Source organism: Hemiscyllium ocellatum, chromosome 22 (assembly GCF_020745735.1).
Source record: "Hemiscyllium ocellatum isolate sHemOce1 chromosome 22, sHemOce1.pat.X.cur, whole genome shotgun sequence".
NCBI lineage: Eukaryota > Metazoa > Chordata > Chondrichthyes > Orectolobiformes > Hemiscylliidae > Hemiscyllium > Hemiscyllium ocellatum.
In genome coordinates, this window is record NC_083422.1 from 32,216,604 (window position 1) to 32,288,692 (window position 72,089).

Below are 72,089 nucleotides of genomic sequence, written 5' to 3' on the forward strand. Positions count from 1 at the left end.
CACTGTGGGCAATTTACCATACAATCCACCTAACCTGTACAGCTTTGGACTTTGGGAGGAAACTGGAGCACCAGGAGGAAACCCACACGGACACAGGGAGAACGTGCAAACTACAAACAGACAGCTGCCCGAGGGTGGAATTGAACCCGAGTCACTGGTGCTGCTAGGCAGCAGTGCTAACCACTGAGCCACCATACCACCCATATTTGAAGCACCCATATCCCCTTACCATCAAAGCACTGCATTCCATGTGCCTCTGCCCAAAGGCAGGTCCTTGGGCTCATTGTTTGCTGATGCTTCATGCTGAGACATTTTTTTGGAATTGCTTTTCCCAGAGATTCTCTTCTTTTACCACCTAATCTTAGGAAAGGATGAAGAAGGAGGTCCCAAGACTACTTCAGCCAAAATGGGAATCAAACCCACTCTGTTGGCTTTGTAGACTGTATCTCCTTAATCTGGGAGCTTTGGAATCAGGCATTCACCAGATCAGAGAATTTACTGGACCAGTGGCATCAAATATATTCAATGCACAAATACTTCAAAAGGTAAGACTCCACCTCGACTTGCACATTTCACAAACTTAATGGATGAAGGAGTTTCCAATGCAACACCAAAGTCAATATTCAGGGCATCTTCATAAAGTATAACAGAGCTAACATAAATATAGATCGATGAAGAGCGAGTAGATGCCACCACAGGGAAAATCAGAAGTATTGTGGCTGCCAGAACACAGGGGTTGTTGGACCAGAAAGTCCTAGATTAGAGAGGTACAACCTGTATACTGGAATGCACACCAACCGTCTCACCACTGGAGCCACCCAATTCTCTAAGGGCCGCAAATTGCAAGGAGGAAGTTCTGAAGGAAGAAGAATGGGGCTCTGCCTGTTTTTCCAGCCATTCATTCTGTGAAAGTATTTCACTTTATGGACCTATTCTGGTTTATTCTGAAGCTGCAACTAACTCACTGACTGATCTATTATTAGGAACTCTTGGTTCAGCTTAAACCTTTCAGAAAATGCCTTCTGAAAATCAATGTACATTTGTCATTCGCTGGAAATGGAGTAGAAATCCCTGGAATTGGGGTTAGCGTTGACTGGGTCCTTGATTCACTTACCAGCTTCCATCAGGAAGGAAATTCCAGGTTGTAAATTTACTTTGTTCCAGTCTAGGGTGCAAAGGACAGCTCATACAGCAAGAAAATCAGACAACACCTCCAGTTCTGTGTTGGATGTAGGACTCATCTGTTATAGGCTTGAATCCTAATGATGGTCGAAGACTTCGTCCAGAGGGACTACCTTTCCAATATAGACTCAATAAAAGCTGTGTCTGCTTCTGCTTGTGATCTTGCAATTAGGAAACCAGTATCTGATCCTTTAGTCAGATCATTGACTGATATTCCTAGTAGGGAAGGTCCAGCACTGAAACCTGTTCTAATGTTTATGGATTTTCAGCAACATGATTTTACCACTATGATTACAATTATAATAATTATCTGGTCTTACTTGATGACTGCGCTGTTTAAAGAGTCTACATGTTTATATGACCTTACAGTGGGTCTGGCATGCAAGACTCCATCCTGAAAGTGTGAAGGTTTGGAATGCTGAATGTAATCTTTCTTTTTCCTTCATCTAATCACACTTTTCAATTACAGAGCACCTAACTACAATCCTGGCAGTCTGTATCTTATGAACTGTTGTATTTTTAAGGTGCGCTGGTATCATGTTAAAAGCCGCAAATATCAATCAGCTTACAATAGCAAACTTTGTCGTTTGGAGATTCTCCACATGAAGACTCCACCTGGGCTGGAGTGAAAGAGATTGTCTTGGACTGGGGCCAATGGCAGAGTATAACAACTGCATGTTTTCCCACATGAGATTGGAAGAATTAAATCTATATACGTAAGTAATTTGATGATGTTACAAAGACAGCTGGGGAAGTTGGATGGAAAGCAGCTGAAAAAAAAGGATATAGATAGCTTACACTTCTTTCTTCCTCCCATGGTGTTTTTCTGATCATCTAAAAATCCCAAAGAAATCTAAAAGAAAAGCACAATTGTAAATCTGCTTCAGGATGTTCTATGAAGGGTGGCATTGTGGCTTAGTGGTTAACACTGCTGCCTCACAGCGCCGGGGACCATGGCTCATTTCCAGCCTCAGGTGACCGTCTGTGTGGAGTTTGCACATTCTCCCTGTGTTTGTGTGAGTTCCCTCTGGTTTCTTCCCACAGTCCAAAGATGTGCAAGTGAAGTAAATTGCCCACAGTAATAGGTGCATTAGTCAGAGGGAAAAGGGTCTGGATGGATTACTCTTCAGACAATCGATGTGGACTTGTTGGGCCTAAGGACCTGTTTCCACACTGGAGGGAATCTAATCTAAAAATGACATGTACCACACATAGATCCATAGATGGATTTGTATTGAATCAGATATCTGGACATTTATTAGCAACTAACTATGTACACTAATATGATGCCTCAGATTTACATTATACAGAATAGGGTATGGGCTTATTTAGATTATTGCTACATTATATGAGAGTCAGTTAACTCATTTGGCTGGACAGTTCATTTGCAATGCAGTGATGTTAACGGCATGCCTTCAATTCCCACACTGTCTGAGCTTACCACGAACGACTCTCCTTCTCAACCTCTTCCCTTGCCTGAGGCGTGGTGACCCTCAGGTTGTACCACTGTCAGTTATCTCTCTCTACTGAGAAAGCAGCTCTATGGTCCAAAAGGACTGTGGTGACCTACCTTTGGATTGGCTGACAGACTGACTATCTACTTGCTGACTAAATGAGCAGATAGATAGTGAGATGGAGACCTTTTACATCAGACAACGAGTTGCAATGAAGCCATCTAGCTTAAAGATACAGTGTCTTTCTGTGATCTGTGTATTTATACAACTAGCATCTCTATTGTGTATTTTATAATCTTGCTGCATCACAATAGCTTTACAACTAAAGAGATACTTGTGTAGTCACTGATGTGATGTAAGAAATATGTATGCTGATCCCGTTCTCTTAATTACATTTGGAAGAAAGTTAAATTTGATTGATGATTCATCCATTCATCTGCCACTGTTGAATCTAAGAGTTGTTAATCCAATTCAAATTATCTCATGTTTCATGTAATACTCTGCTTCCTAACTCTCCTTGTCTTGAGCCTTATATTTAAACTGACATTTTTCTTTCTTCTTGTTCTGATGCTTTGATTCATTATATTCATTTTCATGATTGCAGTGTATCTTTTCCTTCTCCATTGCCAACCTATTAATTTTAGTTTCATCACATTTTTGGTCTCCCTTTTGTTTTCCTGACAAAGTAGTCAATTCTACTCAACTAACCACATTTTTTTTCTGAGTTTCTGAATTCATTGTAATTGCTGTTTGTCTTCTGGCAATTTACTTAAATGTGAACTTTAAATAGAATTCTTAGTCTCCAAGTAATATTTTTCTTGCCAGTTGTTCTGGACCTCATATTATTAGTCAATACTCATGACAGAGAGGTAGTTTCCACAGACAGCCCAAGGGATGTTTGAACTGAAACCAATAACATTAGAATCAGAAAGATGCCAAGGATTCGATAAGCATCCCGAGCCATAGTTATGGCTACTTGAGATGTCTCATGGTTATTGAAAATGATTGACATATTCCAATCTTTCCATTCCAGCTAGAAGTAAAATGCTGACATATACACAGATTAAGGCAAAGTAGGCATACAACAGTATTAGAATCACACTATCTTAAAAAAAAGCTATTTCAACATAAGAAGAAAGATAATTATTTTCATAATTACATGATTTTGATGCTCTCATGTTTGTTTTAGATTTTACAGTCCTCTCCCCCTCACAAACAGGTTGATTAGCTAGATTGCGTTTTGTTCCATACTTGAATTGTTCACGTAATGTATCAGCTAACCTGCTTACCTTTCGGCCCATCGAGGCTATTGGCAGGTCAGTTAACACGTGACTGGGAAAGGCGAACTAAAAGAGACCAACTTACGGTTTCACCATCTCACGTGAAAAGGCAGGAAGGAAAGATGGTGGTGGGGGGGTGGGGGCGGGTGTGCGGGTGTGCGGGCGGCGTGGGCATGTTGCCTTTTGTGGATTGCCCTGTGCCTGGGGGGGGAAGCCCCCACATGGTGATATTCCTCTGCCAATTGGCTTCCATAGCCCAAATACTCACATCTCTCTCCACACCCTGAAATAATTCCACAGAGGTCAGTATTCTATCACCAAGTCACCCTTATTTACACATGAACGGTCCTTTATAGAATCAGGCACCAATGGCAGTACCTCTGATGCTCACCCTTTTAATATGTCAACCAGATTAACAGCCTTTATCAGGGAACTCATATTCTATGATGTCCAGATTGTTGACCTCATTACAATCACTACACACCCCAAATTGCTAACTACCCCCTTCCCCTCCCACCCCTACTTACTCCCCACCCAAGAATCCCAGAGGTACCTTTAAGTCCTGTCACTGTGGATCTTGTCCTTGGGACTGATTGTAGTTCCAGCAGTGGCCGCTGCTAAGTTCTGGAGCTGTTGGATACACTCAAGGGTGGCATTCTCTTTCCCTGAAGGCTGCAAGTCCCAGTCACAGCTCATTAAAGGCTATTCCCAACATATTATCACTTTTTTAAAGCCAATTGGTATGTGTCCAACATTACTACTGGAAGGAAATGGTGATGGTGAGCAATACACCCCACTTGAAAGTCAGCTACTTGAATCCTGATTAATTTCTTTGTGCTGTTTGAAACTTTGGAACTGGAAACTTGATTTCTTTCCTTGATGTAAAGCCCATTCCTGTCATTGCCAGTTTATTTGTTGCTGCTAATGGAAACCATATCTTGACCTTGTCTTATTCTCCTAGCAGTGCTTTTGAACAACCCAGGTTTGGAGCTTTAGAACAGTGCTTCTCTCAGAATGCATCCACTTAATATGGAATGAATTTGTCTGTAAGCACAGACACTTTACTACTTGCCTCTAATTGAAACCATACTCTTCACTGATGGAAGAAACTGGGGTTTTGAGATAAATTCTTCCCTATTTGGAGTGTTAACTGAGATAGTAGCAAGGACAGGCCTTCTAGCCACCAACGTGAATATGCCACTAACCCACACAACGTGTCTCGCAGAGTTCTTACTATCAATGGATAGTTATAGGTGGTTCCACTACACTTCTGGGTTGCTGCCTTTGGAAAATTTGATCAGATTTAAAGCGAAGGTTGTGGAAACTGGAGTGGGAGTATTAGTCATGCTCACTTTAATCTATGTAAACACAGCTAGGTGGGATCCAGTCTGGTATCAAAGAAGAATTATGTTATTTCTAGAGTAGAATTAATTTTAATCCTAGAGTAAATGATAACTGCTTCTGCCTCCCTTCACTGAATTAATGCACATTTTTTAAATGTTACAACAACAACAAAACCTACATAATAGATGTCCTTTACTTCTCATGCTGCAATCTATATAGTTAATGTCAGAAAGAGGTTCCTGCATTAGGGCTCACCAGAGATCAAATGACTTGCCTCTTTTAACATTCATGTATTCTAGCCTCCATTTCTTCAGTCAAGGGGGAGCTAACTTCTACATTGACTCTAGCAATTTCAAAATTGTGTAACAAAAGTACAGAAAGTTCCCAATTTAGTTCAGAAGAAAACATTGCTCTTTTACAAATATTCAATTAGTGTAGAGCACTCACTTTACATAATTCCTTTCATAAAGGACATTTTTGCATGATGTTTGCCTATTTGGTTTGAACTTTTCTTGAATTATGACCATACAAACTAAGTATCTAAGACACGCCCTGTGAAAATAGTGTGTAGGTTTTCTTGGACTGGGCACAGAGGTACAGGTCATTTGCTTGCAAGAGCATTTTAATGCCAAAGCATATAATCATACGCAATGGAATATGGAAGACTTCAGAACTATATTTATTTTACACCACCCTGCTGAATTCTTATGAAAGATTATTTTGGAATTCTCTGAGTGACCTGCATTAATAAGTTACTCAGTTTTCTTTCAATTTGTATTTTGTTCTTTCTTTGTGAGGATTGATCTTAATGCAACTCCTCCAAATTGGTTAAAAACCAAGCGGACGCTGTAAATCAGAAACAAAAACAGAAATTGCTGGAAAAGCTCAGCAGGTCTGGAAACATTTGTGGAGAGAAAAATGAGTTAATGTTTTGGGACCAGATGCTCCCAGACCTGTTGAGCTTTTTAGCAATTTCTGTTTTTGGGTCCTTCAAACAGAACACCACTTGGAGGGAGCATTCAGAGAGGCCACAGTGCAGAATGTACTCTGTGTGGGAATTTCAATGTCCACTACCAAGAGTAGCTTGGCAGCACCACTACCTACTGAACTGGTTGAGTTATAAGAACACAGTTGCGAGATTGGGTTTGTGGCAGATACTGAGGGAACTGACAAGAGGAAAAAACAAATAAGAACAGAAAGTGCTAGAGAAACTCAGCAGGTCTGGCAGCATCTGTGGAGACAGAAGCAAAATCAAATCTGACTCTTTTTCAGAACTGAAAGGAGCTGGAAAATGGTGGCAGAGGGGGAGGAGAAACAAAGCAAAAGACAAGGGCTATTGGTGGTAAAGGAGAATTTGAATTTATTCATTCACAGGATGTGGGCGTTGCTGGCTGAGCTAGCATTTATTTTGCATCCCCAATTGCCCAGAGGACAATAAAAAGTCAACCACATTTCTTTGGGTCTGGAGTTGCATGTAGCCAGACCAGATAAGGATGGCAGTTTCCTTCCCTAAAGGTGATTAGTGAACCAGATAAGTTTGTCTAACAATAAGCAACTGTTTAATCATCATCATTAGGTTCTTAATTAAAATATTTTATTGAATTAAAATTCCAGGCCATCTGTGCAGGTGTTCCTTGCAGCTTTACCTTCTTCATTAATGACCGTCAGAAGTGGAGAAGTACATCAATAATTGTTGAATGTTCAGCTTCACTTGCAATTCCTCATTTACTGAAGCAGTCCATGCACAAATGCGACAAGACCTGGACAACATCCAGGTTGGGCTGTCAAGTGGCAAGTAACATTTATGCCACACAAATGACAGACAATGACCATTTCCAACCAGAGAGAATCTAACCATTGTTCCTTGACATTCAGTGATATTACCATCCTTGTATACTCTCATATCAACACCTGAAACTGAACAGGACTAGTTACTGAGGCTACAAGAACAGTTAGAAGACTCAGAATCCTATGGTAACTCACCTCCTGATTCACCAAAACATGTCCTGGAGAATGACGGAATATTTCCTACATGTCTGGATGAGTACAGATCCACTTAGACTCAAGAAGCATGACAACATCAAGGACAAAGCAGTTCACCTAATTGGCATCACGTCCACAAACATTCACTGCTACCACCACCCACACTTAATACTAGCAGTGTGTGTCACCTACAAGAAGCTCTGCAAAAATTCACCAAGGTTCCTTGGAAGCAACTTCTAAACCCATAATCACTACAATGTAGAAGGACAAGGAGAACAGATACACGGGAACACCATCACTTGAAAGTTCCCTTTCAAATCATTCACTATCCTGACTTGAAAATACATCACTATTTCTTCTTGGTCAATATTCTGGAACCCTTCCCCTAGTTCCTAGTTCTAGGTATACCTATACCAAATGGACTCAAGGTAGCAGCTTATCATCACTATGGGTGGGCAATTATGGGTGGGCAATAAATGCTGGCCCATATCCCATGAATGAACACAAATAGAAGAGCTAAAATGACTGACACTTTATTGACAATCTGATATCCTTTTATGTTAAAGTTATTTCACTCCCTACCCACCTCATTTTCTCACAACTGCAAATTCTCCAGCTAAGGTGTGAGAAAGTTTGTAGGCTTCTTTGTGACCATTGTCAATCCCATTTTAATGAATAGCTAGAAGGTAATGGATTAAAACTGAGCAAACTGCGCCACATCTAACTTAAATTCCCTTAGGAGATGTGATGTATGAAATATAAATTTGTTTCACCTGTTCAGCATCCAAGATTAGTGTATTTTGATGTTAGTGTGTTTTGGTATTAGTACACAGTGAACTGCTGTTGAAAGGATAATCATCGGTTTTGGAGTTTGGATTTCAAAATAGTGGTTTATTGGTGTTGGCTACCTTTCAAAACAAAAACAAGGTCAGACAGTCTTTTCAGAACCGAGATTAAATCCAGTATTTGTTAGAGAGCAGGTGACTGCAGGCACCTGTGGGGTTAGTAGAAAGATATTTATACTGTGGTGTTCATGACAGGTAGGGTAAACATGAAAGTCCACTAGCTTTGCTTTCAGTTCAGAAGAATCTAAAATGATCAAGTTTTAAAATACAGTTCAGAAAGAAGTTTTTCAGTTCATTTCAGAAGACATTATTTTTGAGTTTAGGACCAAGTTTAGTTTCTCTCCCAGAAATAAGATTTAGAGTTGTACTGCCCTCCACCAATCCTTGTAACATTTTTTTAAAAAATCATTCAAGGGATGTGGGTGTTGCTAGCTGAATCAACATTTATTCTTAACCTCTACTTATCCTTGAGAAGTGGTGGGGAGCTGCCTTCTTGAACAATTGCTGTCCATCTGGTGTAGGTAGACCCACAATGTTGTTAGAGAGAGAATTCCAAGATTTTGATCCAATGACAGTGAAGGAGCAATGATTTTTTTTCCAAGACAGGATGTTGAGTGGCTTGGAGTAGAACTTGCAGATGGTGGTGTTCCCATGTATCTGCTGCCCATGCCCTTCTCGATGGAAGGGTTTGTGGGTTTGTCGTGTGAAAGGAACCTTGGTGAATTTCTGTAGTGTACTTCGTAGATTGTACACATTGCTGCTACCAAGAGCCCATAGTTGAGGGAGGGGACATTTGTGAATGTTTACAAATTAGGTGCCAATTGAAAGGGCTGCTTTGTCATGGATAGCGTCAGGTTACTTGAGTGTCATGGAGCCATACTCCTCCAAGCAAGTGGGGAGTATTCTATCGTACTCCTGACTTATGCTATGTAAATGGTGGACAGGCTTTGGGGAGTTGAAAAGTGAGTTACTTATGGAAGGATTCCTAGCCTCTGACCTACTCTCGTAGCCACTGTATTTATACAGCTAGTCCAGTTTCATTTCTGGTCAATGGCATCCCTAAGATGTTGATTGAGGGTAGATTCAGCAATGGTAATGCCATTGAATATCAAAGAAGATGGCATTTGTGTGGCAGGAATGCTACTTGCTACTTGACAGCTCCAAAACTGGATATTGTTTCGGGTTTGCTACCTTTGGACATGGGCTGCTTCGGTGTGCGAGGAGTCATGAATGGTGCTGAGCATTGATGATTGCACAATGAACGACCCCACTCTGATCTTCTGATGGAGAGAAGATCATGGAAGCAGCTGAAGATGGCGAGGCCCAGGACACTACTCTGAGGACCTACTGCAGAGACATCCTGGAGCTGAGATGACTGATGGTATTCCATATGAATCCAGCAAGTGGAGAGTTTTCCCCCGATTCCCAGTGACTTCAAGTTTTATTCGGTCTCTTTGATGTCGCACTCAGTTGAATGTGGCCTTCATGTCCAGGATAATCACTCTGATCTAACCACTAGAATTCAACTGTTTTGTCTTTGTTTGAACCAAGGACAGATTGCTGGATTGTTGAGATGTCCTGCACGTTATTTCAAAAACCATTAACAACAAGCATAGTGGCAGCAGTCTGGATTTGCATGGGTTAAGCTGAGCTTGAACGATTCCAGTCTAATCTTTCACTCAGACTTCTGGTGGAAGGTACTTGTGCTGCAATTACAACAGAGACATTGTCCAGCAGGCACTGCATCATTGGTAAGTGCAACTAGAGTGCTGATGTAACTTTTCAACACATCAAAGAGAGATTGATGGGCTGAAGGATCTGTGCAAATCCCTGTGCCAAATTCGTACTGCACTCTTACATACTGCTTATCTATGACCCTGTGCTTTCCAGCAGCCTTCCTAATGAATCAAGCATTCATTATGAATATTCATCAGCTTTTTATTGGAGACTGCCTTATCAATTGTTCTTCTTCCTAGTCCTCAACAACAGAACTCATATGCTCCCTCATCCTCTAGCTAACCAGCACCTGCACTAATTTTGCTCCTTGCCTGCTGCCTCACCATTTACAGATCTCTTATTTTTATTTTTCTCTAAATTGTGCTCAGTGTCAGTATTTGAACTAATGGTTGTGAATGTGAATCAAATGACAGAGTTGCACCTTCATCACCACTATCTGCTAGGTATTCCCCCAGCGCCTAACTGGGCTGTGCCTCTTGTACATTTGAAAGGAGGAAGCCATGAGGGTGAGGTTGTGATTTGTAGTAGGGTAAAGTGAGATGGACATGCTTATAACAAATATAATTTGCACATCAGAACAGGATGTGGGATAACGGGCAGGTTAGATAAGGACTAAGAATGAGAATACATTGATCTTCATTGGTTTCATCCTCACCACTGGCCATGGTCTCAGCAATAGGTCTTCCAATTACAGCCAACCTTATATCGGGGTTAGGACATGCAGGTCTGCCTATTCCCTTTGGTTAGCTTCTGTTATCTCTATACAGTTTTGTGTGGAGAAATTTGTGTAAGCGAGTGCTATGCAATTTGTTTTTGGCTGATGTGGTTTTCATGGCTGAATATCTGGTGTTGAGTGAATATTGTGAAATGTGAGTGCGTGGTTTGCAGAAATGGTAAGCTTGCAACAGTGGGGTGAAGCATGAATTTCAGGTATGAGTTCTGATAAGTAGGTGTTGCTGGTAGGTGAATGATGGAGCTATGGTGAATGTAGCAGAGGTCAACTGTATTCGCACAACCAAGGATTTGAAACAACATTTGCTGACCCTGACCATGCATTTGAATCTCTTACTGCATTAGATGCAGGCACAAGAGCTTGACTCCTTGCACTGCCAGCTACCTATATATGCTTTCATTTCTTTCTGTATATTGAATGGAGGACATGCTGTCTTTTATCAGCAGATAGGTATCTCCACTTTTCTGCATTTCCAATACAATGTGCAAAAACCTTGGAGGTTGCTCATTTCCAAAGTATTACCTTCTTCTGTCCTTTCCAAGTCAGATTTAGCTCCCACAGAACTGACAAAAAGATAGTTCTCTTTAAGAGATGCAGTCAGCTTTATGTGGTGCAGATTTAGGCTTGTGCATGCGATTCTGATTTTAACCCTCTGCTCATGTACCCAGTCAATCCACAATGCAGTTAGTGCTGGTTAGTCTTTGCATAGTGTGAAGAGCAGGCAGTGTGAAATCATTGTGCTAACTGCATTGTAGTGAATGGCTGTGGGTTAATCACACACTGCAACCTGTGCATTTGGTTTCAGGCGTTATTGAATTTACACCCTAAAAGCTTTCCTATTTCTGATGTTCATTCAAGAATAGCCATGCCCATTAAAATTGCATGTTGATTATTAAGAAAAGAAATTTGGTAGCTGCTGAAGAATATTGTCCAATTGCATAGTAAGTAATTATCTTACTCATTTACAATAAATGATATATTGCCAATCAGTGTCACAAATCAACTCAGAACATTTCATTGCAGTGCTTGCTCATGTGGCTGAGAATTAGCTTCTGTAGAGCTAAATGAGAAGAACTGCATAATCAGAGAATGCTTAAACAAATGGAACTAATATACATCAAAATTGTAAAGTTTCAAGTTTTACAAGAATAGTATTTTTCAGTGAACAATAGTACAGTTCTGGGTATGTGGGCATCCTTTTTTTTTATCTCTATCAATTATTACATTGGAGAAACATGAGATGGATGTCTGCCCTTGAGCACAAAGTTGTCTGGCAGCAGCATCACAGTGTAAGGTGTTAATGTACCCCACAGCACAGCACTGAGCTGGTGAATTGTATACATTGGTCTGAAATATGCCATGATATGGGGTGATTTTTTTTTAGATTAGATTACTTACAGTGTGGAAACAGGCCCTTTGGCCCAACAAGTCCACACCGACCTGCCGAAACGCAACCCACCCATACCCCTACATTTACCCCTTACCTAACACTATGGGCAATTTAGAATGGTCAATTTACCTGACCCGCACATCTTTGGACTGTGGGAGGAAACCAGAGCACCCGGAGGAAACCCACGCAGACACGGGGAGAATGTGCAAACTCCACACAGTCAGTCGCCTGAGGCGGGAATTGAACCCGGGTCTGTGGCGCTGTGAGGCAGCAGTGCTAACCATTGTGCCACCGTGCCACCAAATTTGGTGCTTTGCTTATGCCAACTCCCATGGCTAGAGGGTGAAGCTGTTCACTGCCTTGAAACATGCCCTGACTTGTTGGGAAATGCTGGTCAAGATGGCTGCCAAGAGAAATTGCTGGCAAACTTCAGCCACCAGCTTACCACTTTGACCCAAGATTAGAGTGGTGCTGGAAAAGCACAGCAGGTCAGGCTGCATCCAAGGAGCAGGAAAATTGCCATTTCAGGCAAAAGCCCTTCATCAGGAATGAGACCTCCTCATTCCTGATGAAGGGCTTTTGCCCGAAACGTCGGTTTCCTGCTCCTCGGATGCTTTCTGACTTGCTGTGCTTTTCCAGCACCACTCTAATCTTGACTCTAATCTTCAGCATCTGCAGTACCCACTCCCACCTTACCACTTTGACTGTCAAGTCAGAAGTTGGCATCATCTGGTTTCTCATTGGTACCAGAGAAAATAAAAACTTGCATATAAATGAGGTGAGACATAAGCAATCGTGCTGCTCACTCGTGAGATTCTCAGCTGGCTGTTAAAACTCTAAGCAGAAAATTGAATTTTATCTTGTCGACATTGAGAATCTCATTTTTAATGATTGCCAAATTTTCCCAACTTTCTCATGATTTCCCACATTGTTGATGAGCTGTGATAATTCTGCCCAATAACCTCTCTTGCAGGTGATTTTGGACTTTAAGACCTGTTTGCTTGCGATGGATATGGATCGTCTGCAGATGGCAGTGACCAACAAGGAGATATTCACCCGCTGCCTTGGGGCAGAGGGCACTTTACAGAAGAAACATCAATGTTTCATGCACTTAAAGGTTATGATTAAGTTTGTGAAAATCACCCATAGGAATCAATGTGCAGGATGCAATTAGATTCTGGAGGAACTTCCATTTTGGAAAGAAAATATTACAACATCATACCATGGAAGTTGAAATACCTTTAATTGCTATAGCACATTTCAAATAAATTTAGAAATGCAAAACAAAAATGTAACTTTCTGATTACACAGAATTTTCCAAAAATTGTGATCCATTTCTTTTACAAAGAAATTCTATTTTCTCGTTTTAGGTTTCAATATGTGACAGATGCTATTTCAACTTCTGATTTTGAGCAGGAAGTCCCTCCCTCAGCACTTCCACTTCTTTAAGAATTTCCAGGGTTTCTACAGAAGTCCTGGGGCTGTTAGAATTCATGATTTTTTTAAAAAAAATGACTGCTCAAGCTGCCCCTTCCCCCTCGCCAGCACTATCCACCAAATCAGGGTGAGAGGCTGTAAGTTGTGGGAAACTTACGGAGAGACTCCACAAGTTTCAGGGAAGGCATAGGGAGGGGGTGCAAGTTGTAGATTTGGAGAGCATGGAAGGCATTGGGCCAAGTGGGAAAATGAACCACTCTCAATGAGATTACAGGGCCTACTAACCACACTATATTACAGTGAAAAATCACACATCACCAGGTTATAGTCCAACAGGTTTAATTGGAAGCACACAAGCTTTTGGAGCATCGCTCCTTCATCAGGTGATTGTGGAGGACTCCATCCTTAAACGCAGAATTTATAGCAAAAGCTTACAGTTTGATGTAACTGAAATTATACATTGAAAAATACCTTGATTGTCTATTGAGCCTTTCATCTGTTTTTCAGAGACAATCAAAGTATTTTTCAATCTACAATTTCAGTTACATCACACTAAATTTTTGCTATAAATTCTATGTTTTAGGATTGAGTCCTCCACTACCACCTGATGAAGGAGCGACGCTCCGAAAGCTAGTGTACTTCCAATTAAACCTGTTGGACCAAAACCTGGTGTTGTGTGATTTTTAACTTTGCACATCCCAGTCCAACACCGGCATCTCCAAATCAATATTAAAGTGAAATAACATTAAATGGGGCAACATAAAATGAGGGCTTATGCACAATGGTAAATACTGTTGAAAATTGTATCAGACCAAATAAAAATGTACCAATAGAATGATGTACATTCTGCCAAATATATCTAGGAAGTAGTGAGCTCATTAGACAATTTGTATCAGTGTTGTCGCGATTGGATTGTACAAAAAAATTTGCCACTTTTAACCAGCAAGCTAATTTATGACCAACATTTTGATAAGAAAGCTACAATCTACAAATTAGAGAATATCCCCAGTGGAGGATATTTATTTAATAATGGAAGAAGTCACTACTTGAGCAGTCCAAATCAAATCTACAGTGTTGGATTCAAAGATGTTCTACAAAAACGCCTCCTCAGATTCCGACACAGCTTGCCTACCCAGCTCACGGACAAGGGACCTTAATATCTCAATAGTCTCATTGCCCCATCGTGGTCAAATATGTTCAAACGTTGTCAAAGTTGTGGAGGTACTTGTTAATTCAGGACTAGTTTAAGGGAAAAAGTGTAAGTTATGCTCATATTAATATATGATCAATTTTTATAAATGTGAGCAAATTGTCAAAAAAGATTTCATCAGTTTGACATGTGGAGGAATCTGGTCCTGAGAGTGAAATTCAGCATTGTGGATGCTAAAGCAGGAGATTACTTCAAGGAATGCACAGCAGATATTGTGGATACTTCAGTGTCGTTCCTCATCTATACTCACAAAGAAATAAGTAAATTGACCAACAAACATTATCAGCATTTTCTCTCATACCTGTGTCAGACCCTCTTCAACTATATGATGACTTGATTATTCTAATTTTGGAAACTATTACAGGTCTGGTGTACTCCTGTTCATGTTCTATAGAGGCAAAACAGACACCTTATGGGAGAGACTTGTTCAATAAGCTTGGCTTCAAATGTAAGATGCCATTGGAGCACAGAGAAATAATGTTATTATACTGACTATGTAAATGAGATGGCTTTTTACTGGATTTGGGAGAGTAAGGGGTACTGTCAAACTCGTCACATTGACCTAGATATTCTGCTAGACTTGCAAACTTTGAGATGGTTACTATGCAATCCATGCTGAAATGTCACAACATTTACACAGTTTGAAGCAGATGGTGTGATTGAATGAATCAACTCACCACCATAGATATTGAACATGACATAAAAATGGTCAATGTAGACTATGCATTGATCTAAAAGCGATCAACAGAACAATCAATTCAGATAAACATCCCCTTCCTACAATCCAAGAATGATCAGCACCTTTTCATGACGCTACAAGAAAATGTTTTGCGTACATTTAAATAAGGCTTTTAAAGATCCTTCAGGTGAATAGTTCAGGTCTTTCAAAGACAACAAGTAGGAGAGAAAAAAAATTGTGCTGTTTCCTTTCACAACGTGTCCAATGACATAATGAGACAAAATCAGAAAACAGTTCACTTAGAAAAGTATAGCTAGCCAGAAGGCTAGTGAATATGCAGGTTACTTTCGGGGAGAAATGGGTCATTCAAGGAGCATTGTAAGAGCAGCAGTTCTGTTTCACAATTTCCAGGACAGTTAAGACAGAGAAAAGAAGTCCTGAATGGTTTAATATCAATAAGAGACAGCTCCAGAAACAGAAAGCTGTAGAAGAGGAATTTAAGAAACTTATATTAAGAAATGAGTGAGCAGTGTTGTATTTTGTTTCAGGATGTCAACAAGAGACATTAACTAAAGAAAATAACATTGAGTGAATGCAGAGGTTTGCTGGAAAGAAACCGAGTACAGTTGTGCCAACTGAACAGGGAATTTCAAAGCACAAACAATGTGATTCTTCAATGAATTTTGAGTATCTGTAAGGCTATCATTGAGGGTTTAAAGGGTCAAATCCTTATTTCTAATATTTACAACAAACCATTTCAACTCGTTTTTGAATAGAATAAAATGGTTTGTGTCTTTTCCTTTTGTTTGTAATACATTTTGATGTTGTTTTGTTAAAAATAATTCAGCATCCTCTTGTGAATTTGTTTGGTGGCTGATCATGGCAGTAAACAAATTGCAAACATAAAACATATGGTGCATCAAGCTAGATTTCAGTTTCGGAACTGATTTGCTCAGTATTACCATCTGTATGGACCACAGCACTGGGGTACAGAGTACAGCAGCTGGCGTGAAGTCTATGTATAATAATGTCAAATTCATTCATTTACTTTGTCTGATGGTAAGAGCTTCCTTGGTGCGATCAACCTTTATCATAAATCTATTCCTAACTATGTGGAGATAATGAAGTCTTTTAAAAAGTACAAAGATGCACCATAGCAATGGATAATTGCAAAGCAATCAATGCTTGACAGATAGAAATCAAAGATAGCATCTCTGTCAGTCCTTGCTCATTTTCAACTCACGTGGAGATGTATGTCTCTGTATCATGGATACTCAGTGAGCAATCTGTTAAACACTCTACCACCAACCTCATAGCCAACAAAACATTGGAACTACTTCAAATGGATATTTTTGGAGATGAGCATTCAGCCCTAAGCAATTAATGTTTTTGTTTGATGTTCATGATGTACAAAACAGATGGTTAGAAATTGCTACAACAAATTCCATGATCTTCCCTTTGGTCATTGACATTCTAGATAAATTGTTTCCAAACTTTTGATTGCTGAAGACTGTTACTACAGACAGCCAACTGCAGTATTTTTCTCATCAGTTCATGGAGTTCTCTCAAAGCAATGGAGAGCAAGAAATGTGACTGGAGTTATACTCATACAGTATATTGAAGGAACCTGTCAATGATGTATCATGTCCATTGTTGGAAGCTGCACTTAAATACTCACCTGGAGAATGGGAAATGAAAGTCTGCATCTACATTTTTGAAGATTGTCATATACATTTCCCTTCTCTGCACCGATCACCTAGCACTAACTCAATTTTTAGTTACATCAGGACCTCATCAATGATTTCGACATGCTTACAGATGGTCAGATAGTTTTCATGAGTATAAGTTAAAGTAAAGTAGCTTGCTGGGTCGTGCAATGCAATATCTGGTGGGCTTACCTGTACTACCAATGTAGAAAGTGTTAGTGATAATGAAGTTGCTTGTGACATTGAAGAATACAGAAACACATTGATTTTACATGCAGCCACACATTCTGTTAGGTGAGAAAGTTAAAAATCACACAACTTGTTGAATTACTTTTTTGTTTGTCACTTTGCAAAATCTTTTTTTGCTATTATTGTTGAATAGCAGTGATGAACTAAGAATGGCCATGTGCATGTAATAGTCATGACCGGGTATACATTAACAGCTGGTGCCTTTCTGGTCAGAGAGTGAAGTATGTTTCCATTAGCAGAAAGTAGGATTTGACTGGACTATTCAAAGATTTTCCTCTCTGATGTGTTAGTTCTCAAACTATCCTTGATCACTCAGTTGAATTGTTCAATGCTATCAGTCAATACCACTATTTGAATATATTTTGTATCACAAAATCAGATGGTGGTGAATTCCATTGCTTAGAGAAAACTTCATGAACTGATGAGAAATACAGTGCAGTCAGCTGTCTGCAGTGACTTTCCCACTTCTATGCTAGGCGAATTGCCTACAGTTCCTTCAGGCTGAATCTGGGTCTTTTTTTGGCTAAGTGACAATTTTGCTGAGTTTCAAGGAGGATTTCTCTCCACAAGGCCAAGAAAGTTTGCACATCTTATTGTGCCAGACCCATCTCTTTAACTTTTTATTCTGTCCCCATAGCACTTGTCTCAACCAGTTCTAGCCCAATTTTTACTATTTGCTGTGTCTGGAGTAGCATGGGACATCCCAAAATGGGCCAGCATCCCTGGTGCTGGTCCCATCTATAAAAGTACACTGTGCATCTGGACAAGCACTGTCAGTCTGGAGCTGCCCTGCACGGTTCCTGACACATGCTGTGGATGTAATGGAGAAGGGGAAATTGGAACTATATTTTGTAGCAGGGTCCTGGATGGACAGGGTAACGAAGAGGGGCTATGTCCTCTTCCTCCCGGACTAGCAGAGGAATCCATGATATCAGACCATGCCAGTCTGGTCTGAGGTTTCCACCTAGGTCATTATAGTCTCATAACAAGCTTCTGGCTTTGTGACTGCGCTAAACAGCAAACAAACACAGCAACATTGTGAGCCTGGTATTTTGATCAAGGCACGAAATGACAAGGCATGGCAAAGCAAGGATGCTATAAGCATCCAGAAAAGCTCAGAATGAGTGTGTGTTAAGACAACAAAATGAACAGCCTGAAGATGCAGCCTATTCTAGCCCATGAGTTGGGCAAGTGTTCCTGAACGCAAGTGTTCTTGTCAGATTAAATGATAGTTGTCAATTGACCCCGAGTATTTAAGTGTAGAAGTGCACTGTAAGTGGATCAGAAATGTGCCGAGAGGGTTTTTAAAGGCTGACACATGTTGGATGCCAATGTCTGTGGACATTGAATGTGTGTGACTAGTGTCCTGTCTGCTGTACAACATGGAGATTCTTTGGAGTAGGCAGTGAGCTGGAATTGTCAACATCTAGTTTGCTTGTCATTGATGGTAGAGTGGGAAACTGCATATTAATAATGTAAGATTTGTAATTAATAAGTTTATTAGCAATAATAATCCCTTTAATATGCAACTCACTGCTGCCTAGTGAGAATCTTATCTTCACGAGCAAAAATTAGTTTAAAAATACAGCAAGTTGCTCCCAACATGAGAAAGGACTCACTGGCCTGCTCACACACACAACTACCAGAAATCTTATCATGGTCTGTGTCCTTCAGGCCCTTATAAGGTTCCACCCCTTGTAAATACTATTCCCATTTCTTGAAAAGTGGTATAATATTGGCAATACTTGTATCTTTTTACACTGTTTTTGTGTCCAATGAAGATCAGAAGATTATGATCAATGTCTTTGCTATTACTACCTTTCTTTTTCTTTAGCAACCCATGATGCATTCCATCTGTATCAGGTGATTTACCAACTTCCAGCAATGCTAATCTTTTTAATATATCTTCTCTATGTTACTGTACTGTCCATAACTTCCACCTCCTTTTTTAGTGTAACTATTCCATCATGTCTTCCTGTGTCAGATGTAAAGTGCACATTTCAAACATTATCATTGGTGTCTGCATTAATACTTTACCTTATGCCATAGCCTTATTGCTAGCCAATCTCTTCCGCCTTTTATTGCTATGGCCAAGTTTGGAGATATGGATGGTTTCTTCAGTTCCACTACTTAATGGGCCATAACATAAAATAAAATACTTTTTCCACTTATCAAGATGACCAATTAAACACCTTACCTATGTAGTATTAGGTTTTTAAAACAATGGTACATCAACCAGGTATTTTAATAAATATAATTAAGTTTATAGTCAAAGCATAACTTATTCAATAATATTGCAATGAGGTTAGTTAGTAATATAGATGCATAAATGCTTATTTCTTCAAATATCCCAAAACACGTATGCAAACGAACAGATACAAACTCCTCAGAGAAAAGAGACAAAACGTAAACAGACTTCTTTGCAGAGATTGGTCGTCTGAAACTGAAATATCCTTCCAAAAGAACAAATAGATTTTACCCTGAATGTGAAAAGAAGTCTCCCTGCACAGAAACAAGAGTGATCAACAGGGAAGCTTTTTTTCCCTCAGGCTTTCCTCCAATTCAGCAAGTCTCGACTAAATCCCCAGCAAATCAGATGGTTCTCAGTAGACTTCACTCCAACTGAACCAGATAACACAAACCCCTCTCTAAGTTGTTCAAAACAACTCCTGGGATCAGTAGCAAGGAAAGAAGCTGTCTCCCACCATATGATTTCTAGGAAGCCATGTTTAAGAAAAAAATCTCCAATGTTCACAGTGAACTCTCAATAATCTCTTTTAAAGGTATTTCAACAGAACTTGAAATAAATCAATTTTTTGTGAATACCTCAAAACTGAAGTCCTCCAAGCAATATTAGACTTACGATGTATTTGTAACAATGTATTTATAAATATCTTTGACTTCAATTCAATTTTATCTGTTAATCGTTTCTTGTAACCTCTCTTTGCTACCCCATTCTAAGTCCTGGCACCCCCAGAATAAGATTTTCAATTCCACCTTGAACTTCCTATAACCTTCTGGGTTATTAATTGAATTTTGCTGCTGATGAAATAATTTATTGAATACTATTTGAAAAATGACATCAAGAAAATTGTTCTCTGTTACACGTGCTGCAGAACTATTAAAAATACCAATTTCTGTGAGTTTGACAAATATTGCAATTCAATATCAACCATTAAAAATAGTAAAAAGAAAATGAACTTATAAATGTGTTTTGCAGAATGAAATCAATTGCAATTACAGATTAAAGTACTTTTGAAAGGAAAAGTTTGTAGGTCTGAATTCCGTGGAAATGTAAAGTTGTGTGGAGGCACATTATTCAGTGAGAAAATATTTTTACCTTGTCTCAGTTATTAAGTTTTTGTTCAATTTTTCTGATTATGGGTGGTCACACATTATTCATTGTCCAAAGGTTGACCATTTTTATGGTAAAGTGATTTCACCTTGGTCCTGGCTCAGTTGGTAGTTGGTTCCCCCCTTTCCTCCTCAGAATCCACGAGCCCAAATACCCCTTCCAGGTGAAGCAGCAATTTACCCACACTTCACATAATCTAGTCTATTGCTTTCAATGCCATGGTGTGGTCTCCTATATACTGGGGAAATGAAGTGGAGACTGGGTGACTGCTTCACAGAACACCTATGTTCTGTCCTCAAAAAAAGACCCTGAGCTTTCAGTTATTTCCCATTTATACATACTACCTCTTCTTTGGCCAACATCTCTCTCAGGCTTGCTGCAGTGCTCCAGTCAAGCTCAGTGCAAGCTGGAAGAACAGCATCTCATTTCCTGCTTGAGAACTTGACAGCCTTCTATACTTAATATTGAGTTCTATAATGTTAGCTGAAAATGTGTTGCTGGTTAAAGCACAGCAGGTTAGGCAGCATCCAAGGAATAGGAAATTCGACGTTTCGGGCATAAGCCCTTCATCAGGAATTAGAAACGGGCGGTGCGGGGTTGTGGGACTATGGGGTTGGAGGCGGTGGTTGGGAGATCCCCTGAGGTGATGAGGTTATCGATGGTCTGGGAGATGATGGTTTGGTGGTGGGAGGTGGGATCGTGGTCAAGGGGGTGATAAGAGGAGGCGTCCGCAAGCTGGCGTTTGGCCTCAGCAGTATAAAGGTCGGTGCGCCAAACTACTACCACGCCTCCCTTGTCTGCGGGTTTGATGGTGAGGTTGGGATTGGAGCAGAGGGAGTGGAAGGCTGCACGTTCTGAGGGTGAGAGGTTGGCGTGGGTGAGAGGGGTGGACAGGTTGAGTCGGTTAATGTCGCGGCGGCAGTTGGCTATAAATAGATCAAGGGCAGGTAAGAGGCCAGTACGGGGTGTCCAGGTGGATGGGGTGTGTTGGAGGCGGGAGAAGGGGTCGTCAGAGGGTGGGCGAGAGTCTTGGTCGTGAAAGTAGGCACGGAGGCGAAGGCAGGGGAAGAATTGTTCAATATCTCGCCGCGTGTTGAACTCATTGATCCGAGGGCGTAGGGGAATGAAGGTGAGGCCTCTGCTGAGGACTGATCTTTCATCCTCAGAGAGGGAGAGGTCTGGAGGGATGGTGAAGATCCGGCATGGCTGGGAGCTAGGATCTGGCGTGGGACTGGAGCTGGGGGTGGGGGCGGGGTTAGGGGTGGGGACAGAAATCGACGTAGGGGCGGGGTTAGACGTGGTGACGTTGCTCGGTGTGGGGGCGGGATCAAGCGTGGGGGCGGGGTCATGAGTCGTGACGGAAATAAGCGTGGGGGCGGGGTTACGTGTGGTGGCGAAAGTCGGCGTGGGGGCGGGGTTATGCGTGGTGACGAAGGTTTGCGTGAGGGCGGGGTTACGTGTAGTGATGATAGACGGCGTGGGGATGGAGAAACCTGAGGTGTTGTGGTCCTGCAGGTTGGTGATGTCAGTGGGGGCGGAAGTGGCTGCGGCGACGGCAACCGAAGGGGTGGAAATGGTTGTGGCGACAAAAGAACCGTTGTCATTCCCGGTAGTCGCGGGGGTCGCGAGTCCATCGGCGATCTTCCTGGCGATCGTGGAAGCGGTTGTCTGTGCGGTGATCGTCGGGGCGGTTGTTTGGGCGGCGATCGCGGAGGCTCCGAGGTTGGTGGGGCGGAAATGACGTCACGGTCGGCAGCGGCCGTTGGTGCCGCGGGCACTGTAGCGGCCACATGTGTAATGGCGTCCGACAGGCCGAAGTGACGTCACGGTCGGCAGCGGCCGTTGGTGCCGCGGGCGCTGTAGTGGCCACATGTGTACCCTTCTATAATGTTAGGCCTTGATACACCTTTTCCCATGTCCTTACCTCAACCACCACACACCAGGGCTTGTTATCACATGGTCTGCTGTGACACAATTAGTAGCCAGCTGCTTGTCATCCACATCTTTGTCTTTCCAACTGTTCTTCTTTTTCTTTAGGCTCTATTTCCACCTATTGTTTACTCCTTACACCCTTCTCCCACCCTATCTTCTGCATACAAACCAACTTTGACCTCGTGACCATAAGTTCTGAACTCTAGTGACCTGGGACGTTAACTTTGATTTCTCTCCACAGATGCTGTCAGGCCTACGGAGATTTTTCAACAATTTCAGTTTGTGTTGTAGGTTTCCAGCATTCACAGTTTATTCAGATTTTTTTTATTTAGAGAACATGAGCATCCAGGTAGGCTTAGAGTGAGCATGTGCAAAGAGAGTGAGCTGCCCTGAAATGCAGCCTGCTCCAGTACATGAACTGGGGGCCTGACCTTGAGTCTCCTTGCTGATTGCTGCTGTGCCAGATTCCCAGGTTTAACGTGCAGACAAGTACTATCATTGGAGCAGAGGTATCCCATGATGATTTTGGGAAGTTGTCCATGTCATATGGTAGCTGAAAACGTGTAGCTGGAAAAGCGCAGCAGGTCAGGCAGCATCCAAAGAGCAGGAGAATCAATGTTTCGGGCATGAGCCCTTCTTCAGGAATCATTCTTGAAGAAGGGCTCATGCCCGAAACATCGATTCTCCTGCTCCTTGGATGCTGCCTGACCTGCTGCGCTTTTCCAGCAACACATTTTCAGCTCTGATCTCCAACATCTGCAATCCTCATTTTCTCCATGTCATATGGTAAACAATCAGTGGTGGGTGAGGAGGGGGGAATGTTTGTGGCTGCTGCCCAAGGTGATGTTGCCGCTAGTTGTCCAAGATGACTGTCCAGAGGAGCAAGCAGCAAGATGAAGTCATCAGATCTGGCTCTGGCTTTTAGTAGCTAATTGTTGCCATCTAGTTTGCTTGCTGTGGTTGGCAGGATAGGAAGCGGCACATGGAGGAGGTAAGATTTGCAGTTAATGAGGCTGCTAACAAGCAATAATCTCCCTGATTAGTTATCTGATCACTCTTGATTGAGATTCTGTGTTTGAAAATGAAACCGGGTGCTTTCAACATCAAAAAATGTCTCACCTGACTTCTTGTGATTTCTTACAATAGCTCATGTCATTCAGGGTCTGAGAAGATTCAGCCTATTGTCACACTGACAGAACCCCATTAAAAATCACACATGTCTGACTTTGCCATCAGTGAAGGTGCAATGAAAATTCATATAAAATACCAGTAGGATCGCAAGTTGAATACCTAACGCAATCTTGGCCTTCGCAGTGGAGGATAAATGTTGAGACAAGGTGGAGAATGTAGCCTGGATTCATTAGGATGCTGACGAGAATCAGAAAATAAAAAGACAATACAATAAAAATACAAACAAAAAAAGACCGGTCTCTCGGGTTGAAAGCTGTATTGGTCAGGTTCAGCATGACAGAGCATGGAGAAGACAATGAGGCTGGTCCTCCCCTGAGCTGAGCATTAGAAATGTCCAGCTGTGTGTCTTTCCATTCTTTTTAAACATATTTCATAGTGGGATGAATACAATTTGTTTTCAGATTTCCAGCATTCGCAGCATTTTGCTTTTAGAGGTAATCCCATCATCTTTGTCAATGATGTAGTTTAAATCATGTGAACTGGAAAGTACTGACTCCTCTGATTTGTGTGTCATTGACAAAGAGGTAAATAATTTAAGTTGATTCCAAAGTGATTTAGGATGGCGCTTAGGTGACATTTAGAGTCATAGAGTCATAGAGATGTACAGCACAGAAACAGACCCTTCAGTCCAACTCATCCACGCCGACCAGATATCCCAACCCAATCTAGTTCCACCTGCCAGCACTCAGCCCGTATCCTTCCAAATCCTTCCAATTCATATACCCATCTGGATGCCTTTTAAATGCTGTAATTGTACCAGCCTCCACTACTTCCTCTGGCAGCACATTCCATAATGTACCACTTTCTGCGTGAAAAGGTTGCTCCTTAGATCTTTTTTAAATCTTTCCCTTCTCACCCTAAAACTGTGCCCTCTAGTTCTGGACTCCCCTATCCAGGGAATAGTCTTTGTCTATTTATCATAACTATGCCCTTCATGATTTTATAAACCTCGATAAGGTCACCCCTCAGCCTCCAACACTCCAGGGAAAACAGCCCCAGCCTATTCAACATCCCCCGATAGCTCAAAACCTCCAACCCTGGCAACATCCTTGTAAATCTTTTCTGAACCCTTTCAAGTTTCACAACATCTTTCTGATTGGAAGGAGACCAGAATTGCATGCAATATTCCAAAAGTGGCCAAACCAATGTCTTGTACAGCTGCAACATGACCTCCCAACTCCTGTACTCAATACTCTGACCAATAAAGGAAAGCATACCAAACACCTTCTTCACTATCCTATCTACTTGTGACTCCACTTTCAAGGAGCTATGAACCTGCACACCAAGGTCTCTTTGTTCAGCAACACTCCCTAGGACCTTACCATTAAGTATATAAGTCCTGCTAAGATTTGCATTCCCAAAATGCAGCATCTCGCATTTATCTAAATTAAACTCCATCTGCCACTTCTCAGCCCATTGGCCCATCTGGTCTAGATCCTGTTATAATTTGAGGTAACCTTCTTCGCTGTCTGCTACACCTCCAATTTTGGTGTAATCTGCAAACTTACTAACTGTACCTCTAATGCTCACATCCAAACCATGTATATAAATGACGAAAAGTAGAGGACCCAACACTGATCCTTGTGGCACTCCACCGGTCACAGGCCTCCGGTCTGAAAAACAACCCTCCATCACCACCCTCTGTCTTCTACCTTTGAGCCAGTTCTGTATCCAAATGACTAGTTCTCTCTGTATTCCATGAGATCTAACTTTGCTAACCAGTCTCCCATGGGGAACCTTGTCAAATGCCTTACTGAAGTCCATATAGATCACGTTCACTGCTCTGCCCTCATCAATCTTCTTCGTTACTTCTTCAAAAAACTCAATCAAGTTTGTAAGACATGATTTCCCATGCACAAAGCCATGTTGACTATCTCTCATTAATCCTTGCCTTTCCAAATACATGTACATCTGTCCCTCAGATTCCCTCCAACAACTCAGCCACCACCACGTCAGGCTCACTGGTCTGTAGTTCCCTGGCTTGTCCTTACCATCCTTCTTAAACAGTGGCACCACATTAGCCAACCTCCAGCCTTCCAGCACCTCACCTGTGATTATTGATGATACAAATATCTTAGCAATGGGTCCAGCAATCATTTCCCTAGCTTCCAACAGCGTTCAAGGGTACACCTGACCAGATCCTGGGGATTTATCCACTTTTATGGGTTTCAAGACATCCAGCACTTCCTCCTCTGTTATATGGATATTTTTCAAGATGCCATCATCTATTACCCTACATTCTATATCTTCCATATCCTTTTCCACAGTAGACACTTATGCAAAATATTCATTTAGTATCTCCCCCATTTCCTGCAGCTCCACACAAAGCTGCCTTGCTGATCTTTGAGGGGCCCTATTCTCTCCCTAGTTATCCTTTTGTCCTTAACGTATTTGTAAAAACCCTTTGGATTCTCCTGAACTCTACTTGCCAAAGCTATCTCATGTCCCCTTTTTGCCCTCCTGATTTCCCTCTTAAGTATACTCTTACTGCCTTTATACTCTACTAAGGATTCATTTGATCTATCTTGTCTATGCATGACATATGCTTCCTTCTTTCTCTTAACCAAACCATCAATTTCTTTAGTCATCCAGCATTCCCTATACCTACCAGCCTTTCCTTTCACCCTAATAGGAATATACTTTCTCTGGACTCTCATGATCTCATTTCTGAAGACTTACCATTTTCCAGCTGTCCCTTTACCTGCAAACATCTGCCTCCAATCATCTTTTGAAAGTTATTGCCTAATACTCCAAATTAGAACTTCAACTTTTAGATCTGGTCTATCGTTTTGCATCACTATTTTAAAACTAATAGAATTATGGACGCTAGTCCCAAAGTTCTCCCCCACTGACAGCTCAGTCACCCGCCCTGCATCATTTCCCAAGAGTAGGTCAGGTTTTGCACACTTTGAATCAGAAATTTTTCTTGTACACACTTAACAAATTCTTCTCCATCTAAACTTTTAACCCTTTGGCATTCCCAGTCTATTTTTTGAATGTTAAAATTCCCTACTATAACCACCCTATTATTCTTACAGATAACTGAGATCTCCTGACAAATTTGTTTCTCAATTTCCCTCTGACTATCAGGTGTCTATAATGCAATCCCAGTAAAGTGATCATCCCTTTCTTATTTCTTAGTTCAACCCAAATAATTTCCCTGGATGTATTTCTGGGAATATCCTCCCTTAGTACAGCTGTAACGTTATCCCTTATCAAAAATGTCACTCTCCCTCCTCTCTTGCCTCCATTTTTGTCCTTCCTTTAGCATTTGTATACTGGAACATTAATCTGCCAGACCTGTCCATCCCTGAGCCACGTTTCACTTATTGCTATGATATCCCAATTCCATGTTCCTCACCTTGTACTCAGTTCATCTGTTAGGCCTCTTGCATTGAAATAAATGGAGTTTAATTTATCAATCTTACCTTCTTCTCTACTTTGTCCCTGACTGTTTGGTACAGTTGAGAAAAGTAGCGAGTCAGTGTCAGATTGGTCTCTTCCCCATTATCTCCCTGGGTCCCACCCCTCCACATCACTAGTTTAAATCCTCCTGATGCTATTGATGACCAATTGCAGAAAGCAGAATCTGTTAAATCTTTTGATGGACAACTGAATAAATATTTGGAGCAGACTAGTGGGATAACTTTGGATTGATCTATAAAGAGCCAACACAGACAGAATGTCCCAGATGGTTCCCTTCTACGTTGCAAATATCCTTGATGTCTTGTAATGAGCACTCCTACATTTGTCTCTTTTACTTATTATTGACTTAGGAGAGGCTTTTGCCAGTGACTGAGAGCAAGACAGCATCATGCAGCATCCTGTAATTCTCTCATCCATTGACAAGCGCCAGGACAATTTTACAGATCCCAGGAGATTTGCTAAGAGGCTCTGTGAAAGCAGCACCAGGCGAATTACATTGCTCTCCGAGCAGGAATCAGAACAGGAAAGCTCCTGGCTAATGATTCTGCGAGTGTCATCAACTACTTCCTGTAATTTCTCAAATGGAGCAGTTCAGTGAAACTGGATATCCCTGTTTCCTATTGTCAAAGGAGAAGAAAGCTGAAAGGCATACTAACTCCATTATCAGTTGGCACATTAGCTGTTATGATAGTGCTTTCCTTTAATAAACCAAATGTGTCAAAGTTAACAGTGATAATGAAATTAACTTTCACTCGCAGTAATTTCCTTATTTTGCAGATTGGCTGGAGACATTCTTGTAATGCCTTGCTGATCTATGGAGACAGTTGTCAGTGATCTATGGAGCTATGTAATCTCTACAGATAGGGTTAATGATATAAAGGCAGATTTGCCTAGATGTAGGCATTACTAGCAGATCCGATATTTATTATCCATCATTAATTGCACTGAGAAAAGAGTGGTGTGCTTTCATACGTCCATAGGCAAAAGAAGGTGTTTGTAGGGAATTTCAGGATTTTAATTCAGAATAATGAAAGGATATCAAGATATAGATATGATCAGATAATATGTTACTTTGTCACACTTCATGTGGATAGCACACTGGAAATTAAGCTCCAATATTCATGAGTTATTCCAAAAGATAAAATTTTTTTCAAAATACACCAAGTCCCTGATTTACCCATAAGACAGACACAGGTTAATCCAAAACACAGACCAGGTTTCTGTACTTAACAAGAACTATTATTTATTTGGAATAAATAGATTTATTATAAACACATAACAATTGGTAAACAATTAAGATTAATCAAAATGTAAATCTACAAGTTGAAAATTTAAAACCATTTCTAAATCAGAGACAGACAGCGAAAAAAATTGATCTTATGGGTGGAGGGAAGAAAAGGGCCAGGAAAGTGTTTCAAAAGCACCAGTTTTCAGGATTTGAGGGGGAGTTCCTTTTGATTCTTAAGTCCTTCAGTTCTCTTGACCTTTTCCTTCAGGTTCTTTCACTTCTTCACAGGAGACACAAAGCAGCTGGTTCATAAATTATGAAGTCTTTGACTTTAAAAAGTTACAAGCAGCTGTAAATGATGCAGGAAAACAACTGGCTTTCTTTCCTTTCAGGGTATTTTACAGGAAAGGGAGACACACATGACCTCACTTCTGGAGATCTCAAGGCTTCTCATTATGTCATTCACATCCACAAGCTTTTCAGTTGTCCAGGATTTAATTTGATAGTTATGGTTAGTTTGATGACCTTTGGCATCCACAACTCCAAAAACCTAATTGATTTTGGCTAAATCTCGCTTTTATATAAATGCACAGGGGCTGCACTGACTCCATTTACTTTTTCCCTACTGCATGCAATGCAACAGTGTAAACAAGACTTGCATTGAGTTTCTGTATCAGGCTTTTTGGAAGTACAGCAAATCTTTCCTCAGTCCTTTGTTTGAAAACAGTCCATTGCTCAATTCAATCCACAAACAAAACTACGTAAAGGTAAAAAGATGCAGTCTTTGTAATTTGGAAAGGAGATCTTATGCAGTTGCTGCCTTTAATTTGCCTGGTAGTAGCGTTTATAGGTTTATAATTAGATTAGATTACTAACAGTGTAGAAACAGGTCCTTCAGCCCAACAAGCCTACGCTGACCCTCTGAAGAGCAACGCACCCAGACCCATTCCCCTACATTTACCCCTGACTACTGCACTTAAATTACAGGCAATTTAGCATGGCCAATTCACCTAACCTGCACATCTCTGAACTGTGGGAGGAAACTGGAGCATCCACGCAGACACTGGGAGAATGTGCAAACTCCACACAGACAGTTGACTGAGGCGGGAATTGAACCCGGGTCTCTGGCACTGTAAGGCAGCAGTGCTAACCATCGTGCCATTGTGCCGAGAAAAGTGGCCAAAAAAGTATGTTTGTAAATTCCTGCAGTCATTACTGTTGACAATATATATTCCAACCTGATAGCCTGAGATCTACAAAGAGAAAGAAAAAGAGAGATGAAGAGAGCTAAGAGGAGTATGAAATAGAATATGCCGCCAGCAAGTGGTTGAGGATTTTGTAAATACATTAGCAAAAGGAAATCTGTAAGGAGCCATTTAAAAATAAGTGTGATGAAATCATGTTGGCTAAGAAAATTGCAGATTGGCTTCATCAATATTGTGGTTCAGTTTTTATAGGGAAGAGTAAAACTAGGCCAATGGCTGAGGAAATTGAGGGGTCAACCAGTACATATAAAGGAAATTATTGTTCAGGCCCATGTGTGCTAAAACTTGACAAGACTCCAAGATCAAATGGGAAGTACCTTAGAATATTAAAGGAGCTCAGTAAGGAAGAAATGGCGCCATTAATTATGATGTTCCAACAGTCATTAGAGATGGGAGCTGAGCCAGAGGGCTGATGGAGAGAAAAACATTACACTGTGATCAAAATGGTGGATAGGTAATAGCCAAGCTATCATTAATCTCTTAGCTTATATTAGAGCTCATAACTCGAAACAAAATAAATTAACACTTAACAGGAAACAAAATGATCAAAGGTGCCATGGTCATGTTTAACTATCTTGATTAAAGCTATTTTTAGTGACTACTGAAAACTGTAGAGACAGAATGCAGTAAATATGTTTACATTAACTTTCAGAAAGTATTTGACAACGTGCTCCTTAAGAAATTCCTGAGGAAAATTCTGATTTATATCTTAAAAGAAAAAATAATAATATGGAGAGAGACATTGTTGAAAGTTAGACAGCAAAGATTTGTGATAAACATAATTATTCAGGTGAACCAGCTAGTGTGGTGACCCAGTTTATACTGAGACCTTTACTTTCTTTGTGCACAGTGATCTGGGCTTAGGTATGAAGAGAAGATACAACGTTTGTTTATTAGATCAATCTGGGAGCACTGTCAAATAGCCAGGAAGATTGCCGGAGATAACAGAACAGGCATTTGCAGCAGTTAAATAAAGAAAAAAATTCAAGCAATAATGACAGTAAGAATATTATGGTTCTTCTGATTTCAGTGTTTAAGTTTGGGGTTTACATACATTTGCTGCTGTGGAAAACTTAATGTTTCCAAGTGAAAAGGAAAATAACAAGCAGTCTGGTGGCTTGAAACAAGCTGAATGAGAATATTTGAGTCAGATGTTTATCCTTGTAAAATATATTAGCTTATACATGTTGTGTGCAAAGGAATATTACCCAAGGGATATTTTCCAAGTTCAGGTTCTGTGAAACTACTTTGTAAGGTCACTGATGTTCTATTTTCTGTTCTATTTCTGTAAATCTCTTCCATTTCCTGTTAAAATTTTATATATGCTGCAAATGTTCAGACTGTTATACAAATACTAAACATTTAACAACAACGACTTTATCAAATATCGTAAATTACCTCAAGGAAATAGATCAGACTGAATGCTGTGGTCAACTTAAATTTTGTTTATTTGCACTTAGAACAGTGAAGCTCTTTTTTTTTATTTTCGATACCTTCAGAAAACACCCAGGTTACTTTGAACAGCAGTCATGCGCTGTAAACCTTATACAGTTAGATTGGAAGGTAGCTGGAAATATTAAAGAAATGGTGATATGGAAAAAACCCTGGAATATCTATTTTCTCTCATGTACCATGCCATGAAGATAAGAAAGGATCAAATTGTGTCCCCATCCAGATAAAATTCATTGTTGAACCATAAGGTTGAAAGTCACAAAGGTTCCAAACTACATATCTCTTTTGCTATCTTAAGAAACTCTGAGTAATTTTCTCCATGTAATATAATGACACTCCATGGTAACACAATTCAATATTGTCAATATAACCCTACAAGGTGTGAACAGTATTTTTATAGCCTCAACTTTCAGAATACCAAAGTGAAAAGGAGGAATACATTTTGAAGTCTTAGAGTGGAATCAAACCCTGCCAAAGGCAATGGGTAAGGAAGTGATGGGATGGTAGCTGACCAGACTTTAACCACCTTCTTTCCCTTGTCTAAATTAATGCCTAGGAAAGGCTCAAGCTCCACTTTCCCACTCCATCATCAACTGAAGGGCCTAAAGTAGTCAGATTTTGGCTACTTGTAGGCCTGGGCCTGGAATTATTTCAGTTCCAGGGGGACAGGATCATACAGTCTGTATGACTAGCTAACCATTATGAAAAGGCTGTCAGCTGGCAGGATGTCCCTTGGTCTGCACTGATCTGTTTATGATTGATGGCATAGATCAAAGGCTAGGTATAGCTGCAGAGTTATTTCCCTCCCTGGTTGCTTCCAACTGTCTTAATCATCACTGCCTGTATTGCCCGACATGCAAGAACGCCCTTTCCAAATCATAGTAACTTTTCCTGTGGGCGAACTTCCTTTCTGGGAAACTGTGTGGGGGATGGAGAGGTGGGGTTTTTGTCCACGGTCCATGTCCTAGTTTGAATTGAAAGCCCACCAGGAATCAGTCCTGATAACTTGAAAATCTGGTGTATTTCCCCATCTTCAAAAGTTACAGTTTTCCCTCTGCCAAAATCTATAGCTTTCAAGTTTATTTTGCAAACCAATAGATATCTCCCCCAAAACAGGAACAGATTCAATCGAGTGACTTATTTAGATTAACAACAGAAGTAAGTCAACAGAACATTCTTTGTTTATAACTCACCCACACCAGAATGCACCAGATTTCCTCAACATTCTTGACAGTTTGAAATGGTCTCTGGTTAATCTGCAAAATGTAACTTCACTGTGACTCAATATTTTGATGGTAAGCAGTTTGTTGCTAAAAGTAAGTTCCTCATATTATCAAAAGGAACCAAAAGATTGTTAAGGTCAGAAAGTTTGACATCAATCAAGCATTACTCAATGTCTTAGCAGTGGAACTCATTTGTCATAATTACGTCAAGTGAATTTCTCACAGTTTGACATCCCTTAACAAAACATCTTGAATTATTGCTTATGCTTACTGGCATTTGAGACAGCAGTGTGTTTCAAAATGCTCTTCTCTTCCAATCCCTTTGCATATAATATTGAAGGAAACATTCTGTTGGCTACATAATTGTAAATCTTCCTGTCAGTAAGCTTTGTTTGTTTGATAACATTATGTAGATTTAGGGACAGAATGTGCAGTTAACAGAGCAGATGCAAGTGATAGTCAACTGTCTTGGCAACTCTATAAGCTGCTCTTATTGAGCTAACACATGCTCCATTCCTTTCTCTACTCATATTCCGATTGTAGTTTTAGCTGTGATGGTGATTGCTTGTTTGGTGTTACTCATGGCTCAGTTGAAGCTTTCTTGCCTCTGATTCAGGAGGCTGTGGGTTCATTTCATACTCAGGAGTCTTGAGTACAAACTCTGGAGCTGGACATTTTGTGAAAGGCAGGCTATGTTGTCAGGACTGAAAGCAGTTCCTGAACCAGTATGGACAGTCTGCGACGGGTGACATTTTACTGGCAACAACCAATTAAGAAATTGCTGCAAGGACAACTCGCCAATTGGAGATAATAGGTAGCCCACCTTGCAGAACTGTTGGCCCAGTCAGAAATCTGAAATCTCTGCCATTTTAGAGGACCACTGAGGGACAGGAAGAAAACAGGAGAGACAAGAAGTAGTTGAAGTGCAGGTATTTCCTTTTTACCAGGTTAAGCCCAGGTAGAGGGGCCTTGGTGACCATAAATGCGAATCTTATTGGGGTTGTGGCAGAGCCATACATGCAGCCACTGCCACTTGGGAAGATGGGGTGGGTGCTCCTTTGTGAGTTCTGATGTACCCAGGAAAAATGTTGCCCTTAGGATTTCTTTGCCAGGTTGACACGACTTAATTGGGAGTCCCCGGACATGGTGGTAGTCCTTCTTGACCTCAATAAAATGTCCAAGGGTCATCAAGGGGCATTAATTGATCTGTCTGCCTTCAGTTAGCAGGTGCTGAACTGCTAATGTCCTGTCAATGATAAAATTCCACGGAGATGACGCGTTGTTAGCAATCCCCTTTCCTGCTTTATGCCACCATTCTACTTCCCCTCCAACTTCCTAGCTTCTCCCTGGTGAACTGGCACTATCCAGCTCTGCTCATTCCAGTGAACTACTGAGGGACTCCACTGTCAGAAGTGTAAAAAATGAGGTCTGCAGATGCTGGAGATCACAGCTGCAAATGTGTTGCTGGTCAAAGCACAGCAGGCCAGGCAGCATCTCAGGAATAGAGAATTCGACGTTTCGAGCATAAGCCCTTCATTCCTGATGAAGGGCTTATGCTCGAAACGTCGAATTCTCTATTCCTGAGATGCTGCCTGGCCTGCTGTGCTTTGACCAGCAACACATTTCCACTGTCAGAAGCTTCATCTTTCAGACTTAATGTTAAAATAAGTTCTTTTACTGACCTTACAAATGGATGCAAAAGATTGGAGAGTCACACAACCTGTTTGCATCCAAGGTATCATTGAGGAACAGGGAAACCAGAAAGGAAAGGTTTCAAGGCTTTGAGGGCATACTTTGAACTGAGAGAGAAAGAGAGAGAGAGAGAGAGAGAGAGAAAGAGAGAAGCTATTGATCAATATGTGATGGTATAGACACGTGTAACTGAATCCTGAGATTTTGGACAATTGAAGGATCATCTAGTTAAAGATAAGCATATGACTAAAAGATAGACAGAGTCAGGGCACATTGATTGAGATAAGAGATCTTAGCCTCAGGGAAGCTATCAATGTATGCAGAAACTCTGGGATTTTCACTCAAGAACTATATCAATGAGAGAACAGATGAATCTTTGCATTATGTTGGGGGATATTCCAAAATGATTCAGTACAGTAAGCTTGATTTTCTGAGGAATGGTAATTGCTCAAAGACTGCCATTCTTACCCTTCTTTTTGGCATAAAAGAGTTGCTTAGAAATATGGAGCCATTCTTCCATTCTGGTGATTCTTTCATTGCATAGACTGTCAGAGAAGGCAAACTATAGCCCCTTTTCACAGCACTCAGCTGCTATATTCTGAAATGTAATGGACCTGACCGTCACTGTGCTAACTGCTGTCAAACCACAAGAACATAAGGTAAGTGTGGTGTTCATGTGCTGTGACGGTGGGGTGCCAGATGGGTAGAATGGCAGCTGAGGATGATGGAAGATTTCTAAGGGAAAGATGCCAGATAAGTAGGGTGCCAGCTGGGGAGGGAGTAGTGTGCCAAGTAAATGAGGTGCCAGATGTATATAAGTAGGAAACCAAATGGGTATAGATGACGGTCGCTGTGGGTTGGATGCTGTGAGGGAAGATGGTATAATGCCAACTGAGAAGGGTGCCAGGAAGCTACATGGCAATGTAAATTCCATGTAAGTGCCAAGGTAAGTGATGCATGTTTAAGGTGGGTTGTCTGATGGAGGGATGAGGGGGCTGAGTGTTGAGTTTGGAAATTTTGAGCCCAATGGTGGGTATAGGAGTCAGGTCCAGTGGGGGTGTGAAGGATGTGGTGTTCTTGTCTGGTCTGGCCTGGTGAAGGGAAGAGGGTTGAGTCACTGGGAAGGCAGACAAAGGGTCAGGCCTAGCAGGAGAGGGGATTCAAGTCTGGTGAGGAACGGAGAGTGGTAGGTGGGAGAAGGCGAGTTTGTTCCTAGTAGGGATGGGGTTTGGTGGGAGGTGTTGGATCAGTGTCTGATGGCTGCAAGTGGTCTTGGGGAGGTATAGTTGGAGCTTGTGAGGTAAGTATTGGATTTGTTGAATAGTTACTCAGGAGTTAGACTATGTATTTAACAGTTGAACTTCTCCTAGGTAACCAGTTTAGTTTGTTTCATTGGAACTCTCTGAAGTTTCTGATTTAAATGGAAAATTTTGCAGCATTCCAGGCATCAAGGAATTGCCCAGGAGAAAAGTCAATTTCCCAGACAATTTCTTCAGAGTGTGACATGATAGGGATTCTGCTGGGTTCCCACATGCAATTCTGATCTACACTGCAATAATGACTCTTTGACCAGTGGAAAATCCAGGCCGCTATATTCAAAAAAGGAAGAAATATTTGCAAAAGAGCAAGCAGAAAGATCAAGGGCAGAGGACAGGATTTAAATATTGCAGGGATACCACAGCAAAGAATAGAAATTAGTTCCAGTATGGGAAAGTCAGAGAGCTTACTGTAAGAAGTGGAAAAAGCAAATCAAGCGCACAATGATGGCTGCTGGAAAAACATCAACCGTTGATTCTGATAAACATTTTCAGCACACAACAGATTGATACTGTCGGTTTCAAAAGGTAGTAGAAATAGTTTGGAATTGTCAGATTGATAACAGCAGAAGGTGAGCATCAATTGAATGGAAGGTACCAGACTGACATCTGCACTTTGTATTGCATCATGAGCTTCACAGGTCTGCGTGAAATGCCTAAGATGGTGACCCAAGAATGAAGCTCTTAAAGTGTTATATAATGGAACAATACACAAGAGGACAAATATAGCTAAGAACCCTATTCAATGGGAAGTTCAAAGATCCAAATAATAGATATTAATCAAAAACCACTCATCTCAGCTGAAACAAGTCTAAAACTTGGACTGACATTGCTACACTGCCAGGAGAGAACGGTATCATTGCACAGGCTACTAACTGTAGATCAAATCCTAGAAGGTTACAAAGATGTTCCGACATGTCTTGAATGTCTTCTTGGTGAACACAATCACTAAGAAGATGAAAATGTGAGACCAACTCAGCATCTGTCAAGTTCAGCCTGAAAGACAAGATAAATGAACTGGCAGTCTCGCTAAACGAGGATGTCTGAAAGAATGGAGAGAACTGCAAATGTGTTGCTGGTCAAAGCACAGCAGGTTAGGCAGCATCTCAGGAATAGAGAATTCGACGTTTCGAGCATAAGCCCTTCATCAGGAATGGAGAGAAGACAAGACCACTAAAACATTAATTCTTTGAGGAGCTGGCAACTAGCGATAAGCAAGTGATAAGGAAAGGATGGGTATATGAATAGGAAGGATTTATGGGGATATGGACCAAATACTGGCAAATGGGACTAGATTCATCTAGGATATCCCTTTGGTGAGAATGAGTTAGACAGAAGAGTCTGCTTCCATGCTGTACAGCTCAATGACTCTATGACACTAAGAGGCAATCATCACAGAACAACAGAAAGAAAAGGCTGTTAAAAATGGAACAAGAAGAAAAAAAAACTGCATTTGAAGATTACTGAAGTCAACCGTTTAGGTTATGAACTGACAGCAGGAAGATTTCACTTAGATCCTGATAGGTAAGAGCTGTAGCGATAGTTTGTGAACAACCTAATGAAAATCTTGATGAAGGGCTTTTGCCTGAAACACCAATTTTCCTGCTCCTCGGATGCTGCCTGACCTGTTGTGCTTTTCCAGCACCACTCTCTTGATTCTAATCTCCAGAATCTGTAGTCCTCATTTTCGCCTTAACAAAGTTCTTACGTATTTTATCATTGTGTTGAAATCAATGCAAGCTCACTGCTAAGGATATGCATCGACATTAGGAGACAGAAGAAGAAGCAAGTTTCACTTCAATAAGAAATCTAGCAATAACAGATCAAAATGTTTTGGAAGTCAGCAACTCAGCAGAGATGAAAGGCAAGCGTCTTATCCTGATCAAACACTCCTCACAGGAACAACGCTCATCTGCGAAGGAACATCAACCCAGAATGAACAAATACCACTCAATCTGAAAACAACAACTCTCACACATGTCACTAAAAGAGTTCAACACTGAAGGATAATGGATGAAATACATGGATAGAGACATGAAAGTGAGACAGACTAGAATTATCACAGTTTTATTCGTGAATGATATTTTCTTCTTTGTTGGCCATGAATATTGTGCAAGTTGTAGGTTCAAATGATAATGCATGCAACTTTTTTTAACCTAAAAGAATATGTTTATAGAAATGGATTTGTACATAGTGTCCTGGCTGGTTTGTCATAGTCATGTGACACTGCCCTTTCTGTAGTGCTTTCATATTTGTTTGTGGGAGTCATTAAAGCATTTTAATTGAAACACAAGAGATCATTTGGGTTGGTCCAACAATTTCAGCGGAATAGTGATTTGCAATTGAACTGTCTCCATCATCTGAATTAAAAGCAGCAAGTCAATTTCTTACTCTCTGTCCATTAGGGTATGAGGTGATGCATAACATGGCTGAAACTGGGCTCCAAGATTTTCAGACACTGCCCCTGGAAATCTTAGAGATAATAGAAAGTAGAATAGAAGTCCTATATCTGCAGTGGGGCTAGGACACCCTGTAGACCCACACTTGAAAGTCAGAAGGAGCAAATAACCGCAGAGGTCAGTTCCAACATCATAAGAACACAACACTTTTGGAACAAGAGAAAACCACTGTACTGCTTAAGCCTGCTCCATTATTCAATATAATCATGGCTGATCTTTGGCCTCAACTCCTATTTAACACCCATTCCCAGTTTCCCTGGATTCCAGGAAAGGCTAAAGGTCTGTCCACCTTAGCCTTAAATCTTAGCCTGCTTGGCACACTCTCCTCATTCCTGATGAAGGGCTCTGGCCTGAAATGTCGAATTTCCTATTCCTTGGATGCTACCTAACCTGATGTGCTTTAACCAGCAACACATTTTCAGCTGTGATCTCCAGCATCTGCAGACCTCATTTTTTACCCGAAGATTTTAACCTACTGCGAATCCTCTTGCAAGGATGCCTTCCTTGAAGAAGCTCTCTTCCTCCCTCTACAAGGATTTCAGTGAGTCTCTCTCTCACTGTACCCCCCAGGTCATCTCCTCTGCACAGACCTGCAATCTTCTTCCTGACCTCTCCGCCCCCACCCCACTCCGGCCTATCACCCTCACCTTGACCTCCTTCCACCTATCACATCTCCATCGCCCCGCCCCCAAATCCCTCCTCCCTACCTTTTATCTTAGCCTGCTTGGCACACTCTCCTCATTCCTGATGAAGGGCTTATGCCCGAAACGTTGAATTTCCTATTCCTTGGATGCTGCCTAACCTGCTGTGCTTTAACCAGCAACACATTTTCAGCCTTAAATATATACTTTGATGTCTCGTCCACAGTCCTCAGAGATCGAGAAGTCCAAAGATTCACAATCCTATGATTTAAGAAATAAGTTCTTCTCCCAGTTTTAAAGCATGGACTCTGATCCTGAGGTGGTGGCTCTTTATTCTAAATTCCCCAAGCAGTGAAAGCAATCTCCCAGTGTCGATTCTGTCAAACATCTTCAGAATATTGCATCTTTTAATGAAATCCTATTTCTTTACTTTAAAATCCAGTGAATGGACATTCAGTTTGCTCAACACCTCATCATCGAACAATCACCTGATCCAAGCTAACAATCTAATTAATCTTCCCTGTGCCTCCTGCAATGTAAGAGTATGATTACTTAATCTAAACAGAAGTTGATTGTATTATTCCAGGTGTGTTTTAGACAAAGACTTGTACAATTGTAGCAAGGCTTGTTATTAGAGTTATTCTTGTAAAAGTTTTAAAAATTATTAAGTTATTAAAAAGTTATTATTAAAAACCTATTTTTAATTAACCTGTTCAGAGATGTTATTACATACCTCTAGAGCAGATAGTATTAGAACCCAGGCTTTCCGTTCTAGGGGTTAGGATTCTAAAACTGTGCCAGAAGAAGGCTCCCAGATTTATTCATGTACTCTCATTCTCTCACAATAAAAACCAACATGTCATTTGCCACCTTAATTGCTTGCTGTACTGGCTTGCTAACTGTCTGCTGTTCTTGTATGAATACATCCAAGTCCAAGTTGGAGGATGAAAGAAAATTGTGGCTGTTAAGAGCTGCTCCTTTTCTGAGAAGTTTTTTTAGTGCTGAAGCTGATTTCCTCAATTTATTGCAATAGTAATTACTGTTTTATAAGCTCTTGCTTTGTTTTGGAACTTTGATGGGTACATGAATAGGAAGGCTTTCGAGGGATATGGGCCAAATGTTGGCAAATGGGACTGGATTAATGGTTGTCATGAATGAGTTGGACAGAGGGCCCTGTTACACGCTATATATCCCTATGAGTCTATGACTCTAAGTCCCTCTGAGTATCAACTTTTTCTAGTTTCATGTTGTTTAACAAATATTCTGTTTCTCTACTCCTGTGATTAAAGTATATAATCTCACCCTTCTTTGCATTATAATCCACTTATCTTTGCATAAGCAACAAACATACATACTTACAAAACTTTAGATCGCTTTGCTGAAGTCATTAATACAGACTGTAAACAGTTGGGACCCAGCCTGATTTTTGCAGCATTCCATTAGTTGTGATCTGAGCTTGATTATATCTCATTTATCTTTATTCTCCACTTCTTATCTATTAACTGATCATCCACCTATGCTAATATATGAACACCAACTTCATGAGTCACCATTGCTACCTTATGAAAGGAAATCCAAGTATACTACATCTACTGGTTCTCCTTTCTCTACCTTATATTTTTTAATTCACTCAAGGGAAGTGGGTATTGCTGGCTGACTGGTATTTATTGCCCTTTCCTCATTGCCTACGTAATGCAGCATCTCACATTTATCTAAATTAAATTCCATCTGCCATTTCTCAGCCTATTGGTCCATCTGATCAAGATCCTGTTGTTATCCAAGGTAACCTTCTTCGCTGTCCACTACACCTCCAATTTTGGTGTCATCTGTAAACTTACTAACTACACCTCTTACACTCACATCCAAATCATTTATATAAATGATGAAAAATAGCGGACTCATCACCGATCCTTGTGGCACTCCACTGGTCACAGGCCTCCAGTCTGAAAAACAACCCTCCACCTCTACTCTCTGCCTTCTACCTTTGAGCTAGTTCTATAAGAAGAGATTCCAACATTTTCAAGCCTGATGCCAGGCTATCTAGTCTGCAGTTCTCCATAATGTCTCATCCTGTTTTATTGAATAGCAGGGTAACATTTGCTAACATAGCAGGGACCATTCTGCGATCTGAAGAATTTTGGAGAATTAATTATTCACTCTTCCTATAGCTATCTATTTTAGAACACTCTGATGCAGCATATTAGGTTAGGGTGTTACTAGAGGAAGAAGCTGGAAATTTGAAATACATAAAACAGAAATGCTGGAGAAACTCAGCAGATCTGATATCACCTGAGAAGAAAGAAACAGAGTTAGCATTTCAAATATTCCTCAGAACTTCAAGTTCTGGATGTTAATTGATTTCAAGCTGGTTGTTGAGATTGAAATCAGGACTGGCTTTTTCTTTTTGAGAGAATTTATTCATTACGTCAGAGTTACCCCTCTCATCCCAAGCCAGTATTACATGTGCTTCCTATTGTTACATGCTCATGCAATTAGTAGCTACTGACCATTTCTTTTCAACCTTAAATAAATGTATCAACACTCGGGATTTGTCTGATTTTAGACTTTTAACTTTCATCAATACTTTTCCCTGCTGATTTTAATTACTTAAGTTTCTCACATTTCATAGTCTCTTGGTTGCACTGTTTATGGTTTGAAACTTGAGTCTTCTACTCTGTGACAGGCCCAACATATTTGGTCAGTGTCTCTGTCAATCCCTCAATCCAAACTATAATTTCAGCTATCCCTGAACAATTTTCACAATAGCTGCTATTTTCTTTTCTACATATTGCAAATATTCTTACAATCTCTGTGTATATTCTGGATCGGCTTTCCTTCGTTTCTTTTCTTTTTCATTATTTTATTGGTGGCCCTTTATTGGTTTCAAAAACACTTTCAATCGTCAGGCTTTTTACAACATTATAAGTCTCATCCTTTAATCTAACACTATCCTTAATTCTGAGTAAGCAATGAATGGTTGTTGGTTGTTGAGGCTTCAACATTTGTTGGAGTGTATTTTTGTTAACATTTTGAATTGCTTCCTTAAGTGATCTCCATTACTGCATCTTTGTGTCTATTTCTCCAAATAACCCAAAGTCCAGCAAATTAATATGGATTACGAAAAGCTATACACTTATTAACAATCACAAGGAACACCATTTACATTGACCTCCAATGTAAAAACATCCATTCATCACTGCTCCCCGTTTTCTGTCATTCAGCCAACTTTACATTCATGCATCCAGTATCTCTTTTATTTAACATGCTTCAATCACATTAGTTAAACATGACTTACAAATTAAAAATTGAAGCAAGCTTTCATTAACTAATTTCCTTCAACTATTTTTTTTGAAAAGGTTGTAACAGTTATAATTTTTCAGTACTCTGACACCACCTGCATACCTAATGATCGTTGGAAGAAGATGTCTGGTACTTCCATAATTCTCACTCTTACTCTCTTCAGAGATGTCAAATGTTTTCCATCTGATTCTGGTAACTCGAGCAACTTTGACTACAGCTTAGCTTTCTAATATCTTCTCTTTATCAACATTCAATTCTCTCCATTAACAACCCATTCCTGCATTTTAACTACCTCCTCTTTCAATGTGACTTTGGAGCATGTTATTTCTTGTTAAAGTCCGATACAAAATATTCATTTAGTACCTCAAACATGTCCTGGTCTCCATGGCTAAACTACTTTTTGGATACAGAGGCTTCAGAATATCTCTACTCTGCTTTCTCATGATTCTGTATTATGTCCTTATGGACTTTCTAATATAATTCACAATGAATTCAGGGAACAACAATCTAATAATCATTCATTGTAATATATAGCTTTGTATCCATGATGATAATAAGTTTATTGCATGATGCAAATGCCACATCAGCTTCTTAGGTAGTGGGCAAGGCAACATGCTGCTTAAAGCATTTGGCATCACTCATTACATGTGCATTCATGAAATGAAAGCTTTCCTGTTCAGGGGCAGTTTGGTTATGTGAGATAATGAGTATTCCATGTCTCACCAATTGTTTTTTTGTGGTATTTTTACAAATCTGTGGAATTGGATAAGTTTATGTTTGTTCCAGTTCCATTGTATAGTTTGAAATAATTCTTGACACAATGTCAACAGGTCAAGTTCATTTGTTATTCAAGGTTTATTCATGGAGAGTCACAGAGTCATACAGCACAGAAACAGTCCTGCTGGTCCAACTAGTCCACGCCGAACAGGTTTCTGAACTAATCCAGTCCCACTTGCCTGCATTCAGACCATATCCTAGGTAAAAACAATGACTGAATATGCTGGAACCCAGATTTTGGATTGGTGGTGCTGGAGGAGCACAGCAGCTCAGGCAACATCCGAGGACCAGGAAAATCGACGTTTCGGGCAAAAGCCCTTCATTCCTGTCGATTTTGCTGCTTCTCGGATGCTGCCTGAACTGCTGTGCACTTCCAGCACCACCAATCCAAAATTCAGACTATATCCTGCCAAATGTATCCTATTTATGTACATATCAAGATGTCTATTAAATGTTGTACCTTTACCTGCATCCACCACTTCCTCTGATAGTTCATTCCACCCATAAACCACTCTGTAAAAAAACTTGCCCTTGTGTCCTTTTTAAAACTTTCTTCTCTCACCTTAAAAACATTCCCCTTGTTTTGAACTCCCTCACCCTAGGGAAACAGACTCTCACTATTTGTCTTATCTAAGCCCTTCATGATTTTATAAACCTCTATAAAGTCATCCCTCAATCTCCTACACTCCAATCAAAAGGTCCCAACCTATTTTTGTAACGTAAACCCCCCATTCCCAGCAACATCCTGGTAAATGTTTACTGAATCCTCTCCAATTTACTAATATCCTTCCTACAGCAGGGAGATCTGAACTGGGCACAGTAATCCAGAAGAGGCCTCACCAATGTCCTGTACAACCTCAACATGACTCAACTCCTATACTGAAAACATCTGAACAATGAAGGCAAGTGTACTAAATGACTTCTTAAACCCCTATGTCTACCTGTTACACATAGTTCAAAGAATTAAGTACCTGAACTACTAGGTCTCTCTGTTCTACAAAAATACCCAAGGCCCTACCGTTAATTGTATAAGTCTTGCCCTTGTTTGTTTTACCAAAATGCAATACCTCACATTTATCCAAATTGAACTCTATTTGCTACTTCTCAACCCATTGACCCAATTGATCAAGATCTCTTTGTAATCTTAGATCACCTTCTTCACTGTCCACTACACCACCGATTTTGATGTCATCCGAAAACTTACTCACCCATGCCTCCTATATTTTCATACAAATCATTTATACAAATGGCAAACAAAGGTGAAGTAGAACCGATGCCTGTGAACACCACTGGTCACAGGCTTCCAGTCTGGAAAACATCCCTCAACCACTACCCTCTGTCTCCTACCATCAAGTCAATTTTGTGGCGAGATCTCAGAAATATGTAAGGATAGAAAGGTTGTAATATTAGAGGATTTTAAGTTTCCAGACATTGACTAGGATAGCCATGGTGTTAAGGGCTTAGATGGTGAGGAATTTGTTAAAATGTGTTCAAGAAAACTATCAATGTGAACAAGGTGAAGCCCATGTGATCTAACTTTACAAATTAGTTTGCCATGCAGAACCTTGTCAAAGGCTTTACCAACATATACCACTGTCCATAATTGTTTTAGTTACTTCCTCAAAAAACTCAATCAAGTTTGTGAGACATGATTTCCTTCACACAAAACCATGATGAACAAGCCTAATCAGTCCTTGCTTCTCCAAATGCATGTAAGTCCTGACTTTCAGAATCAACTCCAACAACTTAGCTACCGCTGATGTCAGGCTCTCAGGTGTATACTTCCCAGGCTTCTCCTTACAGCCTTTCTTAAAGAAAGGCACAGCAATAGCCACCCTCCAGGTCCCATTCCCCCCTCACCTGTGGTTAAAGATGATACAAATATTTCTGTTATGGACACTGCAATTTCTTCCCTACCTTTCCACAATGTCCTGGGATACACTTGATCAGTCCAGAGATTTATCCACCTTTATGTATTCTGAAAACTCCAGTCATGTGAACTGTTTTCAAAACATGAATATTTATTTCCCCGTGATCTCTGGCTTCAATTTCTTTCTCCACAGTAAAAACTGACACAAAATATTCATTTAGTGTTAGTCCCATCTCCCGAGGATCAATACATAGACAACCTTGATCTTTAATGGGTGGTATTCTCTCTTCAGTTGCTCTTTTGCTCTTAATGTACTTGGAGAATCCCTTTGGAATATCCTTAACCTTATCTGCCAAACCTATCTCATATTGTCTCTTTGCCTTCCTGATCTCCCTCTCAAGAATGCCATTACACTCTTTATATTGTTTAAGAGATTCATTTGAACCCAGTTTCTATATCTAAATGTATGATTCTCTCTTATTCCTGACTAGAACCTCAATATCTTTATTAATCCATTGTTCCCTACTGTTGCCAGCCTTACCCTGCACTCTAACAGAAACATAATTTTGTTCTCATACTTTTGACAGACTCCCACTTGTCAGTCATCCCTTTACTTGGGAACAGTCTACTCCAATCAACTTTTGAAAGTTCCTGTTTTACCCCATTAAAAATTGCCTTGCTCCAATTAATAACTTTAAACTTTTATGGAAAGATTATCTTTTTCAATACCTATTTTAAAACTAATTGAACTATGATCACTCGTCCCAAAGTGTTCCAGCAGTAATGTTTCAGTCACTTACCCTGTCTCATTTCCCAAGAGAAGGTTTGGCTTTGCTCCTTCTCCAGCAGGTACATTGACACATTGATATAAAAAAAATTCTTGAACATATTTAAGACAATCCTTATCATCCAAGCCTTTAACACTATGGCAGTTCCAGTCAATGTTTGGAAAATCAAAGTCCCCTAATATTACAATCCTGCTATTCTTACACAATCCGAGATCTTTCTACATATTTGCTCCTCAATTTCCCTCTGACTATTGGGGCCTATAGTACAATCCCATCAAGGTGATCGTCCCTTTTGCACTTCTAATTTCTACCCATATAGTTTCACTGGATAATCCTGACATTAGCACTGTTATCCTTAACCAAAAACCACTCCCTCTCCTTTCTTGCTTCCCTTTCCATCCTTCCTACAGCACTTATAACCCAGAACATTTGGCTGCCTGTCCTGTCCTTCTCTCAGCCAAGTTTCAGTAATAGCTATGAACCCAGTTCCATGTTCCCAAACGTGCCTGAGTTCATTAGCTTTACCTACCTGTCAGTCTTCCTTCCCACCTATCTCTTCCACCTTCCACTATCACTATCACCCCCCACCTGCATCCACCTATCGCCTTCACAGCTACTATTCCTCACCCCAACTCACAACATCCTATTTTCCTCTCAGCCCTCTTACTGCCTTCCCCCCCCCACCACTTGCCCACATCCTTGATGATGTGCTTATGCCCAAAACATCAACTGAACTGGTCCTTGGATGCTGCCGACCTGCTGTGCTTTTCCAGCACCACACTTTTTGACTCTGACCTCCAGCATCTGCAGTCCTCACTTTCTCCTAGTCACTTACCTGTAAGACCCCTTGCATTGAAATAAATGCAGTTCAATTAATCTATTACCTCATTCTCTGGCTTTTCAATTAAACTACTCTTTTCTGATTCTGAACCATCTTCATTTATCTTTCTATTTTTACTGCTGTAGGAGCTCCCACCCTACCTTTCTACTAGTTTAAAGGCCCTTGAAATAGAACCTGCTAATCTCCCTACCAGTATACTGCTGCCTTTCCACTTTAGGTGAAACCCATCCCTTTTGAACAGGTCCTTCTCTGCCCTGGAAGAGATCTCAATGATCCAAAAATCTGAATGCTTGCATGTTGCACCATCTCTTCAGCCATTGATTTATCTGCCCTATCTTTTTATTCTTACTCTCATTAAAATGCAGCATTGGGAGTAAACCAGAGATTGCTACCCTTGAGGTTCTACTTTTTAGCTTTCTATCTAACCTCTTATATTCACTCTGCAAAGCCTTGACCTTTTTCCTAATTATGTCGTTCCTACCAATGTGTAGAACAACTTCTGGCTCCTCATTCTCCTCTTTGAGGATATAGTTTAAAATTAAGAACTGTATTACAACTTTCCTGGCACCAGGAAATCTCCATACTACCCTAGACTCATGGTTATGGCTACAGAATCTCCTGTCAGGGCACAGACAGAAAAGTCTCCTGTAACAGTTATTTTAAATCTTGACAAATCTCACTTAAAATAAGATTCATTCTTAATGCCCAATATCTGACTGCAAGTTCTATTTTCCTCTGAGAGACTATCCTTTTCAACGGTACCCAATATCAAGTATCTGTTTGAGAGAGGAATAGCCACAAGAGACTTCTGAACTACCTTCTGACAGTCACCCATCTATCTGACTGATCTTACTGTGTAACCACTTCTAATCTACGAACCATCACATTCTGTCTCTCATAAATGCCCTCAGTGACAATAAGCTTTAAAGAAAAGCTTTTAAAACACCTTATATATTAAAAAACAAATTATCCTTCCTTACCCACAGATTTTAATCTTAAGTATGCAAAGTATAAAAAAACTTAAAAGAAACACTCAACTGAAACTCTCATCAATCAAAAACTCCTTCTCCTCAAGTCCTCCTATCAATAGTTTTCAAATCTCTGAGCAGGAGAAAAACCTCCCTCTGGAGCTATCTAACTTGTAGACCAGTCCTACAAGCTCCATGTGTAAAAAAGTCTTACCTTCCTTGCATTTTATTTTCACTTTTTTTTCAAACTACGAAAGTTTCAAACAGAAAAAATGTCTCTCTCCAGACTGACACTTGATAAACATGTGGAGGCCTCTTCCACAAACTCTGTGTAAAAACAAATTATTATTAGATTCCCTACAGCGTAGAAACAGACTCTTCAGCCCAACAAGTCCACACTGACCCTCTGAAGAGTAACCCACCCAGATCCATTCTTCTACATTTATCCCTTTACCTAACACTACGGATAATTTAAAATGGCCACCAAACATGATCTTATGAACTTCAAGCAAACTCACCTAACCTGCACTTTTTTCGTGTCTGTGGGAGGAAATCAAAGCACCTGGAGGAACCCCACGCAGACAAGGGAGAATGTGCAAACTCCACACAGCCTGAGGTAGGAATTGAACCCAGGTGTCTGGCGCTGTGAGGCAGCAGTGCTAACCACTGTGCCACCCCGAAATCTCACCTTCTTCATTATTTTTGGACTACAAAAGGTCAAAAAATGATTTAAAATAAAAAATTTCAGTATCTGCTATAATGATAACCATAAAAAATCCACAAGAAAAGCATGCAACATAGGAGCAGCTGCAAGATCTGCACTACTCTATTCAAGAGTTGGCATCTTATCCATTGATGAAACTTGGCTCCTTATTTCTTTTTGATTGAGTTGTGGACTTCAAAGTCCTCACTATCTTACCACACATAGTTAATACTAATTACTAAAATCAAGCAGTACTTTTCATGTTCCAGTTTTAGATTGAATGTATTCTACAGACACTATACACATAAAAGATGAAGAATTGATTTATCATCAAAGTCGAGAAAGTGATTTAATGATGTAAAAAGAAGACTAGCAATTAAGAAATATGAATGCTTAATTAGTGATTTGTGGTACCAGGATTATTAAGCTGTGCTTTGGTGATAACTGAGATATTATGCTATTGGCAATTAACTAAAGCAAAATCAAATATAAAATGTAAATTAGTGTTAAAGGTTGGAAAACAAAAAAACTGAAATTTGGGATGGATCCCTGTATGCTTCATTTGAGTAAGTGAGAACCATAACCTAGTTTTAAAGAGAAAAAAACAATTTAAAAATTGCATTATGTTAATTATATATTAATTGTCCTTTAATTATATTCAGTAGACATTAACTGGGGATTCACCTGTCTTCCTGCATATGGAAGCTGAAACTCTGGACAGAATCCTGTAGGAGCTGAAGCATTAGACAAGATTTTTGTGAGGGAGCAGTGGGATGCCAATAAGGAAGATGATTACTTGTTAACAGTCTCATTAGCAATGAATCTCACCTCATTAACATGCATCATTCTGCTCAATCACTCAATGCTAGTCTTCATTGTGAAATGAATTGAACATAAAAGTGATGATATCATGCTCCTGTCATAGAGAGCATTCATGTGACCACATCTCAAATACTATGCACATTTTTGTCTTATATAAGGAAGAATGCAAATTTGTTGGAGGTGGTTCAGAGGAGGCTTTTAAGACTGACACCTGGAATGAGTGGGTTGGCCTATGAGGATAGATTGGGCAGACTAGTTATTTAATTAGAGTTCATAAGAGCCTGAGTGATTTGCTTGAAGTTCGTAAGATCATGATAGGTCTTGATAAGCTGGATGTGGAAAGTATGTTTACTCTTGAGCGGGTGAATCCAAAACTAGGGCTTGATGTTTCAGGATAGTAATGAGGGATTTTTTTCTTTCAGAGAGTGTGTGACTATGGAACTCTGTCTCAGAAGATGGTGGAAGTGATGTCATTGAAAATCTTTAACATAGAACATAGAACATAGAAACATAGAACATAGAACATAGAAAAATACAGTGCAGTACAGGCCCTTCGGCCCTCAATGTTGCGCCGATCCAAGCCCACCTAACCTACACTAGCCCACTTTCCTCCATATACCTATCCAATGCCCGTTTAAATGCCCATAAAGAGGGAGAGTCCACCACTGTTACTGGCAGGGCATTCCATGAACTCACGACTCGCTGAGTAAAGAATCTACCCCTAACATCTGTCCTATACCTACCACCCCTTAATTTAAAGCTATGCCCCCTCGTAATATCTGACTCCATACGTGGAAAAAGGTACATACATGGTCAACCCTATCTAAACCCCGAATCATCTTGTACACCTCTATCAAGTCACCCCTAAACCTTCTTTTAAGGACAGAGGTAGACTGATGTTTGATAGGCAAGGCAATCAAAGGTTATCAGGGATAGATAAGAATATATATTTTTTTGAAACATAAACAGATCAGCAGTGATCTTATTGAGAGGGCCTGAAGGGCTGAATGGTGTACTTTGCTCATAAGTTAGATCTTAGTTGTCTTACTTTCATTGCTGAGAAAGTAAGGACTGCAGATGCTGGAGATCAGAGCTGAAAATGTGTTGCTGGAAAAGTGCAGCAGGTCAGACAGCATCCAAAGAGCAGGAGAATCGACGTTTTGGGCATGCCTGAAACGTCGATTCTCCTGCTCTTTGGATGCTGCCTGATCTACTGCGCTTTTCCAGCAACACATTTTCAGCTCTTACTTTCATTGCTGGCCTGTTATATATTAAAACCAGTAAAGCCTGGAATCAGAGTCAGAGTCCCTACAGTGCAGATATTAGCCATTTGGCCAACTGAGTCTGCACCGACCCTCTGAAGATCCCACCCAGTTCCACCTCACCATGCTATCCCTGTGACTCAGCATTTATCATGGAGAGTCCACCTCACCTGCACATCTTTGGACTGCAGTTAAGCTCCATCTTTTTAACCCCAAGTAACCCTCACTTAGCCTGCAAATAATGCACCTGAACAATTTCTAGATTATAATGAGCAGACAAAATATGACCAGCACCATCAAAAAGAGAAATGCCTAAGAAGCATTTTAAGAAAAGAAGTTGTAGTTTGTTTACTCATTGATGCATCTGTCCATTGCATTATCGATAGGAGTGACCACTACACAGTCCTTATAGAGTCAAAGTTCCACATTCACATTGCGAACACCCTCCATCATGTTGTTGTGCACTATCACCATGCAAAATAGAACAGATGTCAAACAGATCTAGAAACTCAAGGCTGGTCATCCATGCGTTGCTGTGGGCTATCAACAGCATCAGAATTGTACTCCAGCACAATGTTCAACATCAACCACATACGCATTACTATCAAGCATGCCGGGGCAGCACACAGAAAAATGAAGTATCAACCAGGCGAAGTCATCAAACAACATAAGCAGCAAGTGATAGATGGAGCTAAGTGGTCCCACAACCAATGGATCAGATCTCAGCTGTATAGTCCTGGTAAATCCGGCTGTGAATGATGTGGGCAATTAAACAATGCATTGGAGGAGCAAATTCCACAAGTATCCCCATCCTCAATGGTAAATAAGTCCAGCATATCAATGTAAAAGATAATGCTGAACCATTTGAAGTAATCTTCAGCGATAAGTGCTGAGTAGATGATCCATCTTGGACCATCCCAGTGGTACCCAGTACTATAGATATCAGTCTTCATCCAATTTTATTCACTCCATGTAATAACAAGAAATGATTAGAGGCACTAGACACTGCAAAATCTATGGACCCTGACAATATTCTGGCAATAGTACTGAAGATCTGAGCTCTTGAACTTGCCATTCCCCTAAGCTATTCCAGTACAGTTACAACATTGGCATTTATCTGGCAATAAGGAATTTGCCCAGTGATGTCCTATACACAACAAGCTGGACAAATTCAACTGAGCCCCATCATTCTCCTCAGTAAAGTGATGGAAGGTATCATCAACAGTGCTATCAAGCAGCACCTGCTCAGCAGTAACCTGCTCAACGATATCCAGTTTGGGTTCCATCAGGGCTACTCAGCTCCTGACCTCATTACAGCCCTCGTTCAAACATGGACAAAAAAGCTAAATTCCAGAGGTGAGGTGAGAGTGACAGCCCTTGACATCAAGGCCACATTTGACCAAGTGTGGCATCAAAGAGCCCAAGCAAAACTGGGAATTGGGAGCAAACTCTCCACTGGTTGGAGTCATATCCAGCTTACAGAAAGGTGGATGTGGTTGTTGAACATCAGTCGTATCAGCTACAGGATATTTCTGCACGAGTTCCTCAGAATAGTGTCTGAGGCCCAACATCTTCAGCTGCTTCTTCAATGATCTTTCCTCCACTGCAAGGTCAGATATGGAAATGTTCGCTGATGATTGAATAATGTTTAGTGACTCCTCCGATACTGAAGCAATCCATGTTCAAATGCAACAAAATCTGGACAATATCCAGGCTTGGGCTGACACGTTGCTAGTAACACTTGTGCCATACAAATGCCAGGCAATGACCATCTCCAAAAAGAGACAATTGAATCATTACCTCTTGAAATTCAATGGTGTTAATGTCACTGAATTCCCCCACTATCAATATCCTTGGGGTTACCATTGACTGGAAACTCAACTGGAATCATCACATAAACATAGTGGCTGTAAGAGCAGGTCACAGACAAGGAAATCTGTAGCAAGTAACTAACCACCTGACTCCCCATAGCCTGTCCATCATCTACAAGTGCTGAAAATGTGTTGCTGGAAAAGCGCAGCAGGTCAGGCAGCATCCAAGAAACAGGAAATTCGACGTTTCAGGCATAAGCCCTTCATCAGGAAAGTCACATCATCTGCAAGTCATAAGTCAGGAGTCTGATTGAATACTGCCCATTTGCCTGAGTGAATTTAGCTCCAACAACACTCAAGAAGCTTGACACCATCCAGGACAAAACTGCCCACTTGATTTGCACCACATCCATAAGCATCCACTTCCTCCACCAGTGACATTAGTAGCAACAGTGTGTACTGTCCACAAGATGTACTGCAGAGACTCATCAAAAATCCTTAGACAGCACCTTTCAAAGCCATGACCACTTCTATCTAGAAGAATAAGGGGTGCCAATACATGGAAATACCACCATCTGCAAGTTCCTGTCCAAGCCAGTCACCATCCTGACTTAGAAATATATCACTGTTTCATCACTATTGCCAGGTCACCATCATGGAAGTCCCTCCCAAAGGATGTTGAGAGTCAACCTACTGGAGATGGTCTGCAGCAGCTCAAATCGGCAGCTCACCATCACTTTCTCAAGGGCAACCAGCCAGCAATGCCCATGTCTCACGAGTGAATAAGAAAAATAGCAATTCTTTGAAATTTAGAAGAAAGTTTGTTCTTCATATTTTCTACCAGCATAGGGAGTGCTTCATAATGATGTCAAGGTAAAAGAGAGGAGCCATCCTATTCTAAAATATTCATCTTCAATTAATAAGCAATAAATTCTTAAATACAGACATTGTGAGTGTAGTGCTGGAAAAGCACAGTAGGCCAGGCAGCATTCGAGGAGCAGGAGAATCGATGTTTCAGGCATAAGCTCTTCATCAGGACTGAGACTTGTGGGCTAGGGGCTGAGAGATAAATGGGAGGGGGACAGGGCTGGGGATAAGGTAGCTGGGAATGCAATAGGTAGATGAGAGTGGGGGAAACAGTGATAGGTTGGCAGGGAGGGTAGAGTGGATGGAACTACCTCCCCCCCCCCCCCCCACCCCACCCCCGGCCCACAAGCCTCATTCCTGTTGAAGGGCTTATGTCCTAAATGTTGATTCTCCTGCTTTTTGGATGCTGCCTGACCTGCTGTGCTTTTCCAGCGCCACACTCTCGACTCTGATCTTCAGCATCTGCAATCCTCACTTTCTCCTTGAACACAGACATGTCAACATATAAATCATTGCATAAAAGCAAAATATTATGGAAATTTGGGAATAAAGGAAAAAAATGCTCCCAAAAATTCTGCAAGTCCATCAGCGTCTCTGGAAAGAAAAAGGGTTCAGATGAACGAATGTTCATCAGAACTTTGAACAATGTTCCGTTCATCAAAACAATCATAGTTAGAGAAGCTAAAACACACACATTGAATAGTTCAGATGTTAAAAAGTTACTGTTCAAACATAAAGCAAGCAGGGAAGCAATTATTGGAACAATTGGAAAGAAGCCATAGCAAATGATTGATGAATATAGAAGTGATTGTGGTGATGAGTGATACCCTGGTAACTTGAAGAGTCATCTTGCAATGCTGAAAAACATTCAAGTGCTCAAAAAGCTAACTGCATTGTCACCTGAATTACAGAGTAGTTCACTATAACAGAGAGCAATAAGAGCAATTCCTACCCCAGCATTCCACCAAAGTTGTTCCACCATCATTCTGTGATTAATATTTGGCGATTGCTGAAAGGAAGGTGGTCCCTTAGGTCTCTCTGAAGTCTTTGAGAATTTATACTGGAATGTTATTCATGGAAATCTGTTTGGTAGCATGGAAGTGATCGTTGCAGTGAGCCCAGAGCCTCCTTTGAAATGTGAGCCAACTGCGAGCTGTTAAACTCTTCATCTTTCCACAAGCTTAGCAACAAAGCGGATGTTGGCACAACAACATGATCCACTTCTTCAGCAGGAAACACATCCACACCATTCAAGCTTCTACAAGTCTAAATGGAGGAGAATATTATTATTTTTTGATTCATGGGACATGGGTGTTGCTGGCTAATATTTGATGCCTATCCTGAATTGTCTGTGAAAATGTGGTAGTGAGCTGTTTTCTTCAATCACTGCAGCCAATGTGGTGTAGGTACACTGTCAGTGCGGTTAGTTTAGAAGTTTAAGGATTTTAATCTGGTGATGATGCATGAACAATCATATTGTTCCAAATCAGAATGATGTATGACTTGGAGCGGAACTTGCAGGAATTGGCGTTCCTATATACTGGATGAGTTTGTTTTTTTCCCAAATGGTTGAGATCACAGGTTCAAGAAGAACCTGCAAATTATAGGTAAAGCCAAGTCTGGGTGAGATGCCACAATCTTCCTTTGTTAAAATGTCTGCTAAAGAAATAATGTGGCCATGTTCTCCTGGATGCAAAGTTCAATTTTACAAAATGTTTTTTAAAAAGGCAGTAATTCAGTTTGAAAGTATGGATATTATTCATAATTCTACAAAATATCGGAGGAAAGAACTTTAAAAAATGATACAGCATTAGTGTTGCTGAACAAAGAGACCTTGGAGTGCAGGTTCATAGTTTCCTGAAAGTGACGTCTCAGGCAGATAGGATAGTGAAGAAGGAATTTAGTCTGCTTTCCTACAAAGGTCAGAGCATTGAATATCGGAGTTGGGAGGTCATGTTGCGGCTGTACAGGGCATCGGTTCCACCACTTTTGGAATATTATGTGCAATTCTGGTCTCCTCCTATAGGAAGGGTGTTGTGGAACTTGAAAGGGTTCAGAAAAGATTTACAAGGATGTCGTCAGGGTTGAAGGATTTGAGCTTAAGGGAGAGGCTGAATATGCTGGAGCTGTTTCCCCTGGAGCATCAGAGGCTGAGGGGTGACTTAGATCATAGAGTCATAGAGATGTACAGCATGGAAACAGACCCTTCAGTCCAACCTGTCCATGCCGACCAGATATTCCAACCCAATCTAGTCCCACCTGCCAGCACCCGGCCCATATCCCTCCAAACCCTTCCTATTCATATACCCATCCAAATGCCTCTTAAATGTTGCAATTATACCAGCCTCCACCACATCCTCTGGCAGCTCATTCCATACACGTACCACCCTCTGTGTGAAAATGTTGCCCCTTAGGTCTCTTTTATATCTTTCCCTTCTCACCCCAAATCTCTGCCCTCTAGTTCTGGACTCCCCAGTTTAACCTATCCATGACCCTCATAATTTTGCAAACCTCTATCAGGTCATTCCTCAGCCTCTGACGCTCCAAGGGAAAACAGCCCCAGCCTGTTCTGCCTCTCCCTATAGCTCAAATCTTCCAACCCTGGCAACATCCTTGCAAATCTTTTCTGAATGATTTCAAGTTTCACAACATCTTTCCGATAGGAAGGAGACCAGAATTGCAATCATGAGGGGGATGGATGGGGTAAATAGATAAGGTCTTTTCCCTGGATTGGGGTGATCAAAACTAGAACGTGTAGTTTTAAGGTGAGAGGAGAAAAGTTTAAAAGAGACGTAAGGGGCAACACTTTCATGCAAATGATGGTGTGTTTATGGAATGAGCTGCCAGAGGAAGTGATAGAGGCTGGTACAATTGCAGCATTTAAGAGGCCTCTGGATGGGTATATGAATAGGAAGGGGTTAGAAGGATATGGGCCAAGTACATCTCTATGACGCTATTACAATAAATCTTTGTTTTGTTAATCGAGTGGATCATCCAATGTTCATTCTTTATCTACATCACTGCTTATCCCAATGATATGCTTCTGCTTGATTGATTCTGTGCTATTATTTAGGGTGTGCCATTAATTGAGATAGATAGTAATTGTTAGAAAGCTGATCAACTATGGGGAATCACAGTTAAATCTGATCCTGTCCTCCGGGTTTAGATACGTGCCTCACTCAGTATCAATCAAAAGGAAAACAAAAATTCATTTCTGAGACCAGTACATCTCATCTGTCCTGATGGACGAACCCTGTTTTGCTTTGGAGTCAGGTTTCTGTTGGCTGTCCTTTGTGAGTATGGGTAGTTTGTGGGGAAAATGTTGGCTGGGACATTAGAGGAACTTGTATTTATTGTATTATTCATGATGTCCTAAAACGTTTCACAACCAATAAAGGAGGTTTTGTTGTGCTGTCACTGTTGTAATGTAGGAAATATAGCAGTTAATTTGCGCACAACAGCAATGCTATAATGAATGAATAACCTGTTACTCTTTAAATAGTACCATGAGATCTTTGACATCCACTTCAGATGGAAGATGGGCCTCTGCTTAATGACTTTTCTGAAAGTTGCCATGTCTAATAGAGCTGCATCAACTTGAATCATGTGTTCAAGTTCCTCGAGTGAGATTTGGTCTCTCAACCATCTGACTCAGGGGCAAGATAGAATCCCTACAATGTGAAAGCATGCCATTTGGCCCATCAAGTTCATGCAAACCCTGCAAAGAGTATCCCACCATGATCCACCCCATAGCCCCTCATTTTTCACCCAGCCAGCACATCTCTGGACACTACAGGAAATTTAGCATAGCCAATTCACCTGACCAGCATATCTCTGGACACTACAGGAAATTTAGCATGGCTAATTCACCTGACCAGCACATCTCTGGACACTACAGGAAATTTAGAATGGCCAAGTCACCTGACCAGCACATCTCTGGATGTAGGAGGAAACCAGAGCACCCAGAGAAAGCCCACGCAGACACAAGGAGAATGTACAAATTCCACATAGATAGTTGCCCACGGCTGGAATTGAACCTGGGTCCCTGGTACTGTGAGGCAATAATTCTAACCACTGAGCCACCATTCCACCTGATGAAGGCAACTTAGCTATACTTGGCCATCTTAATTGGGATTTCAGGTTCAGCTATCTCACCAACTTGAATTGTTCCTATCTGTTTGCCTGAACTGGGTGTGTGGACAGAGCTGCTAAAGATCTGTTCAGTTAATTCACAGAATAATTCAAAATGGAACAACAAAAGCTCATAAAATCATAGTGTATATTCATGTACATCTGCACAATTTAGTTTTTATTCTTATTGAGCACTCTCTCAGTTACCGATAGTTCTCTTTGAAAATGACAGGACAGTCTCTTTTACCAGCTCATGATATTCAATATATGAAACACTGCTTTATTTAAGTTCTCTTTCATTCTGCAGTATTCAGTTTGGTACCATAACAATATCCCTTTATCACTGCTGAGAGATGAACAGAGAAGTTTCTTTTGCAGTGAGCATTCCTCCAGTGGAAGATTTGAAGAAAATGTTGAACTGTGACCTGTGGAGCTTGTTTATACAGTACAGTTTTACCACATTTTACTGCAGCATGACATTTAATAAAATAGAGGCTTTCCTTATATAATTCTTTCCCAAATACTTCTTTGCAGTTCTGAGAAAAGCCCTGCTTGAAAATATGTGAAATTTCAGCCTCTGAAACCCATCCAAGCATCAGTGTACTGAGTCTGCAGCCACGTCTTTGTGTAGTTATACAATAAGGGCCAGACTAGTTGAGGAGGATTTTGCTTCATGTATAATAGCTAATTGAAACTGCAACTTTAAAGAATAGTTTCACAACACATAAGAGAAAAGAAAGGGGTGGAACAGAACAGGGTTCAGAATGAGTTGATAATTTCCCAGATGTGGTGCTTGGGAACGAGGGTTGCTGCAGCTTATTTGAACAGAAATTAGGTACTGCCAACAATTTTCTATCTACTGATTGTAAATTATTTAAAGTGATTTTGCTGTGTTTGCTGACCATAGGTTTTTAAAAAACTGAAAGTGCATTGAGCACATCAGACAACTCCTAGCCAGTTCCTGGGTTAGTACTGGGGAAACAGTTGCAATGGAAGGCCAGTGAGGTCACAGATTTTCTGTTGGCAGTGGCAGACGTGAGTATGTGAGATGGGGGAGTGCAGTGATGTTGCAGGTGTGTTGGTGGGTGGATGGCAGTGGGTGGGTGGGGGTAAGGGGTTTGGTGGTGGCAGTCATGGTGGTTGTAGTGCAGCTGATGACAGAACACAACCTGCAGGAATCAGGAATTTGGTGGGCACAAAAAGAAGCAGGTTGAGACAAGGTATTGGGGAAAGTGGGAAACTGACTTGTAGGAACCGTCACACTGTAGAGGCAATAACTTTATGTTGGACACAGGCGCCAAGATTTACCATCTTTAAATGAATGATGCTATGAAATCGCTGAATCATTATCTTGGAGATACAGACAAAGTGATTCAACCAAATGTCCCAAATATTCAATTAAATAGGTAAAGTTTTTAAATATGTCAAATAATGTGATAGAAATAGTGACAGAAGGAGATATTGAAATATTTCTTCAGTGGCTCTCAAGAAGACCACAGTATCTACAAGGTTATTAATATATGTCAAGATGTTAGGTACTTATAAGAAAGCAGTATTATGCCCAAATAAAATGATCAGGAGCATGATTTATGAACATTAGAAACAGATGTTTGAAAGTATTGTTTGGTTGAGATCAGATTCGTTGCCTCACTAGATGACATCATCAGTGCATCTTTGACATGGTGTTGGTGGCCTGTCCTGCTGGTATTTATGGGTCTCTGTTTTTTGGTACTTCTTGTTCTGTATCTGAGTGGTTTGTATATGCGATATAGTTCAAGGTGTTTTATTGATTGAGTTCCGGTTGGAGTGCCAGACTGGAATTCTCTCTCCTGTGCTAGGATGGTTACATTGACCCAGTTGAATTCATGTCCTTCATTGTCTGTGTGGTTGGATTTGAGAAAGTACTGGTCATGTCTGGCAGTAGCAAGCTGATATGTGTGTACTCGTGTGGTCAGTTTTCTACATTACATAGAACAAATGTGAAGAAAACTGACCATATGGGTGCACGTATATCAACTTGCCACTGTTAGGGATAACCAATATGCTCTTGTTCCACACGAGAGAATTTCTTGAAACCTGTGTCCAACCGGAACTCAATCAATAAACACATTGAACTGCACCCCGTATACAAACCACTCAGATACAGAACCGGAAGTACCAAAAAACAGAGACCCATAAATATCAGGTGGGACAGACCACCAACACCATATCAAAGACACACTGATAATGTCTCCAAGGCAACAAAATGTCTGCAGAAAACCAAACCAGCCCAGCGAACAAATCTACAACCTCAACCACAACCCAAGCTACAAATCTTTTCAAAAACTGCAGTGTTTGGTTTCTTGAACCTGCTGCTCCAAGTTCATGGGCACAGTCTGAGATTAGGTGCACTGGGAAGGTGGGGCTTTTAGAAAGTGGAAGCATTGCAAAGAAATGGTGAACACTGCGATGTGATTTTAGACTCTGGGGATGGAGGAACACCCTAGTGTGTAGTTGTATTTTGGGCTAGGAGGACTGAGGATTGTTGTTTGGCAGCTCTGAAAGGATGGGTTGGTGGGTATAGTCTTATCTTATTCAAGGTCGTTCAGCTCTGATAATACAGTAGCAGCAGAATCTAGCAGCCTTATGGGGAGACTTAACAGAAATAATTGACCTGAACTTCCTTATGAACAATAAGATAACTACCCTGTAGGCAATAAATATTAGCCTAGTCAATGATGCCCACATCTCGGGATGACAAAAATTTTAAAAGTGTTTCTCTCTTTGTCCTATCGATCCCTTTCAAAATCCTTAAAAACCTCAGACAAACCATCCTGGTTAATTTCTCCACGCAATTTAAGCCTTGGAGCTCTGGTTACATTCTGGTCAACTGGGTGCTGGCAGCTGGGACTAGATTGGGGTGGGATATCTGGTTGGACCAAAGGGTCTATTTCCGTGCTGTACATCTCTATGACTCTATATGTTATGAATGTGTGGGGGTAGTGTACCTTTAAGAGAGTTAAAAGCTAGCAGAACTACCTGACAGCACCAAGTGTTCATAACAAGATATAATATAACATGTGGTCCAGCAGCTAGGGTAGCTGGTTGCCTGGAGATGAAAACATTAAAATTAGGCCAGTCAGTTTATATTATACCCTGAAAAATTCCAAACTCAAATCAAGTTTTAATTTAGTATATTGACAATCTTAAAAACCAATTATACAACCCCATGCTTTGGGGTATAAGACTGGGGAAAATTGAATAGTTAGGAGGAGAACTGCCAAGTCATCTGCATCTGCAGAGCACCGGGACAATAGCTCTCACAGGTACCTTTTTTGATCAGTAACCTGTGAAACAGAAATCCCTAAGAAGAAGAAAACAAGACCAAAGAAGGTATAAATAGAAGATTCAAAATCTGGCTGGTTTTGAAAATTTGAATTTTGGTAAATCTTAATGGGAGTTTTTATTGGACTAGTGTTATAGAAGGGAACGTAAAAGATAGGTTAGAGGAAGTCATTGTAAATAATTGTTAGTTAATTATTCTCTGATATCCTTTAAGAAATAAAGTTGTTAGTTTTTACTTTAAATAGGTCTTGGCCTCTCGATTTTCACAGATTACTGTGCAGGATAAACCTTTTCTGTGTTGCTGGTTTAACTTAAGCAGGAGGGTTTACTCCATGTCATAACAGTTTGGGGGCTCATCTGAGATTTGAACCAGTTTAGACAGATTTGAGTGGATTTGGGGTATGAAAAATCCCAGCAGATTTAAACACTTGTAGGTTAGTGTCCTAGATCTTTAAATAACTGTAGGTGAGACAGTTTGTTTAATTTTGGTGACTTGTAGTTGGTTAAATTAACAGTGAGAGAAATGGTTCTTAAAACTGCTAAAGACCTTCTGGGATTTGAAGATGATTCTCAAATTTTAGGAAGTTTAGAAGGAAACAGAAAGGTCATACTTTTAGAATTATCAAATAAATTAGATTTGAGTTCAACCAGGGACAGAAGTAAAACTGAAATTGTCAGGGAATTACTCAAACACTTAGATGTGTCAGAGAAACAGCCAAGTCCAGTAGAGGTAGAAAACCTTAAATTACAATTGAGAAAAATTGAGTTATAAGATAAACAAAGAGAGAGAGAGAGAAGAAAAAGAGAAGGAGAAGATTCTTAACTGAGCAAAGATATAGAGAAGAAAGGGAGAGACAAAAAGAACGAGAATTTAAACTTGAAGTTGTGACTTAGTCAGCAAAGTCAAGTTAACAGGATGGAGATTAAAAGAGAAGGTAGTGATATATACGAATATGTCAAAACTCTGTCACATTTTGATGAGAAAAATGTTGAAGCCTTCTTTATTTCATCTGAAAAATTGACTAGGCAGATGGAGTGGTCCGAGGATTTATGGGTAATGCTAGTTCAGACTAAACTGGTAGGCAGAGCTCGTGAGGTATTTGCCCTCTATTAGATAAGGGGTGAAGAGATTATGAAGAAGTTAAACAGACTATTTTAAGTGCTTATGAATTGGTACCAGAAACATATAGACAGTGGCTCAGAAACATAAAGAAGGAACCATGGCAGATTTATGTTAAGTTTGAAGGAATTAAACATAGTCATTTTGATAGATGGGTACATACTTTAAGAATAGATAGGACCTTTGAGGCTCTACGAGAGATTATTCTGCTGGTGGAGTTTAAAAACTCACTTCCAGAGATGGTAACAATTCACCTAGAAGAACAGAAAGTTCAGGAAGTGAGACGGGCAGCAGAATTAGCAGATGAATATATTGGTGCATAAGACAAGCTTCCGGCCAGAATTTCGTCCTGTGAGGAATAGAAGTTGGGAGAAGGGGAGATCCGACCCTACAAAACCAAGAGTAGAGAGCAATGGTAAGAATTTACCACATATTAAAGATGTCCAAGAGGGTGGATAGGAGGTGAAAGGCCTCAGGTGTTTTCACTGTAATGGAGTGGGACACAGAAAATTACAGTGCCAGTGTTTTTAGAAGGGCACTGAGAAAAGATGTTTTCACTGCTAGAAAGTGGGACATGCAAAGTTACAGTGCTGATTATTAAAGAAGCTAAGCCAGTGGCCTTAGTAAAGATAGTAAAGAAGACCTCAAGCAGAGCTGAGGAGCTGCAGGAGAGTGCACAGCCTAGGCAGGGGCATCGTATGGACTTAGTACCTGATCTCTAACAAGAATTTGCCTTTGTGGGTAAAGTTTACTCTGAAAGAGCAGAGGGAGAAGGACAAGAAGTTATAATTTTGAGAGATACAGGATCTAACCAGTTGCTGATAGTAAGGGATGAGTGAATATGCACTCTTTCTGTTACCCGAGAGTGTGGTAATTTGTGGGATAGACGGACAGAAATTTAGCATTCCTCTGTGTAAGATCAGGTTGGAGTTCAACTCAAAACTAGGGAAGTTACAGTGGGAATGATTGACCGAGTGTCAGTTCAAGGAATTCAGTTTGTTCTCCGGAATGATTTGGCAGGATCCAGGTGGGAGTTGCTGTGCAGAAACCTAAAGAAGACCAAGAAACTGAGGAGTTAAAACAGAAATATCCTGGTATTTTCCCAGATGTCGTGGTAACCAGATCCACGATCATAAGTCACAGTTCGAAGCTAAAAGTTACAAGAAAGATGAAGGAGTTGAGATTCAGTTAGCGAACAGGTTTTTTTCTGCATCATTACATCAGACAGGGTGAGCAGGTAGAGGATCAAACAGATGTGTTTAGTCCTGAAGGGCTAAGAGACTTGCAAAAGCAAGACAAGACAATAAAAAAGATATATGTGGATGCACACTCCGAAAAGGAGGGTTATTATCTGAAAGATGGAATCTTAAAACAGAAATGGAGACCACAGAAGGTTAGTGCAGAGGAGAAATGGGCCAAAATGCATCAGACTGTGTTGCCGGTAGCATACAGACAGGAGATGTTATGGGTAGCACATGAACTAGCTGTAGGAGGTCACCGAGAGATACGAAAGACTCAAGATAAGGTGCAAAAACATTTCTATTGGCCTGAAATGCTCAAGGATGTGATTAACGTTTGCCAGACATATCATACATGCCAAATGGTAGGTAAGGCAGCATCCAAGGAACAGGAAATTCGACGTTTCGGGCAAAAGCCTTTCATTCCTGATGAAGGGCTTTTGCCCGAAACGTCGAATTTCCTGTTCCTTGGATGCTGCCTGACCTGCTGCGCTTTAACCAGCAACACATTTTCAGCTCTGATCTCCAGCATCTGCAGTTCTCACTTTTTACTCAAATGGTAGGTAAGGCACAGGTAGTAATAAAACTAGCATCTTTGTTGCCAATTCCCGCATTTGAAGAACCTTTCACGTGGGTTATAATTGATTGTGTAGGTCCTCTCCTGAGAATTAATAGTGGGAACCAGCATTTGTTAACCACAATGGATGTGTCTACCAGATTTCCAGAGGCAATTCCTTTATGGAGTATCAAGGTAAAAAAGGTAGTAAAGGAGTTAGTAGCTTTCTTCATACGGTATGGGCTACCCAGAGAGATTCAGTTGGACCAAGGGTCATATTTTACTGATAGTCTGCTTAAGGAGGTTATGGATAGCTTAGGTATACAGCACTTTAAATCCAGTGTGTATCATTCTGAATCCCAGGGAGCTTTAGAAAGATCACATCAGACTTTGAAAAACATGTTGAGAGCATACTGTCAGGATTGCCCGAATGATTGATTGGGATGAGGATATCCCATTTATATTGTTTGCCATTAGAGATGCCTCAAATGAATCTACTGAGTTCAATCTGTTTGTGTTAATATTCGGGCATGAAGTGAGATGTCCTTTGAAATTAATTAAAGAAAAATTGACAGGACTAAATTCGGAAATCTCACACTTAGATTATATATTGGAGCTGAGGGAGAGACTAAATAGAGTAGGTGAGTTGCTAAAAGCACCTAAAGAGGGTACAGTATAGAATGAAGCTGGTGGCAGATAAAAGCTCTGAGACTCAGATGTTTTCCTGAGGGGATAACATGTTAGTATTGTTACCAGTGATAAGAGATCCCTTCAAAGCCAGGTTTAGTGGTCCCTATCAAACTGAGGAAAAGTTGAGTCAAGTGAACTATCTAGTCAAGATGCCAGATAGGAAAAAAAAGATATCAGGTATGTCATGTGAAAATGTTGAAACCATATTAAATTAGAGAGAAAGAACTGGAGAAACAGGTGTTAGTTACTGCCCCGCAGGGTGAGGAATAAAATCCAGATGATTTGGATTTTGGGGTGCCTCAAAGTATATGAAAAAATGAAGAAGTCCTTGAGGATAGGTTAGTAACCTATCTGTCTCAGGAGCTTAGAATGCAGTTGAAAGATTTGTTACTGCAGAGTAATGACATATCTAAAAATCAGATGGGGAGGATTAATGCTGTTGTACATGAAGTAGATGTAGGGACCACTGCTGCAATAAAATAACACCCCTATTGGCTTAACCCTTTCAAAGCTAGACGGGTCCAGATGGAGGTGGAGGCCATGCTCGATGAGGACATCATCGAACCAAGCCAGAGCGAGTGGAGTTCACCAATCTTCTTAAGTCCCAAGCCGGATGGAATTCGACAATTCTGCCTGGATAATCGGAAAGTCAATGCTGTTACAAAATCAGACTCATATCCAATTCCTAGATTGAAGGACAGTAGCAAGAAAGTCGGAGAAGCCAGTTACATCACCAAGTTGGACTTAATGCGTGGTTAGTAGCAGGTAACTTCATCAGAGTCAGTGAAAGAAATTTATGCATTTGTAACCCCAAAATGGGCTATATCAGTTTGAAGTGAAGCCCTTTGTAATGAAGAATGCACCCTCCATATTCCAAAGACGCATGAACAGAGTTGTGGCTGGGTTAACAAACTGTGCAGTCTATTTGGACGATGTAGTGATCTTTACTAAGTCCTGGAATCACATGGTACAGTTGGCAGAGCTCATTGAACAACTACAAGAAGAAAAACTGGTGATAAACTTAAATAAAACTGAATTTGCAAAAGCAGAGGTCATGTTCTTAGGACATAACATCGGTTATGGAATTTGACCCCACGGAATGCAAAGACGAAGGCCATTGAGGAATTTCCATGACCAACCTTGAAGAAAGAGGTGCTTCAATTTCTAGGACTCAATGGATTCTATCGGAAGTTTGTTCCAAACGTCAGCAGTGTAGTGGCACCGTTAACTGGTTTGCTGAAGAAGAACAAAGTTTCGGTGGACAGTACAATGCCAGGAGGCATTCGACCATTTGAAATCAATATTAACCACCAAACTAATTTTAGCTACATCAAACTTTTCAAAACTTTTTGAAGTCACCATCAATGCTAGTGATGTGGGAGTTGGAGCTTTGCTCCTACAGGAAGATGAGGATGGGTTTGAACTGCCAGTTGCTTACTTTTCGAAGAAGATCAACATCCACCAGAGGAAATATTGCACAATTGTAAAGGAACTATTGAGTTTGGTATTGCCCTACAACATTTTAATGTGTATGTTATGAACAATGTGTCGGAGACGATGGTGTACACAGATCACAATCCTCTTACATTCTTAGATCGCCTTACAGATAAGAGTATGAAACTATTTTGTTGGAGTCTTATGTTACAGCCTTTTAATTTAAAAATTGTACATGTTGTGGGTGGTAAGAATGTAACTGCAGATGCATTATCGCAGATTTAACTGATAAAATTTAGATGAGATTTGTGTTCATTTTATGTTAACTGTATGTATGTATATACAGCTATATGGGAAGACGTTAAGGTGAACTTAGATTACAATTATTGGTTTGTTAGGGTAAAATGTTTTAAAGAGCAGAAAAAAATGAAGCCATCTTTTCATTATGATGGGTTTTTTTCTTAAGGGGGAGGTGTTATGAAGATGTGGGTGTACTGTCCCTTTTAAGAGAGTTAAAAGCTAGCAGAACTACCTGACAGCACCAAGTGTTCTGAACAACATATAATGTAACATGTGGTCCAGCAGCTAGGGTAGCTGGTTGTCTGGAGACGACAAAACAAATTTGAATTTGGCCAATCAGTTTAAATTGTACCGAAAAATGCTAATCTCCAATCAAGTTTGAATTTAGTATATTGACAATCTTAAAAGTCAATTACACAATCTGATGCTTTGGGGTATAAGACTGGGGAAAATCAAACAGTTGAAGGAGAACTGCCAAGTCATCTGCATCTGCAGAGCACCCAGAGAATAGCTCTTTTAAAGGTACCTTTATTGGTCAGTAATCTGTGAAACAGAAATCCCTAAGAAGAAGAAGACTAAGGTAGGTATGAAGAGAAGATTCGAAGTTGGCTGGTTTTGAAAATTTGAACTTTGGAAAATCTTAATTGGGGGTTTTATCGGACTGGTATTATAGAAGTGAAATTAAAAGGTAGGTTATAGGAAGGCATTGTAAATAGTTGTTAGTTAACTATTCTCTGTTATTCTTTAAGAAATAAAGTTGTTAATTTTTACTTTAAATAGGTCTTGGCCTTCCAGATTTTCACAGATTACTGTACCGAATAAATCTTTTCTGTGTTGCTGGTTTAAGTTAAGCAGGAGGGTTTACCCCATGTCATAACAGATACAACCAATGCTTTCCATTAGCCTCCATTTCAAAATCCAAATTTGCCCCATAAGTCTCTTTCCCTAACTGCTTTCCCCATCATTATGCAGTTCCTGTTTTTGTTTTTCTGCCATAAAATACTTAATTTATCAATAGTGAATTTGGCAAGCTTTAAACAAACATGAATTTCCATAAGCAAACATTTTCCCCAAACACTCAATAGTTGGTTGTTTATAGTATTTTTCAACTTTTTTTCAATTACATTTAGGTCCCAGCGATGATTCAGCAAAGAAGGATTTCTTGAATAAACATGCTGTCTTAAAGGAGAAACTTCAGTCAACATCCACAGTACATTTGACCTTCTAGTGTCAGTCAAGGACACCCCAGTTTCAAGTCCCCCTTTAGAGGTTTGGGCACAAGAATCTGGGCAGCTACTCCAATGCAGTCCCGTGTGTATGCCGCATCAGCTGAAATGCAACTTCCAAATGAGATGTGAAACTAAGGCCCATCTGCTCTCTAAGGTGGTGTAAAACATTGAATTTTATATCTTGAAGAAGAGAAGAAACATCATCCGTAATGACCATTGTTTCTACCTTAATCAATGTAGCAAACAAAAAAATGTTGGCAATTTTCCTTCAACAGTGTCTTCCAAACTCTCTCATACACCACCTAGAAAGACAAGGTCAGCAGATGAATAGGAATACCACTACCCTCTGAGCCACACATTATTATACTTTGGAATGGTATCACTATTATTTCACTATTGTTGGGTCAAAGTCCTTGAGTTCCTTTCCAAACAGCACTCAGTGTGTGCCCGCAACTGAAGGTCTGAACCTGTTTAAGATGATTGTCATCTTCTCGAGGAGCAATAAGGGATGGGCAATAAATGCTGACCAAGAAACAATGCCATCATTTGTTGAACCAATGAGTAACTTTAAAATAAATTCCCATTGCCGCTTGTAAGATCTTGCTATGTGGAAACAGACTGCTGTGTTTCCTAGATACACTAGTGATAACATTTTAGAGCTTCTTCACCACAGGTGCCTTAGGACACCCTGAAGTCATTAATGGCAATATCATAATTCCTTTCTTTACTCTTTCTGTTCATTCCACCTTCTAAACGTCCAACTGCTCTGTAACCATCAAAATGAAATTATGTAGGTCAACACAAGATTTGTGGCAACTTCCACAATATATTTATTTTTGAGGCAAACAATTGTACCATTTTTATTTAAAAGGGGTGGTCTTGTATAATCACTCCTTAAGTATCAAGGCTGTGCTCTTCAACACTAGGTAATGCCAACCATGGGAAAAAGCAAATGAAAATACAAAGGGATTCTTGTAGCCTACGCAGCATTAAGGAGCATACATTGGCATCCTGAAGCACATACCAAATATTTGGGTAGATTGGGGACCAATTAAAGCAGAGCCTGCCAAGATCTGTAACTTCATTAGCATCTCCTGTATGCTTCATAATTGGTTACAGGCATTAGACTGTTACAGCATAGGCTGCTCTGCAAGGACCAAGAGTAGACCCCATACATTCTGCATGTAAGATGGAAAATCACTCCAAATTAAATGATTCTGAGGGCAGGATTTTTCAAATAAAGGCACAATACTGTGAATGCCAGAAATCCTAAATAAAACAGAAAGTGGTGGAGAAACTCAGCAGTTTGGGGAACATCTGGAGAGAGTAAAACAGAGATAATGTTTTGTCTCCGCAATTTTTAAAAACAAAACTGATGTTTGGAATGGAATGAAAGGCCAAGAAGGAAGATTGTTCTTAATGCTGGTTATTAAGAGTGATTGTGTGAAATTTAACAAATCTATCACAGTGAGGGAAAATACTGGGCATGCAACTGAGATGTAACTTCAAGAGATTATGCAAATAATAAATGAACTCGATGTGAAGCAGGATGTGGTTAGCAGTTACTTAATGCGAGTGTAGTTTTCACTTCTGAGCTGAGTGATTGCATCAGGTCAGTCACCTCAGCCTGAGCTCATCCTTGCAGGAGTTCCTCAGAGTAGGGAGCAGACAAACTATTTTCAGCTACATCTTGATTGACCTTTCCTCCATCCTAAAGTCAGAAGTGGGATGTTTGCTGACGATTGCACATTGTTCAGCACTACTTGTGACTCCTCAGTTACTGCAGCTGTCCATCTCCAACCGCAGTAAATCCTGAACAACATCCAGGCTTGGGCTATTAACAAGTAACATTTGTGCCACACAGTGCCAGTTAGTGACTACAGTCTGTTCTGCGATAACACATTTCTTCAACGTGAATTCACAATAACACGATTGAAGAATTTAGATCATTAGGGAGGGTTTCATGTACTTGGATAATTGGGGCTCATTCTGGGGAAGGTGGGACCTGTACAAACAGGATGGTCTTCACTTGAACCAGAGGGGGACTAATATCCTGGGTGGGAAATTTGCTGGTGCTATTCAGGTGGGTTTAAACTAGCTTAGCAGTGGGATGGGAACCTGAGATGTAGTTGCAGTGCACAGGAGGATGAGAGTAGGAAGGACAGGGACAGGATTTCATGGTCACAGGAATGTGCTGGCAGACAGCAAGCTGCTTTAAAGTGTGTCTACTTCAACGCCAGAAGTATCTGAAATAGATAAGTAGGTGAGCTTGCAGCATGGATAGGTACCTGGGACTTTGATGTTGTGGCCATTTTGGAGACATGGATAGAGCAGGGTGAGGAATGGATGTTGCAGGTTCCAAGGTTTAGATCTTTCATTAAGAACAGACAAAGTGGTAAAAGAGGGGGAGGCGTGGCCTTGTTAGTCAAGGATAGTATAACGGTGGTTGAAAGGACTTTTGATGAGGACTCATCTACTGAGGTAGTGTGGGCTGAGGTTAGAAACAGGACAGGAGAGGTCTCACGACTTGGAGGTTTTTATAGGCCTCCGCAAAGTTCCAATTAGGTGGAAGAAAGGATTGGCAGAATTATTCTGGGTAGGAGTGAAAGGAATAGGGTGGTCATTATGGGGGACTTTAACTTCCCCAACATTGACTGGAAATGCTATAACTCTAGTACGTCGGATGGATCAGTTTTTGTCCAATGTTTACAGGAGGGTTTCCTGACACAGTATGTCGAAGGGCTGACAAGAGAGGAGGCCACACTAGATCTGGTGCTTGGTAATGAACCAGGCCAGGTGTATGATTTAGTTGTAAGTGAACACTTTGGAGAGAGTGACCATTTAGTTTAGTTTAGCGATGGAAAGGAATAGGTACATGACAGAGGTCAAGAGTTATCAATGGGACAAGGGCAACTATAATGCGATTAGGCAAGAATTAGAATGCATAGAATGGGGCAGCAAAATGCAGGAGATGCAGACAATGGAAATATGGAGCTGGTTTAAGGAACAGATATTGCATGTCCTTGATAGGTATGTCCCTGTCAGGCAGGGAAGAAATGGTAAGGTAAGAGAACCGTGGTTTCCTACAGAAATTGCATCTCTTAAGCAGAAGAAGGAGGCTTACATGTTAATGAGGTAAGATGGTTCAGATGAGGCAATGGAGAGTTACAGATCAGCTAGGAAGGATTTAAAGAGAGAGTTAAGAAGAGCAAAGAGAGGATATGAGCAGTCTTTAGCAAATAGAATAAAGGAGAACCCTAAAGCTTTCTATAGGTATGTGAGGAAAAAAAGGATGACTAGGGTAGGATTAGGGCCAGTCAAAGACATAAGTGGCAAGTTGAGTGTGGATCCTGTGGAGATCGGAGAGGTGCTAAATGAACATCAGTTTTCACTCAGGAAAAGGAGAATATTGTAGAGGAGAAAAATGAGGTACGAGATATTAGACTAGAAAGGATCGAGGTTAGTTACGAACAGGTGTTATCAATTCTAGAAGTGAAAGTAGACAAGTCCCCTCGGCCAGATGGGATTTATCCGAAGATTCTCTGGGAAGCTAGGGAGGAGGTAGCAGAGCCTTTGGCTTTGATATTTGACTGGAGGATTGCAAATATTGTGCCCTTGTTCAAGAAGGGCAGTAGAGATGTCCCAGGTAATTATAGATCAGCGAGCCTTACTTCTGTAGTAGGAAAGGTTTTGGCAAGGATTATAAGAGATAAGATTTATAATCATCTAGCAAGCAACAATTTGATTTCAGATAGTCAACATGATTTTGTCAAGGGCAGGTCGTGTCTCACAAACCTCATTGAGTTTTTTGAGATGGTGACCAAGCATGTAGATGAGGGTTGGGCAGTTTTGTGGTATACATGGACTTCAGTAAAGCCTTTGATAAGGTTCCACAAGGTAGGTTGTTGGAGAAAATGCAGAGGCATGGGATTGAGGGCGATTTAGCAGTTTGGATTAGAAGCTGGCTTTCTGAAAGAAGGCAGTGAGTGGTGGTTGATGGAAAATATTCAGCCTGGAATCCAGTTACTAGTGGTGTTCCACAAGGATCTGTGTTGGGACCACAGCTGTTTGTTATTTTTATAAATGACTAAGACGCAGGCTTAGGTGAATGGATTAGTAAATTTGCAGATGACACTAAAGTCATTGGAATAGTGGACAGTTTGGAAGAATGTTATAGTTTGCAGGGACTTGGATAAACTGCAGAAATGGATTGAGAGGTGGCAAATGGAGTTCAATGCAGCTAAATGTGAGGTGATGCACTTTGAGAAGAATAACAGGAAGGCAGAGTACTGGGTCAATGGAAAGATTCTTGGTAGTGTAGATGTGCAGAGGGATCTTGGAGTCCATGCACATAGATCCCTGAAAGTTGCCACCGAGGAGGAGAGTGCTGTTAGGAAGGCATACGATGTGTTAGGTTTCATTGGTAGAGGGATTGAGTTCCGGAGCCGCAATATCATGCTGCACCTATACAAAACGCCAGTGCGGCCTCACTTGGAATATTGTGTGCAGTTCTGGTCCCCATATTTTGGGAAAGATGTTGAAGCATTGGAAAAGGTGCAGAGGAGATTTACCAGGATGTTTCCTGGTCTGGAGGGAAGGTCTTATGAGGAAAGTCCGAGAGACTTGGGTCTGTTCTCATTGGAAAGAAGAAAGCTGGGAGGGGATTTGATAGAGACATACATAATGATCAGAGGATTCGGTAGGATAGACAGTAAAGGCTTTTTCTTGAATGATGACGTTAGCTTGAACGAGGGGACATAACTACAAATTGAGGGGTGATAGATTTAAGACAGATGTCAGAGGCAGATAATTTATTCAGGAAGTGGTCAGGGTGTGGAATGCCCTGCCTGCCAATGTAGTTAACTCAGTCACATTGGGAGATTTAAACAATCCTTGGATAAGCACATGGATGATGATGGGATAGTGTAGGGGGACGAACAGAAAATAGGTCACAGGTCGGCGCAACATTGAGGGCCGAAGGGTCTGTTCTGCAATGTATTGTTCTATGTTCTATTATTTGTAGAATGCGAACTTTCCTTTCCTGTGTTGATTACAACATAATTCCATTGGTTAAAACGATGCTGCTATTATGCAATTTTCTAATAACATGAGATCACATGGGAACAGAACTATTGTGTCATATCAGAACAGGGAGAGTCTAACTGTTACTCCTTGGCAGTACTTTCACTGAATCCTATGTTATTAATATCCTGGGGTGGTTATCATGGACCAGAAACAGAATGGACAAGCCATATAAATATTGTGGCTACAAGCGAGGTCAGAGGCAAGGAATCGGTAATGAGTAATTTACCTCCAATCTCTCCAGTCCTGTCCACCGTCTACAAGGCACAAACCAGAAGTGTGATGGAATACTCCCCACTTGTCTGGGTGAGTGCAGCTCCAGCAACACTTAGAAGCTTGACACCAAACACGATAAGCCATACTCTTGATCGGCACCTTATGCATCACCTTCAAACATTCATGCCCTTCACCACTGATGCAGTGTCTGCAGTGTGCATCATCTACATAACACACTGCAGCAATTCACCGAGGCTCCTTTATTCCCACCTTCTGAACCAAGAAATTCTGCCCAATTGGAAGGACTTATTGGGATTGTATTTTAAACCTCCTAATAGTCAGAGGGAAATT